At 39.1% G+C, this 59,734-nt stretch overlaps 2 protein-coding genes and 1 long non-coding RNA gene across 6 annotated transcripts; all 3 read left to right on the forward strand.

The window, feature by feature from the left end:
* Positions 1-13,873: 13,873 nt before the first annotated feature.
* LOC115665079 (transcription factor-like protein DPB) lies at positions 13,874-21,476 on the forward strand. 3 transcript variants are annotated; one of them, XM_056316538.1, is made up of 10 exons: positions 13,874-14,259; positions 14,345-14,666; positions 15,236-15,315; positions 15,502-15,545; positions 18,944-19,006; positions 19,103-19,249; positions 19,358-19,426; positions 19,554-19,652; positions 20,385-20,455; positions 20,891-21,476. In XM_056316538.1, exons 2-10 carry the CDS (start codon positions 14,365-14,367, stop codon positions 21,126-21,128), a joined length of 1,113 nt encoding a protein of 370 aa, XP_056172513.1. In that variant the 5' UTR covers positions 13,874-14,259; positions 14,345-14,364; the 3' UTR covers positions 21,129-21,476. The 3 variants fall into 3 exon arrangements, with proteins under 3 accessions (XP_056172513.1, XP_056172514.1, XP_056172512.1); XM_056316539.1 differs by having other exon boundaries at positions 14,357-14,666; positions 19,109-19,249; XM_056316537.1 differs by having other exon boundaries at positions 13,875-14,259; positions 14,357-14,666.
* Positions 21,477-22,694: 1,218 nt separating this feature from the next.
* Positions 22,695-23,453, forward strand: LOC130139474 (uncharacterized). Its single transcript, XR_008817642.1, has 2 exons — positions 22,695-22,820; positions 22,998-23,453. It is a non-coding gene; the product is annotated as an uncharacterized LOC130139474 (long non-coding RNA).
* Positions 23,454-30,551: 7,098 nt separating this feature from the next.
* Positions 30,552-33,407, forward strand: LOC115674204 (uncharacterized). Of its 2 annotated transcripts, XR_008817672.1 has the most exons (5): positions 30,552-30,694; positions 30,847-30,950; positions 31,299-31,361; positions 32,844-33,037; positions 33,121-33,407. XR_008817672.1 is itself a non-coding variant. In XM_056316778.1 (4 exons), exons 1-4 carry the CDS (start codon positions 30,605-30,607, stop codon positions 32,944-32,946), a joined length of 360 nt encoding a protein of 119 aa, XP_056172753.1. In that variant the 5' UTR covers positions 30,552-30,604; the 3' UTR covers positions 32,947-33,407. The 2 variants fall into 2 exon arrangements, 1 of the variants encoding a protein (XP_056172753.1); XM_056316778.1 differs by having other exon boundaries at positions 32,844-33,407.
* The last annotated feature ends 26,327 nt before the right edge of the window (positions 33,408-59,734 follow it).

A 59,734-nucleotide genomic window follows, 5' to 3' on the forward strand; every position in this document is an offset into this window, starting at 1 on the left:
CCTACGTACCTTAGGCTTAACTTTCCTTTCTTGCCAAATTACGAAGTTCCACGCATTGGTGACACATTGAGAAAAACATAATCTCCCACTTGTAATTTCAAAGTCCTTCGTCGTTTGTCTACGTAGCTCTTTTGACGACTCTAAGCAGTCTGAAACCTTTCTCAGATGATCTTAACTGCCTCGATTGACTGTTGAACCAGTTCTGAACCCGTTATACTCCTTTCACCAACCTCATCCCAGCACACCGGAGTTCTGCAGGCTCTACCATACAACGCTTCGAACGGTGCCATTCTGATACTCTTTTGATAACTGTTGTTATATGCAAACTCGACGAGATGTAACCGTTCTTCCCATCCTCCTTTAAATTCCACTACACAAGCTTGCAGCATGTCCTCAAGTGTCTGAATGGTCCTCTCAGACTGACCATCTGTTTGCGGATGATAGGCTGTGCTATATTGCAACTTCATCCCCATAGCTGTCTAAAGACTTTTCCAAAAGGTTGCGGTAAACTTGGGGTCTCGATTCGACGTGATCGTTACTGGCACTCCATGAAGACGGACTATTTATCGCATATATAGCTCAGCGTACCTATCCATTGCAAAATCCTTTCGCACTGCCATAAAATGTGCTGATTTGGTCAACTTGTCGACTATAACCCAAATTGAGTCATTGCCTCTCTGGCTTCTTGGCAAATCCATGATGAAGTCCATCATGATATGCTCACATTTCCACTTGGGAATTTCCAACGGTCACAACAGGTCACCAGGCTTACAATGTTGTGCTTTCACTTGCTGGCATGTTAAACACTTAGCTACATGCTTGGCTACGTCCACTTTCATTCCTTTCCACCAATAGTGCTAATGCAAATTCTAATACATCTTAATGCTACCTGGATGAATGCTATAGTTGCTACAATGTGCTTCCGACAAAATCTCTTCATTGAGTTCCACATCATCAAGTACGCATAATCGTCCACGAAACCTTAACGTTCCATCCTCAGCCACTTGAAAGTCAGGCTTTCTCTTATCTGCATTTCCTTGCAGAATCTTTTAAATGGCAGGGTCCGTAGATTACAATGCCTTAATATTGACTTGAACTTCTGGCTCGATCCTTAAGGTAGCCAACAAACTTGAGAGGTGACCTACCTCAAACTTAAATTCTAAATCTCTTACTCCCTCGAGTAGAGTCCATTCTTTAATCATCATTTGCGCGATGCTTGACTTTCGACTAAGCGCATCCACTACTTTGTTAGCCTTCCCAAGGTGGTACAGAATGTCGTAGTCGTAATCCTTGAGAAGCTCCATCCATTGGCGATGTCTCATGTTCAATTCTTTATGGGAAGACAAATACTTCATACTCTGATGATCCGTGTAAATCTAAAACTTTTTCCCGCACAAATAGAGCCTCCAAATCTTTAGGGCAAAAATGATCACTGCTAGCTCTAAATCGTGAGTCAGGTAGTTTAGCTCATGAGGCCTCAATTGTCGCAATGCGTATGCAACCATTCTTCCATGTTGCATTAAAACGCATCCTAATCCCTTAAGCGACGCATCACTATAAATCTCATACCCTCCAGGATCCGATGGTATCGCCAACACTAGAGCGGTAGTCAGCTTGTGTTTGAGCTCTTGGAAACTCCTCTCGCACTTATCCATCCATTCAAACCTTGTTTCCTTCTTTAAGAGGCAAGTCAAAGGAGCAACTATCGCGGAGAACCTTTCCACGAATCGTCTATAATAGCCTGCTAGGCCTAGGAAACTCCGAATCTCTGTCACTGTCATCAGTCTCGGCCAATTCGTGACTGCCTCAATCTTAGTCGGATCCACTGAGATTCCATCCCCAGAGATTACATGTCCAAGAAACGCTACTCAATTGAGCCAAAACTCGCACTTACTAAACTTGGCATAAAGTGCATGTTCTCTCAAGGTTTGCAAAACCATCCTCAAATGTCGCTCATGCTCTTCAGGGCTCTTCGAGTATACCAAAATGTCGTCGATGAATACAATGACGAATTGGTCCAAAAACTCCTTAAATACCCGATTCATCAAATCCATAAAAGCAGCTGGGGCATTAGTTAGTCCAAACAGCATCACGGTAAACTCATAATGTCCATAACGCGTACGAAATGCCGTTTTCGGTATATTCTCCTTCTTGATCTTTAACTGATGGTATCCCGTCCTCAAGTCTATCTTGGAGAATACCGAAGCCCCTTGTAGTTGATCGAACAAGTCATCAATTCTTGGTAACAGATACTTATTCTTGACGATCACTTGGTTCAACTATCGATAGTCGATGTACAAACGCAACGAACCATCTTTCTTCCTCACAAATAATACTGGTGCTCCCCACAGCGACGCACTCGAACAAATGAATCCCTTATCGAGCAGCTCTTGCATCTGAACTTTCAATTCCTTCAACTCTGACAAGGCCATTCTGCAGGGCACTCTAGAGATTGACTCCGTCCCAGGGGCCAACTCAATCACAAATTCCACTTCTCTTTCAGGTAGTAATCATGGCAATTCCTAAGGAAAGACATCGGGAAAATTACGCACCTCGACTATATCCTCTAGCCTTGGTTCCTCGACCAACGAGTCAACCACATTCGCCAAGTAACCTTAGCATCCTTCGTCTAACAGTTTAGTCACCTCTAGCAACGAAATCCAAGGGATCGAGGCTCCTCCTTGGCTTTCCACAAACTCATATCTAGAATGACCAATCAGATTAAATTGGATCATCCTGCTACTACAAACCATCATGGCTCTTTGCTTCACAAGCAAATCCATCCCGATGATGACATCAAAGTCATACATCGCCAAGACCACCAAATCAATCTTCTCCTCTCTTCCACCAATAACTATTCAAACAGCCTGGACATCCTACTGAAACTAACACTTCATTCTTTATAGGGGTGGTAACACGCAGAATTACTTCTAGCGATTTCGGTTTAATCCCGATTAACTTAACAAACTATTCTGACACAAACGAATGCGAAGCTCCCAGATCAAATAAAGCGTAGGCAGCATGATCACATAAAGAGACCATACCTGTGATCACCCCCGGCCCATCCTCTGCTTCCTTACTTGCCATAGCATACACCTTTCCTTGTGCCTGAGGTCAGTTCAGGTTATTCTGCAGTGCAATTCCAGCTTGCTATTCTACTCGGGTTTGCTGCGGTTGCATTGGCGGTATGGCTGATCGGTTTGGGCAGTTTTTCACTTGATGACCATGTTGGCCACATCTATAGCAAGCTCCAGTCATACTTGGGCAAGGGCCATTCCCATGCCTCCTTCCACAAGATCGGCACGCGGTATTAGAGTAGTATGCCGGCTTCTCAAAGTTCTTTCTAACCGAAAGGCGAAACGCCTATTCCCTTCCATAGGCTTCTTCCCAAAGCGCCGGTTGTCCCTAGCCGGCGCATATCGCAATCCAAATGTGGCAGCCCTCTCAATCATGTCCCTTTCAATCAATTGAGCCTTCTCATAAAGCTCATTATATTCCTTAAAGTTTAGTGGCACCAACTAACTTCTAATTTCCAGTTTCAGACCATCCCGGAATCTCCTTGTCCTCTCCACTGGGTCCTCAACCATTCTTGGTGCGTACTTTGACAACCTTGCAAACACAGCCTCTACTGATCGACTGATGACTGATTTTGGCGAAGTCATAGAAATTCTGCTATTTTCTGTTCCAAGCACATTCTGAAAAGTACTTCCCATTGAAGGCTTCAACAAAGGCACCCTAGTTCGGAACCGTGCCTTCTAGAAAGATCCTTCCTCAGGTAGCCTCCCACCAGTCACTAGCATTACCTTGCAGTTGATACACAGCCAGAACTACCTTATCTTCCTCCGAGCACCTCAGAAGTGCAAAAGCCTTTTCCAACTCCTTTACCCAAAGGGTTGCAGCTTTAGGATCACCCTTTCCGTCTAACTTGGACGGCTTTAGCTTCAGAAACTGGTCCACCAGTAAATGTGTTTGACGTTCCCCATTTCCATTCCCCGGATTGTCATTAGCGGCGACGGCAGCAGCCTCGGCCGCAATAGTAGTAGAAGCAACTCGTTCTTGAGCCTACCGTCCCATCAAATCTCTAATCACTTCAAGGGCCCGCAAGACCCCATCCACTCGAGGGTCCTCTGTAGCTCCTGCTTGCCTACCAGGCTGGCCCCGGGTTCCCCTTTCTCGGTTGCTCATCTTACAGGATTCTCACGAAACCTGTTATATAATTCCATCAAGGAATTACAGACCTAAATTGCTCACTCAAGTCTACAATTCTTAAGCAGCGAACCACAACAAACGGTCACAAAGCAGGTATTACCAGCCTAAAACCAGCAAAGCTCTTGCACTCACCATTCCCAACACAACGTCGGAATTGAGAACAATATCAAGAAACAATTCAACAATCACAAGCAATCAATCACAAGTTAGGCATAATGCGATCTATACTTGCAATCAAATAAGGTCTTCCTAACTCACTATCCCAATACCCATCGCACCTTATCACTTCAGGTCTCGACCAAACTTGGATCGAGCTAACCTTGCTCTGATACCAATTAAACGGGGATGTCACGCCCCAAACCCTACGAGCGCGCTAACATCCCACTAATGATCGTTATGAATGCGACGTCCCAGGACGCATCACTGACCTAATCGAAATTACTAACGATTAAATGCATGCAGAAGCGAACTTACACAACCCAAACAATAGTCATGAGGGGATAGTAAAGGAAACCCATTGATACACAAACAAGCGAAGCCACTTTTATAAACATAAGGCCAACCTTAGGAAGGTTCATACATACAAGCCTTGCTAGAGGCACTTCCTAACAGACTACTCACATACAAAAAGGGATCGGTAGTCAGGTTAGCTTAACTTCTCTATCAAAAAGAGGAATGGTTTAAAACGGATGGGGTATCCAAACTCATCGACCCTACTGATGGTAACTGGGAGGCGGCTCAGGATCGGACTCCATGCCGTCCGAGTCAGACTCTAGATCGGACACTTCCCCATCTAGGGGATCGAGGTCCATGGGATCCTAGACTTTCTCCCCAACACCACCCACAGGAGGTCCGTCAAAACCACGAATAGGACCAAATACCACATCCCTTTCTCGAATAAACCATGCTATAAACCGATGAGCCTTCCACTCGGGTAGACCCTCGTCAACCCAGACAGTGGACTCTTGCTTCTGGTAAGCCATGTCTGGACCAACTGTATACTCCGTAAACTCCGTGTCTATGTCCATAGGCACGCCAAAATGCAAAGAACGACGGGTCATAGTTAGGGGTCTGAAATAGTTAGATAACAACAATGAAATAAAACTCAATAAGCAAGCTCCCTAAGCCTCGCTTAAGATAACACGTACCTCCGGAATGCCCTAACATACAATTCTAACCAACCAAGCATACCACACAACAATCACAGGCAGTCTTACCTTATCTTGGCACACACACATGCCCTGCACTTTATAACCATCATAACATAGCAACGCTCCCTTAAGCGCACACGATACAAATCATGGCATAGCATGCAAAACACAATCCACAATCTAGGCATGCTCAACATCGATCTCAAGCATATAGCATTTCCCAATGCACATCACACTCGTAGTTATCCAGATTATTAACGACCCCTCGAGCCACAACCAAACCCCCGCTAGTCTTTCGGCATAACCGGGCATCATCCCATTTCGTCGGGCACGGTAACGTCTGGGATCCAACACCCCCCGGCAAGCCGGGTACTAGACGGCATTCCATAAAGGAGCATCGGTCTAGCCTCCACCGCGACACGGCATCCGAACCCCCATTGGGCATCGTCTAGAAACCTCGCCTAGACGGCACTTTCATGACCATGCATATACGTCATTCATTCAATACCAATTCTTATCTTTGCAATTTAGCCAATACTGAGTGTTTATGACGTGTCAATCTCTATGAACTAAGATGTCATGAAACGCATTAAATTTCAAACACGGATAGCATGTCCATTCTACAAATAATCCCATTAGCCAATGACGAGCCGAAATAAATCATCATGCTCTAATTTAGCCACTAATCAAACCATAATCAAATTAGCTACAATTCCACTAAATCAAGCCATCAAACACTCGAGCACAATCGGCCATTAAACAAACCGCAATTAACTACTAATTGACCCACAAATCAGCCACTAATTGCCAATGATCAACCAACAATTTAAGACAAGATCAATCCTGAATCAACCGCTAAACTAATTAAGATCAGCCACTAACTACTCAAACTCAAATCAGCCACTAAACTATCACAAAATCAGCCACTTACAACCCCTAAACAGCCCCTAAACACATCCATTAGTCACCCATTATCCTAATCAAGATTTAGGAAGTCACCTAATCAAGAACCTAAGCAAGAAAGCCAACCAAATCAGCAGCAACAACCACGGCAAAGCAGCAGCAACAGCCATGGTGAGCAGCAGCTGCTTCGACGACCTTGGCGGTGAACGGCGGACAATGGCGGGCAACGGATGAGACGGGGACAGCCCACAGTGAAGGACGGTGATGACTGGTGGTGTGATGGTGAGATGGTGGTGGACAAACAAGAGAGAGGGAGCAAGGTGGTAGCAGGTGAGCAGCTCGGTCGCGACTGGTCACAACAGAAACAGCGCTCCCGACGGCTCATGGCGGTCGGAGATGGCGGACAATGGCTAGTCATCGGTGATGGTCACAAGATGGTGGTGACGGTGAGGTGTGGTGTGGACGACTCGATGAAGAGAATGGAAGGGAAAAAGGAAGAGAAAAGGGTGATGAGTGACCGCGGCTGGTGTGGCCGGTGAACGGCAGTGATGGGCGGCGGCGAACAGCGACTTTTGGTGGTGGTCAACTGTGATGGTGGTGGTGATCACGGTTGGTGGTGCTGCTGGTCAGTGATAGTGGTGGTGACCGAAAACAAGAGGGAGAGTGAGAGAGAGCTAGAGTGATCAAGTGAGAGAGTGATCTTGCTCAAGAATGGAAGAGAGAGAAAGATGTCTACTAACCCCATTCAAAACCCCACTACCAACCCCACTCACAACCAAGGGCCAAGATTTAATCTTGATCAATACTCCAATATCCAATGGTTACCATTCACTCTATCTAGTGGCAATCTAGTAATTAAGCAAAGAGGAGAGGGGCAAAGTTGTCCAATTCGGCCGGCCAAGAGAGGGAGTGACACAATGTCCAATTTGCCCTTCAACGCGACAAAGGAATCCGAAATAACTCAGGGGTAAAAAGGTATTTTCCAACTTCCGGTCTAAATCACGCTTTTCCGAGAATTTCCGGGCGAACCAACAATAGACGAGCTTAACGAGGCGACGTCCAAATGATTACTCTTGATACCTTTGGAAGTTCGATACCCAAGTTCGGATTCTAATTCATGGCTAAAATCGATCAATTGCAACTTTAGTGTGTTTCGAACTAACGGGTGGCTTTTAAGAGTTACGCGTGTTCGACCCGTGGTCGATTTGATATCAAGCCATGTTTAAGTTTACTCAAGCCATGGCGATCTCGGTTGTCATGTAATTGCGAGGGTCAATCACTAATTTCGAAGGACACAATCGTTCGGAATAGGTTTAGGGTGGTTCGCAATCCATATAATGGTTAAGCAGAATCACCCGCGATCCGATTGTATATCATTGGCGAATCATTCCATAACCATCCTTTGATCGGTCTATAATGGCCCAAAATTGTCCTTCGTCAATCCTTATGGTCGACTGGTCAATACACGATCGAGTTTTTAGGTCGAGCGTACTTAAATCCTAGCTAGCCTTTCCCTAACAGTTAGTTCTCTCATGAGTGATCAATTCAGAATGAGATTTAACTAACAGTGCATCGATGAAAAAATCATTTCATATATCCGAAAAGGGTCGAAATTCATAATATCACAAATATCGTCATTGTCAAGAGAAATACCTATTTTTTTCTCAAACTTTTAATCATCTTGATATATTTATTTTTCTTGGCTGCTTTGGGACACCTTTTCGCAATTTGCCATTTCTATCAGTAAATAAAGCATATGTTTCCTTTCTTTTTTTCTCTTTGGAAATTTTGACTTGTGAAGGAACTTTTATCTCTTCTTCTTGGAAGATTATTTAATCTTCTTGAAATACTTCTGCTTTTTTGTAGAGCACTCACAATTATTATGTCCTTTTGGACAATTAATTTTCAACTTAGGTTTCTAGCAAACTTGTAGTGATTGGCTTGAAGATAAGACTTGATGGTTTACTTTTTTTGACACAAATCATCAATAGCTAAATGAATTTCTTGCTAGATTTCTCCAAGCGTAGCATCTAAAGTTCTTATCCTTGTGATCTAAAAATTTCTTTCGACGGTTGTGGCGAGATCTTTTGGAATAGACGTCAGGAAGACCGTCTTTAGGGCCGGATCAGCTTCTATATCATAGAAGAGCTTTATCATTGCTTTGAAGAATCGATCTAGATCTTTTCTTTTATAGGAACAGCATTTCCTATCAAAGAATTCTCCCCGCTGATCATTGAAATCACTAGTAAAGATTTGACGCATCAAACTGAGGGCATAATAGAAGTCTTCAAATGCTAGAAAATGATTTTAGTCAACCAAGGTAAGGCAATTCCACCAACCTTTCAAATTTCCAAGAAACCCTCTAATAAATTCGAATATGGTTAATACCACGAAAAACTCTAAACCGGTATGTTGTGATAAATTTACATTAAACTAATTATTTGACCACGAAAAACCCCAAACTGGTATACTTGTGACAATTTTACCTTTTATTCATTTCCGTTAAATTTTACTATCAAATTTCTAAGTTGGATGACATATGATAATTGACGGGTGTACCAATTTGGGATTTTACCCTCCGTTTGTCATAGGTGTATTATTTTGTGATTTTTCGTGACATTAATCTAATTTAATGGAGGATAAATTTGTCATAAATTTACCAGTTTGAAGTTTTTTGTGATCAAAAAATTAGTTTAGGGTAAATATATTATAAGTGTACCAATTTGGGGTTTTCGTGATATTAACCCATTTGGATATAATACTCCCCCTAAAACTCGCATCTTTCTTTGGAGTGCTTGCCAAAACGCGCTTCCTACATGCGAAAATCTATACAAGAGGAAGATCGTACCTAACCCTAAGTGTACCAGGCTGCGTTTGGTCGTCTGAATTTCTAGTCAGGATAAGATTTGATAAGATAGGATTTGAAATCCAAGGGATTTACTTTATCATATCTACTGTTTGGTAAATCACGGAAATAAAGTCAGATATTTTCACATCTTATCATGTTCATTATTTACTGAGAACGTTATATTAGTGTAAATGAACCCAAGAATTGCATAAACGAAGATTATAAATATCTCTCTCACGATACCTATTTCATTTTTATTTTCTTATTTTTTTTATTATTTTTGCCTTTCTTTTTTAATTATTTTGTTTTTTTATTTCTTTTTACTCTTCCATCATTCTCTAATAAATTTTTATTAAATAGTAAGCTATACTAATATACCTAAAATATATAATAAATATAAATACATTAGTATTAATTTATGGGCCTGTTTGGTTCAACTTTGAAAATGCTACTTGGGGGAATGCAAATACCTTTGGGTGAAAGCCCATTGGGGAAATGTAAATGGTGTTTGGTAAAAATATTTTGTAAAGCTACTTTGATCAAAATATAGTGTTTGGTGAATTTTTTTTGCAAATGGACTTTGAGAATTATCTTATTTATTAAAAAAAAAACTAACCTACCCATCGCCGGAGCATGGTGCCGCGATGGGCTCTGGCCCTGCCGAGATAGATCTGGCGCGCCGTCGCCCGAGGTCGGGCGACCCCGGCGAGCGAGATCTGCGCCGCCGCGGTCGCTCGAGGCCGGGCGACCTCGGCGGGGTCGCACGACCAGCGGCCGTCGCTCGAGGTCACGCGACCCGGGCGGCCGTTTCCTCGAGGTCACGCGACCCGGAGACGGCCGCCCGAGGTCGCGCGACCAAGCGGCGCGACCCAGCGGCGCGGCGCCGGGCGGTCGCGCGACCTCCGGCGGTCGTCGCCTGGGTCGTGCGACCTCGCCGGTCGCCCTCCCTCGCCGAAGAAGATGAACAGTGACGCATGAACAGTAGCATTTGGCAAAGGCTGAAAGCCCAAGGCCGGTCCGTACCAGCTTTGGGCTTTCAACATTTGGAATGCTAGCATTGGCCAAATGCTAGGCCAAATGATGAACCAAACACCCCAGCATTTTGGGAAGGGGCTTTCGAGGCTCAAAGCCCCTTTCCAAAGCTGAACCAAACACCCCTTATTTATGAAATTTATATCACAAGATATAAATAAATTTTGAATATATAAATAAAAAACGAAATTATCGTTATTTTTTGTTATTTTGAATTTTTTATATTAAAATTCAAATATTATTTTAATTTTATTAATTTAACAAGTTTTTTATTCGACAAAATTAACTTTTATATTATGAATATTATAAATCCTATCCACCTTTATCCCACCTCCCCATGGGATAATTTTATCCGGGTTATATCCCTCTTATATCCGACTTTATCCTATCTTGGGCAGATACCAAACACAGGATAGGATAAAATTTATCTTATCCCGAATTTTATCCCAACTATCAAACGTAACAGTTGAGCACCTATTTCTTTTATGTGGATGGACAAAAGCAGTATGGTCTAACCCAAGCATTAACCTAAAAATCAACTCTTTGGGAATTGCCTACGTGGACAAATGGTTAAAGGAGATGCTAAGCTCAAATCGGGACTCGCTCTTGGGAGGATTATTCACCAAATTACTTGGGACGATGTGGAAAGCAAGAAATGCTCGAATCTTCCAAGGCCGAAAACCTGACCCAACGGTGATTGTAGAGACAACCCTTGCCCAGAACAAAAAAATTGTGAGGTGGAGCCTGAGCTTAGGTAAACAGAGCAAGACCATAATTAACTTATCTGAACAATGGAAGCTGTCGGCCAGTAGAACTCTCAATTTCAACGTTGACGGCTCATGGGTTGAAGGAGCGTTGATCGGATCTGTGGTTGGCGTATGTCGCAATTCAACCGGAGCATTGGTCGCGGGCTTCGCCAACTCGGTCTATGCTGGCTCGGCGTTAACCACTAAAACCGTAGCTATCCGTCGTGCACTTCTGTACTTACTAAAGAAGTCAATCCAGCTTTACAGCTAGACTCGGACGTAGAAGTGGAGACAGATAATAGATACATGGCAGAGCTTCTCTCGGGAAAGGAAGAAAGCCCATGGGCCTTGGATCCGATTGTGGAAGATCGTAAGCTGCTCTTGGCTTAATTGAGTTCGCTACAGTTACTCATTGCTCCCGCAAGGCCAACTCACTTGCAAATTGGGTTGCTAAAGCCCTCCGTCGGAAATCTCTTCCTCCTAACTGGATCACTAACCGCTCGAGGCCTTTTTGGAATATCCGTTGTTCAGAAACACCGATGTTTTGTTCCCGTATAACTCGTGAACGAATGAATGGCTTTGTTTTCGATAAAAATAAAAATAAAAAGATCATAGGAGGTAAGGTAGCGAATGATAATCATTCTGTTCCGGAATGAGTTCCTGAAACAGAAATAGATTTTTCTATTTCTGGTTTCAGGATGAGTTTCTGAGAAAAAAAACCCGTTTGATAACGACAAAAAATTTCTATTTCTGGAATAGAAACCCGTTTGATAACAGTACAAAATTTCTATTTCCTAAAACAAAAACCCGTTTGATAAACAACACAAAATTCTATTTCCAGGAACAAAAATCCATTTTTTTAGAAATGGAATAAAAATAATTAGAAAATCCAAAAAATCTCAAAAAAATTCAAAAAATCCATAAAAAATTGAAAAATTCTAGAAAAATTCATCACAATTTCCAAAAAATAAAAAAATTCAGATTTCGGGAAAATAGGAAATTTGTTGAATTTTTTCAAAAAAAAATCAAAAATTTCAAAACTTCATAGAATGGCTTAAAATACCTGTGGCCACCCACTTTTAGTGAAATTTTAATTTTTTTAGGTGCCCAAAAAAAATCAAAAATTTCAAAACTTCACAGAATAGTTTAGAATACATGTGGCCACCCACTTTGAGTGAAATTTAAATTTTTTAAGGTGCCCAAAAAAATTCAAAAACTCAAAAATTTCAAAACTTCACAGAATAGCTTAGAATACCTGTGTCCACCCACTTTGAGTGAAATTTTAATTTTTTGAGTTGAGAAAAAAAGCAAAAAATCAAAATTTTCAAAACTTCACAGAATGACTTAGAATATCTGTGGCCACCTACTTTGAGTGAAATTTAAATTTTTTTAGGTGCCGAAAAAAAAATAAAAACATAAAAAAAATAAAAAATTTTAAAGCTTCACAGAATGACTTAGAATGCCTCTAGCCACCCACTTTAAGTGAAATTTAATTTTTTTAGGTGCCCAAATTGTATTTTTGATTTTTTAATTTTTTTCGGCACCTAAAGAAAATTAAATTTCACTCAAAGTGGATGGCCACATGTATTCTAAGCCATTCTGTGAAGTTTTGAAATTTTTGATTTTTTGCTTTTTTTTCTTTTTTTGTGCACCTAAAAAAATAAAATTTCATTCAAAGTTGGTGGCCACAGGTATTTTAAGCCATTCTGTGAAGTTTTGAAATTTTTGCTTTTTTTGCTTATTTTTATTTTTTTTCAGCACCTAAAAAAAATTAAATTTCGCTCAAAGTGGGTGGCCACAGGTATTCTAAGCAATTTTGTGAAGTTTTGAAATTTTTTATTTTTTTATTTTTTTCGGCATCTAAAAAAATTTAAATTTTGCTCAAAGTGGATGGCCACAGGTATTCTAAGCCATTCTGTGAAATTTTAAAATTTTTGATTTTTTTATTTTTTTTTTTATTTTTTAAGGCACCTAAAAAAATAAAATTTCGCTCAAAGTGGGTGGCCACAGGTATTTTAAGCCATTCTGTGAAGTTTTGAAAATTTTGCTTTTTTGCTTATTTTTATTTTTTTTTGCATCTAAAAAAATTAAATTTCGCTCAAAGTGGGTGGCCACAGGTATTCCAAGCCACTCTGTGAAGTTTTGAAATTTGTTATTTTTTTATTTTTTTCAGCACCTAAAAAAATTTAAATTTCTTTCAAAGTGAATGGCCACAGGTATTTTAAAGCCATTCTGTGAAATTTTGAAATTTTTTATTTTTTGCTTTTTTTAATTTTTTTCGGCACCTAAAAAAAATTAAATTTCGCTCAAATTGGATGGCCACAGGTATTTTAAGACATTCTGTGAAGTTTTTAAATTTTAGATTTTTAGATTATTTTTTATTTTTTTTGGCATCTAAAAAAAATTAAATTTCACTCAAAGTGGGTGGCCATATGTATTCTAAGCCATTTTGTGAAATTTTTTATTTTTTATTTTTTTTATTTTTTTCGGCACCTAAAAAAATTTAAATTTCGCTCAAAGTGGGTAGCCACAAATTCTAAACTATTCTGTGAAGTTTTGAAATTTTTGATTTTTTGTTTTTTTTTCCCACCTCAAAGATCGTGACTTCCAGATGAACATGTGTTTTGAAGAAAGAGTTCTCTCAGAAATAATTCTCATTTTTGGTCTAGAAATAGAAAACCTACTTTTTTTTTTTGCTCTGATTTCTGGTTCAGAATCGGTTCTGAAACAAAAAGTTGTTCCAGAAATAGAAAAATGGAATTGCGTTACCAAACGGGTTTCTGGTCCAAAATTATTTCTGGGAACAGAAAATCAGTTCTTGACAGAACCAGAATGGTTATCATGCGCTACCTAACAAATTTGCCAACAAGGATTATCGTAATCCTAGGTGAGGATTGTTAGAAAATCACGGGTTACAATTTCTCTACCGCAAAGGAGAAAAGCATTCAGAAATTGATAATATATATATATTGAATTGGTTAACGAAAAATAATCAAATCTACCAAAGGCCTGAACTTTTCCCTCTTTTCCATGTGGTTGAACCCTCGTTCATCACCTGACCTATCTTTCCCTCTCTCGTAACTTCCCTCTCTCTCTCTCTCTCTCTTCCTCTTGTCCCCTCCTTCCTCAGATCAAAAACCCACTTCTCCTCCTCAATCGCCCCCATCAAAGCTTCCTTTCACTCAGTGTCAACGCCAAAAAGCTCACAGAAATCAACTCGGTAACAGCGAAGGAAGAGATAAAGGGGAGTGAAAGGGGGGAAGAGGAGACGAGGAGCAAAAGAGAGGAAGAAGAAGACGAGGCACTGGGCAGAACTGGGCTGCTTCTGATGCTTCAATCTTGTTCTCCTTCGAACCCAACTTTTCGTTAGGTCAGTCTTGCATCTTGGTCCCTGAATTGTCCTTAATTTGCTAGTAGAGGCACTGTGTTCTTGGTAGAAAGCTTCAATTTTTTAGGCGGCGTTGCAGAGGCAGTGATGGTGATTGGGAGCGGTAATAACAATCACAATCACCAAGAAGATGTGGAGAGGAACCCTGCGGTGGCAGGGGCGGCGGTGGGGGTGGCGGGGGCTGCAGTGCCCAGAAGCGGCGGAGGGGGCGGCAGCAGGTCGTGGGGCACCACGGCTTCTGGCCAATCGGTGTCGACTAGCGGCAGCATGGGTTCGCCATCGAGCCGCAGCGAGCAGGCCATGGCTACCCCGGCGAGCGAGAGTACTTTTCTTCGCATGAACCACCTTGACATTCACGGCGACGATGCTGGATCTCAGGGAGATGTTGGGTAAGTGGGTGTTCTTTCTTTTGTTTAGCTGAATTGTGTTGTGTTGATGTGATGCTGGAGACAATTGGGGAGGTACTGTTATGTTTGAGAGGTCTTGATGAAATGTGAACCCAGTATCAACTTCTTTGTGGCTGAACTTATGTGAATTTCTGAAAGCTAGATTATATGAAACTTCTGATGCGTGCAATTGCAATGCTGGTTTGGTTTTGTCACTTCGGTGAAGAGCCAGTCACGTGTCAGCTTATAACGTTGGTGAAACGTGCAATCCATACTTCTTTTGGGTCCTTCAAGTTAAGTTGAATAGCTAGATTTAATCTAGTGGTTGGAATTGTTTGAATGTGTCTAAAGGCTAAATGTACCACATGATGTGAACATTTGATAATTAAATCCTACTTTTACTATTGGTGTCATGAAGACGAAGTGGGAAATCCTGTGGCAGTCCGTGAATTCGGGGCATCCGAATATAATAGTAATATCTATACTCAAAGTTTGATCTTTGTTTTGTGCTTGAGGTATTGCTTCATGTTTTAGTTCTTGTGAAGACTCACAAATTGACTGTTTCTGTTTAGTGGCAAGAAGAAGAAGAGAGGTCAAAGGGCAACTGCTGGTGATAAGAGTGGAAGAGGACTTCGCCAGTTTAGCATGAAAGGTGATTACTACACCTTCTGATGATTCCTTTGCTTGTTTCGTTGTTTGTGAGAAACAATGTATACTGTGGCATGAATGGGGAGTAATAACCCTATGACGCTTCTCCTAATTACAGGCCTGTTGCTATTAAGTCACCTATGAATAACTTTCCTCTTATTAATAGACATTCATCGTTTTGGTGTTTTAGTGTGTGAAAAAGTGGAAAGCAAGGGAAGAACTACTTACAATGAGGTCAGGCAATTTAACGTTTTTTTAATTTGCTTTCATTTGTTTGGCTATCTATATATGTATAAGTAAGTGCAGATTTCCATGTGTATGGCTCTTTTTATTAGCTGGAGCCAAATTCATGTTTCAATGGCAACGTTCACAACCAAGCTACTAATCCCATCGCGTTCTCTTCAGCTTTTGTTAGAACGAGGACATTCTCAAAAGAGTATTGAGGATATTTTCTCCCTTTGCTTAATTCTAAAATTGAAATCCAGTTATAATGATTCAATTACTTGTGGATTAGGAGGTGGTACAACATACATTCCATTGTTGCAATAAGTGTCGTGCTGCATTTGAGGCATTTGTATTCATTGCAACTAATATCAGTGATTATCTATGATGATCTGTGTTCTCATTTCTTTTCTCCTTTGCATTATGGAATTTTATGGTCTAAGTTAAGGACCTTGAATATTCATCTATTCAGACGTGGTACTAAACATCTTAGAAGGATCCATGTAGCCAATATCCCCTGTAAAAGGGCTTCTTGTTGATGTTGTTGGAATGCACCTTTTTTGCCTATAGTGGTGGTTTTGGCGTTAGTAGTTGTCATTATCTGAAATATGGGGGATTTTATTATATTTGAAGCAGTTTTTGGTATGATTTTGAGTTGGAGCTGGTAATGGTTACTTAGACCTTCTCCTAGTTTTTTGGTTTAGGCCCTATAATACATTGTTTCTCTCACAAAGTATCATAACCTCCTTTGATATCTTTTCTTTTGCTTCTCTTTCTCTTTGGCTTCATGACTTTCAACTTTTGTAATTTCACTGAAGGTTCATAGTATGAATCTCTTCTTGCCTTTCGTTTTTCCTTGGTTCTCATCTTCCAAAGGAAGGCCAGCGTTATCATTTTCCATTTCTTCTGATGTCATTTCCAATTTTCGTTAACTTTTGACAATAATGATCCAGATGTTTAGCTGTCTCCTGCAGGATAGGTGTCAGTAGAAGCTTTTTTGATTTTTTTGATCCTTTTGGTACATGGTCTCCTTTTCCAATGATCTAAAAGCATAGAGTTCATCATTATGAAAACAATGCCTTATCTCGCTATCTTCACAAGTTGTTCCTTATGTTTCTTTGTAAGCCTTTTTCCCTTTTGTCACTGCTAGAGGAGTTGCCACAGGGCCTCCCTCTTTGCATGACAAACTAGCCATGGCCATTAACAGAATGGCCTTCTCTTCCCCCATTCTTACCCCAGTATCCTAGAAATCATGGGATCAAGCGAATCTTCAACATTTGATGTGAGCTAAAATCTTCAATATACAGGATTTATTTACCGAGAACAATTTTACAATGGAAACAGGCAAAAAGATTTAGCAATTAGGAGCCGCTTGTAGTGGTCTCCTCGAAATCAAAGGTCAACTTATTTTGACTCAACTTCTAAATGATGTTCAACTACCAAATATGATCACGTGTAATTGTATCTTGCTTTGCATGTTAAAGTCAATTTAGAGCAGGTCTTTGCCATGACACTTAATATTGAAAGTTTTATGTTAAATTGTTGGCATGATTATAACTGTCTTAGACCCATTATTTTATTCTTCTGTCACTAGTCACCCTGAGTGGAATATTTTTACTGAAAATGGATTTTTCGCCTTGTGCTTTCTTGATTTTTCTAGTTGGTCCCTCTAGAGTTCGTCCTCTCTTGGTTTCACTTTCCTTTTGATGTTTTTGAACTTTCAGTACTCCTTCCCTTATTGGCCTGGAAAAAGGTGTTCCTTCCATTTCCTTCACTTTCTTCAAGAAGATAGTACGATTTGATCCTCGAAACCTCACTACAACCTCCATAGGATTTTATGTTAAAATAGATCAGCTAGTCAGCACCTTCTTCATGTGTTAGTGTAGCTGTTGCTTACATCTACAGCTTTAAAAGGGGCTGTTTCCCTTCAGCTTACTGTTCGGCAAATATTTGGAAATTGAACCAACCTAAAACTGAAGCACCCGACAGCTGTTTCTTTGGAGGTTGCTTTCACCTTCTTCAGAGTGCTAATGCTTACAAAGATGTCTTGTCAAATACATGTACCATTCACAGCAACTTGCATCACAACAGCTACACACAGCCAAAAAACCACCAAACTGTGGTCTTGTTATCCAATGCAGGGATTTGGTCTTATGTTTTTGTATGCAATCTTTCACTCTATATTTTTTTGTCCTATCTCCTTTAAGTTCATTATTCAATGGATGGCTTCGCTGATCAAGTGATGTGTCAGGACACATGACAAGATGAATAACGTCTTGTCAAAAATGTGTTTGGTGATGTTCTTCTCTCTAGGTTCATCTGTTGTGATAAGTTACTACTGTCCAAAGCTATTGCTTCTTCATTTTGAAGTTCATAAAGAGCAGCTAAGACTTAGTTCTGCAGAAATCATTTTGTTAACTCCCTGCTTTTCTGGCCCTAAAAACATTCTTCATTCAGCTTGCACTTACATTAGTAGTGACAGTTTGGCATTTGACTTCTTTCTGGAGAATTAGCAAGCTCTTTTTTTCCTTTTAAGCTTGGCAGGAACTTCCTGAGTGGCTGAACCACTACTTATGACTACTGAATGGTGAATGTCTCCTCTAAATAATATTTAATCTAGTCCTGACTCTCTATTTAGAAGGAGGAGACGATCTAATTTGTCTCGTACCTGATGATGAAGCAATCCTATCTGTCTGTTAATAACTTCTAGACGATCCTGCTATTCCATAATCATCTAGCAATAGAAGCATAAACTGGTTTTTGGCAAGTTGCAGGGATCGGGTTGAGTCAGCAGAATGATGGTCAACATATACGTTCCTGCTTTATCACAAAATAGGAAAAAGGATGTATCGTGTCTGGTGCTAATACATTTTTCAGTAAAACTTTCAGATATAATGGATGGTAGTTAGCTGTTGCAGATTTAGGGATTTCCTCTCTTCATTCTTGTAGTGGAGACATAATTTTGGTTCTAATTGTAGGGGAAATATCGATACTATTCCTTTTCTTGGGGACTTTCAGTTAAGTATATCTACAATTGGAGACCAAATGCTAAAGAATATAGGTTTCCATCTCTCAATAAAATTACTGGTCAGGAGTCTCTAGTGTTGTTGACGAACGACAAATTAAGTGCAAATCTGATTTCTCTATAATTAAGCCAGATAAAGTCACTTTTTGAGAGTGGATATGCTCTGGAGGACTAATTGCTCTGCATATCTTGTTGGTGCTTATTGTCTGCTAATGCGGAACCTCTCTTTAGTGATCAATCTGTGCTTGTCGTTTCTCACTTGAAAGCATCAATGAATGATCTTATCATGTGCATGGACAAAACCACTTCTTGAATGCAGCTTTTTGGTTTCATGTTTTATGGCCTTCTTCCCTGTGAGATTTCTGAGAGTTTGGAACACTTCCAGGTTGCTGACGAACTTGTTGCTGAGTTTGCTGATCCTGGCAATAGTGCTGCTACCCCTGATCAGGTTTGTGGGTTTTTAAGAAAGATCCTGCAAATGGCTAGGACAATATGACATCTGTCCGATTAAGTTCCTAACTTTGGTGCTTTTTTTTCCTCGCAGCAACAGTACGATGAGAAAAATATAAGACGAAGGGTGTATGATGCCCTGAATGTTCTTATGGCGATGGATATTATATCCAAAGACAAAAAAGAGATACAATGGAAGGGTCTGCCTCGAACTAGCCTAAATGACATTGAGGAACTAAAGGTGTTATACAACTCTGCAAATTTTCTCTGGCAGTGGATTATCTCTGCCCTTTGTTACCCCTAAAATTCTGCCATTGGCTTATCTTGGCCATTTGCTGTCACCATGCAGACAGAGCGTCATGGGTTGAGAAATAGAATTGAAAAGAAAGCAGCCTATTTACAGGAACTGGAGGAACAAGTAAAAGATCTTTCCCCCTCATGTTTTGGTTGGAAATTGGTTTTGCTTCGCTCTATTTTCTGTTTAGTCATCTATACCGATGAGCAGGTTCACTAACATCGTCAACTTTATCTGTTTATACATGAAGTACGTAGGTCTACAGAACTTGATACAGAGAAATGAGCAGCTGTTTAGTACGGGAAATGCTCCAAATGGAGGCATTGCATTACCATTTATTCTGGTTCAGGTGAATGTGCTCATCCCTTGACTCCATTAATTGGCATACATGTGATAGTTGAATACTGAAAGTGTAAATATTCCCCTATGGTGAGATTTCTCAATCTTGTTGGATCCAATGTGATAATATTATCAAAGGTGAAACAAAATAAAGATTCATCATATAAAAAGAAAAAGAAAAAGAAAAAGAAAATTATCTCATCATCTACAAAAAGAGAATAATTGTCTAGAAATTTTAAAATGTGTTTAAGTAGTAACCAAAGTCCAAACAAGATATAGAAACTTCTAATAGGTTAATGAAGTCTTGAAGGATGCATCACGTCCCATCTAGTTATTTTGCAGTTGGAATGCCTGTGAAGGAGATTCAATTTCTTAAAAAGTCTTGGAGTGCTGCACTGCCTTGTCTTATAGTACATTCTCTGGCATGATTAGATTTGTTTGATAGATGGGCTGTGTAAAAGAGAGTTTGTGACCTGTCACTTCATAGCTGATGAATGGAATGGTTTTTTTATGTTATTCAAATCAATTTTAGTCATATTGCTTACCAGAGATAAATTCTAGATGACCTTAATGGATGAATAGGTCAAGTTCAAAGAATGTCACTCTGGGTCTATATGGAATAAGTTTTTTATGCAAGCCCTGTTAGGTGGGAGTTCCTTGATTGCTATGCCTTCTGAACCTCCAGATTTGATTGAGTTGGATGAACTCTAAAGCACCTTTTTTTTTCCCTTGCAAATTGCAGACCCGGCCACATGCAACTGTTGAGGTTGAAATATCAGAAGACATGCAGCTTGTGCATTTTGATTTCAACAGGTACAACCATATGAGCAATTTCTTTGGTTTTTTTGTTTTTTTTTATTGCTCAACCAATTGTTCATACCTGCACTAGCAAGCTGCAACTTGATCTGCATAATCACGTAGCGGAGATTTTGACGATTTTAGTTCATTGTACCGGATAATTTTTTAACTAATTTTCCATGCCTCTCCTGGCTAAAAAAATGTTGTGGGTTGATATGAAATCGTCAGAAAGAAGCATCCCATTTTTCTCTCAATTTACCTTTCCTTCAATCATTTTTATGTTCATAAGTTGGATCTTCGTGAAACGCAATGTGCGCCACTACCCCTGCCCTAGTGGCTAGCTGCCAGTTTTAACTTCAATTTTATCACATAATCTCATTTTCCCTTTCAAAAGATGAGGGATGTTATTGAGTAATACCGAACTGAAATGGTGCATTGACCTTATTGCAGCACTCCTTTTGAGCTCCATGATGACAACTATGTCCTCAAGGCGATGAAATTTTGCGAAAGACCGGGAAACGACGAGATGGTGCCTGTGTTTCCTTCTGATGGAGGTGAAGGCTCCAGCATGTCGGGCATGTACCAACCACAGCCTCCATATCCTCCAATGTCCAGCGCAGTGGGTAGGCCACCTGCCTCTCCTCCTATACCAGGAATATTAAAGGCACGCGTCAAGCACGAGCATTGATCATTGATCATCCAAGCCATGGCAATATTTCTCACAATAGCTGTATAGTCTGTAAAGAAAGTGAGCCTTGAAATTAGTCATGTGGTTGCCATAACCCTCTTTCATTAGGAAATGTCGATTAACATAGAGATGGTAACTCACTCGGTCAGGAGATGGTCGAGAGGTTTTGGACCTCTGGCTCGTGTTTTTGTGCCAATGTCAAATTTTTGGTTCTGCAATTTGTTCATGGTTTCCTCCGCTCGATCTGGGGTTCAGAAGGAATCGTCGTTTTGTTCTGTTTTTCTTGAAAGGTGACTGTATAAGATCATTGATCTCTTATATAATCGCACTACAACATTATTTCCGCAATGTCAAAGTCCATGGATGTACATTTTGGATATTAACATTACAAATGTGTAGCGCAAGGTGTATTATCACACATTACAACTCATGAGTGAGCTCGGACGAAAATGAGACGGAGATTGATAAGCTGGATTGTCGAACCCATTGAACTGTTGATCCATCAATTGTTGTAGAAATATCCATCGAACTGTTGATTGTCAATTCTCATTAGAACGAGAGTATATTCCTGGAAATCCAACAGCATAACTTGGGCAGAAAAAGCAGAAAATCTTTTGAGTGTAGGCGGTGAGAAGTGGACAAAATCCTCAGTAGTGTACAAAACCTGTCGCAGCCACGGGGTCTCACGGTCTGATACATGTGGGCGGTCCGATGTGGCGCGAGTGGAGTGGATGACGACAACAGAGCATCACGTGCTTGGCCCATTGCATCACGTGGTGTGGTCACTACTGGAGTAAGGGCAGGGACAATAATAAAATCCCAGCATTGACAAGGAGTGGACGCTAGAAGGACAGTAGTGGTACTGCACCAGTAGCCATTTCTAGGCAAATTCATGATCGATCTTTTATACGCTGATGAGGGAAAAAGAGAAGAAATGGGTTGCACATAAAGAAGCCTGAAGAAGTAGTGAATGATGGAGATGCCTTCAGAAGTTATTCCAGGGAGGACCACAGGGGATGATGCGAAAGGCTACCCTCTCTCTCTCTCTCTCTCTCTCTCTCTCTCTCTCTCTCTGGTGTGTTTGTTGTGCAGTGTGTCGTTACCATGTGGCCATGAATGAATATGAATTGGGAGCAGATAGTCCAAATGGTGTGAGGGTATATAAGAGCACGTGTGTGTGGGATTTGAGAAGCAACGAGCTACTTCGTTTGGGGGTTGGAGAAGGTATTTGGACTAAGCGTGGTCAAGGTGACTGTCATTCGTCTGCATTTGCACCTGCACCTCAGTCACTCACCCAGTTGCTCGCCAAACACCAGAAAATGCTGATGGTGAGTTCCTGTGCAATGCAATCCGAACTGTATTGGGAACCCAGGTGCAGGTGCAGGTCCAGATGAATGCCACTTTGACTCTCTCTCTCTCTCTCTCTCTCTCTCTCTCTCTCTCTCTCTCTCTCTCTCTGTGGTAACATGGGGATCCTAACCTTCGCTTCTGGCTAATCTCGTGAATGCGCGCGAAGCACCATGTCCATGTACATTGAGTAAGGCTCCACTTACAAAGCTTAAGTAGAAGCAGAGATCCGCACATGACATTTGCTGTTTGTAAACCAAGCCCTTACCCAGTAAATCATATTTAAGGGTTGCTGTGGCTCTCAAGGTATAGCATTTGGTAGCGATCTGATTGATTCCATGTGAGGTAAGTCCTCAAAAGGAGTATCGAAGGTGACTTACACATTCTCTCACTTTAGTTCTTAGAAACTCGTGTATTATCAATCTCTCTCTCGAAGTTCAACCATCACATATGTATATCATTAGGTTCTCTTCTGTATTGTTTTCCCATGGTTCTTGGACTAAACTGTCTGTTTGTTGCTAGCTCCTTTGTCCGCTGAAGGATTCTTAAAGTAGAAAAAGCAAGTGCAATGGTTGAAGAAGAGGTCTTTTCTCCAAGGGGTGAAATGCAAGCAAAAGAGGGAAGAAGCAAGCTATAGCGAGAAGGGAGTTATTCAGCATGCTAGTAGAAATAAAATAACAACTAATCATGTGAAACACAGAATTCGATCATGGTTTGATTATGCTTCACACAAAACTGTCATAAAGTGATGAAGCACTGCAAGAACCATCATAAATCCATGTCTGATTAGCTTTCGACTATTAGGATATACATTTTGATGTCACTTAGGACACGATCAGATGATGTTAGAGAGTTTTTCTTTGTAAAGGATTTCAAATATCCTGAATGGGAAGTCTATGCTTCAGTTTGACTAAGTCCATTTTTTGTGTGATGAGTTAAATTTGAATGACATTATTGGAATTGATTTCTTGGTTCTCCCTTGACAAGTGATATTATCTAGTTTGTCCCCTCTCATTTCTTCAACGTCTTTCTCATAGCTAGATTTGTTCAACTATCAGATAAACCTTGCAAGATACACTCTAAATTGAGGGCGAGTTTTCCTCCATCACTGGAACTCTCTCCATCCGGTCTTTTGATTGGTGGTTACAAATCTGAACACTCTTACGCACAACGCATCCAAACTAATTAGGATCACTTAATGGTATCGCAATAATCATTGGTTTATGAAGTTTTGATGCTAGAGTAAGTACCGTTAGTTTAGGGAAAATTTGAAATAAGGCTTGAAGTTTGGCCCCTTTTTTTTTCACAAGAGAGTCCAGAATAGACATTATCTCAAATAAAGCTCTGAAATAACTTATTTAGTCTCAAATAAGGCATCGAGCACACCGGCCAGCTATATTTTCACCAACCAATGAACAAGCACATCTCGAGTGCATCTTACATGCCATTTCATGAGATGCATGAAAGCTACACATAAGGTGCATTTTCTTGCTGGCTAGTGAGCTTGGCAACTTAATTGAGACTAAGTTGGCAACTTTAAAGTCTTATTTGAAATAAGGTCCACTTTCAACCCTTTTTCGAGACAACGAATACGCTTCATATCCTTATTTTAAATTTTGCAGTTAGATTGTCATATATTTTCTACCCTTGGGCTCAACTTTCCCTCTAATTAATGCAGCACACCGTGTGCTCTACCTATTTGCATAATAAAAGTCATAATATTGTTAGTGTAGCAATCTTCTAATATACCATCAATTACACTCAAATAACCCAAGTTGATAGTAAATATTAAAGTGATGTATTTAATTATGAAATGCTGATTTACTGTTATGCTAGCATAACTCCACTCAATTAATAATAATAATAATAATAATAATAATAATAATAAAGTTAATAGTAGTGAAATGATGTATTTAGATTCGAATCATGAATCAAATTGTGAGCTAATCATAAATTAATTTTAAAGTTTGATGTTATTGAGAATCCCCATTATTTTTAGGGTTAATATTACGAAAAACTTCAAACTGGTACACATGTAACAAATTTACCCAAAACTAATTTTTTTACCACCAAAAATCCCAAACTTACACCTGTAACTTATTTACCCTACGTTAATTTTCGTTAAATTTTACAGTCAAATTGTTGAGTTGGATTAGACGTGGCAATTGACTGGTGTACCAATTTGGGGTTCTGCCTTTCATTTGTCACAGGTGTACTAATTTGTGATTTTTCGTGATATTAATCCAATTTAACAGAGCGTAAATTTGTCACAAGTATACCGTTTTGAGATTTTTTATGATCAAAAAATTAGTTCGAGATAAATTTATCACATGTGTACCAGTTTGGGGGTTTTTCGTGGTCAAAAAATTAGTTTTTGATAAAATTATCATAAATGTATTAGTTTGAGATTTTTCGTGGTATTAACCCTTATTTTTAAGTAATTGACACCGTGAGTCATCCAACCAATCAATTTAACTAGGAAAGAGTAGAATATATCAATACAATATATAAATCCACTACAATCAAACCTACATTCACTTGAATTTTCTAGTATAACAGTTAATCAAATATTTATATTAATATAGTATATTACCACTCGAATAAATAGAAAACATTGAATATATGTAAATTATTTTAGAGAATAAAATTCTAAATTTATTTACTCTTGGGAATAGTCATTTTTTAAAACGGTTGAAATGGTGATTTTTCCTTGTAAATCTACTTAATTAATAAAATTTAAATATTTGACCAACAAAAATTTAAATATCAGCATAGAAGTCTAATTGAGTTAAAATCACATTCACTTTATTGAAAGAGAAAAATGAAATAAACACATAAAAATTAAACTCCCGCCTTTCATTATGTTCACCTCTTCATTCTTGGGTCTCATCTATTATACTTGAAAGTTTTAACGCTTTAATAATGTTGCATTTAACCACGGGGGTTGTCTCAACAGCCACCCTTCCCACATGGGAAAGGGGAGATGGTGAATTCGAATCCCCACCTTCTCAGGGGATTGGAGGTGGGGACGTTTAGTTTCAGGTATGGGTTTCGACTCCCACATTCTGCAAAGAGGCAGAACAAAAGTCTGAGAGTAATTTAAAAGTTAGAGTACGACAAGACTAAAAAAAATACAATGTTACATTTAAATTTGCCTTTAATGGATTGTTCCTCTTACAATTCCACAACAAGTACAAAAACAAAATTGATTTGTCTTTTATTGTCAACTGTTTCCATTTCTCTCTCTCTCTCTATATATATATTCATTCATCTGTTAATGTGAGTCCTCCCTACCCTTTTGAAATATAATAAGTCAGATAAATTAAGCCTTTCTCTGTTTGAAATTCCTCGATTTTGGTAATTCTTTTCTTTGCATCAAACATTTCCGACTTACAAATTTAGCGTTTCACAATATATACTTGTACAACACAATACTATGTACGCTTGATCGTTGTTTTTTTGTATGTTCTCTCATTTCTTTGTTCACAATTTGGGCAAATATAGCAAAGTATGTAGGTCATTCGATCGAAAATTTGGCGGCACAAGCTTTGATGATGGTCATTTCAAAGGCCAAAGTTTCGACATTTGATGGTATCATTTATTCCGTTTTTGTATTTGGAGCTTCAAAAATTTGAATAATCAACTTAATTGTTTCTCATTTCAAACTTATTTCTTCCCTTATCTATAATTATGTTATCTATGTAATTTAGCTTTGGTCACAATATCAACCTTGCCCTAAAGTCAATAAAATTGAGTCCAAATGGTCTCGAAAGCCGAAAACCTTAAGGTTGCGTTTGATTGGACTTTTGACGAAATGCAAATGACTTTAAGTTGTAAGGATTTTTTGAAATGCAATTTGTGTTTGTGATATTATAATTTAAAAGTCCATTGTAAAGCAACTTTGGTTTTAATAGTATTTGGAATAATTATTTTTGCAAAGGACTTTTCTTATTTTTTATTAAAAAAAGAAAAAACAAAACTCAAACCCTTCGCCGTCTTCAGCAAAGGGCGCAAGCCGCTTGCAAGCTAGATCTAGCACTGTCAATTGTCGTCTGAGATTGTACAACCTCAGGCGACCCTGCTTGGGGTCATGCAGCCCTCGTCAAGGGCGCGCAACCCTAGGGACACGAATGACAACATTTCTCTTCCTAGGCCCTATTTCTGATTAAAAATTAAAAAATCTATTTCTCTTTCTCAGATGAGTTTTTGAACAAAAAGTACCGTTTGATAACGACACAAAATTTATGTTCTCGGAATAGAAATTCGTTTGATAACGACACAAAATTTCTATTCCCGCCAACCGGTGAGCGGCGGTGGCGGCGGCGGTGGCGGCGGACGGCCAATGAGCGGCGGTGGTAATAGGTGACGGCGGACGATGGTGGGCGGCAAGGGTGAGCAATAAAAGAGAGTTGTTATTTTTGTTTCTGTTCCAGAAATAGAAAAGTAAAAAATTTTAACTTCTTATTTATGTTCCAAATCTATTTCTAGGCCAAAATTTATCACATAAATAAAAAATGAAATTATTTTATCAAACAGATTTCTATTCCAAACCTATTCCCGGGGACAAAAAAATAGAAAAACATGAAAATAGATTAATTATCATTCACGCCCTAGGCGACTATTGTTGGGGTCTTGCGACCCCAACCTCCCCAAGCCGAGGTCATGTGACTGTCGGTGACCACTGTGACTGTCAACTAGCCACACAACTCTCGACGGAGTTTCAACAGCGATCTACATAGAGAAGACGAATAGTTCTTATGAGGGCAAAATCGAAAAATGAAAAACTTGGTGAGGGTAGTTTTGGAAAAAAAATATTAACCTAGGAATAGACCTTCCGAAAATGCTGAAAACCCAAATCCTGCTTTAGGCTTTTCTGTTTTACCTTGACTCGCATTTGGCCAAAAGGGTCTAAAAAAATTTGCCAAACATTCCATGTTTTCCCCAAGGGACCTTGAAGGCCCAAAGTCCCTTGAAAAAGTGGTTCTCAAAGGAAGCCTAAGCAATTGCAAAAGTTTGTACTGACATCTTTTTCATTGTGTTAACCATATATTATTATAATAGGTACCTACAATACTTTCAGACTCGTTTCATATTTTAGTTTAGTATTCATATTGATTGATATTCAATTATATATACAATATATATATATGTGCATATATTACATTATAATATATACACATTTATACCCATTTGTGTCCATTAAATACATCAATACGTTAAGATTTTTTGCTAGCCGTACTATATCATATCTTCCCTTTTCAATAGTAAATTCTTGGCAAAAGTACACCACAAGTGCCATAACTTGTGTACGGCGATCAATTTGGTGCCATAACTTTTTTTCGGATCACTTTGGTGCCAAGTCGGAGGAAAAGAGATCACTTTAGTGCCAATTTGGCCGGAAATCCGACGTGGCATTTTTTATTAATTTTTGACGCCGACGTGGCTCGCCGGAGGCTGAGTCAGCGTGTACAGTCAGCATTTTTTATTTTAAATAATTTTTTTCAGCGTGTACAGTCAGCATTTTTAATTTTAAATATTTTTTTCCTTTTTTCTTCTTTCCTTTTTTTTTCTTTTCTTTTTTTTCTTTTCTCCCATCGCCGGCCGGTCGCCGGTGGCCGGGCGAAGTCCGGGAAGAGCTGGGCAAGGGCGGCCTTGCCCATGGCCTGCGAGGGGCGGCCGACCTCGCCAGCGACAGGCGAGGCCGCCTCAGTGAGGCCGCCCTCGCCCGACGCCGGCGAGGGCCGCCTCGCCCGACGCCGGCGAGGGCCGCCCACGCCCGACGCCGGCGAGGGCTGCCCACGCCCGACGCCGGCGAGGGCGACCCTCGCCCGCCGGCGAGGGCCGCTCGCCCGACGCCGGCGAGGGTCGCTCGCCCGGGCCGACGAGGGGCGGCCGGGCTCGGGCCGGCGAGGGCCGGCCTCGCTTGTCGCCGGTGAGGGTCGGCCGCCCCTCGCCTGCCATGGGCAAGGCCGCCCTCGCCCAGCCCTTCCCGGGCTTCGCCAGTGGCCGGCCGGCCACCAACAACCGGCGGGCGAGGGGAGAAAAGAAAAAAAAGAAAAGAAAAGAAAAAGGAAAAAAGAAAAAAAATATTTAAAATTTAAAATGCTGACTGTACACGCTAAAAAAATTATTTAAAATTAAAAATGCTGACTGTACACGCTAGCTCAGCCTTTGGCGAGCCACGTCGACGTAAAAAATTAATAAAAAATGCCACGTCGGATTTCCGGCCAAATTGGCACTAAAGTGATCTCTTTTTTTCCGACTTGGCACTAAAGTGATCCGAAAAAATGTTATGGTACCAAAGTGATCGCCGTACACAAGTTATGGCATTTGTGGTGTACTTTTGCCGTAAATTCTTTTTCGCGAAATCATGTACTCACCAGACATCTACATAATGCCATACTGCTTTATTGATACACATGTCTTTAATTCGTTAATGACAAAAAATATTAAATTGCTTCATAGAACGATCTTAGAGAATGCACATGAACTTTATATGTTTCTCAGGGACGAGAATGACAAATTCAATGATGATGGTTGCAAGATGTGAACAATACTGGTGCAAGGAATTTATCAGGAAGACAAAATCCATACCGACTACTTTGTTTCTCCCAGTTCTTCGTTGAAGCTAACTCCAAAGAAAACTTCTTTGTTTCTCCCAATTCAATGATATTTGTTGACTTTTCGCAATGTACTGAATGGATGTTCAATGTCAATTCATTTTGTGTACTTGTAGGTACCATTCAATCTCTAGATTATGATTGTTATTGCTACTCTGCAGTAAAAATTTTAATTAACCAGGGTTTATCGTTTTGATAGAGATTATCCGTTGTACAAGAATTTGTCGAATTATAAGGATTAATACTACAAAAACCTCTAAACTATGCCTGATGTAACACCAATTCTCTAAACTTTTTTTTGGATCACTAAAAACTCTAAACTTGTCCATTGTGACACAAACACCTCGAACTTTATATCAGCGTGACAAGCATGTCATGGATGGAACTGTAATAGAAGGTATATATGTCACACACGTATAAGTTTGAGTTTTTTTGTAGCACATAAAAAAGTTGAGGATATTTGTATCACAGTAGGCAAGTTTAGGGTTTTTGGTGGCACAAAAAAAGTTGGGGGTATTTGTGTCACAGTGCGCATTTATTCGTTAGCTCTGTTCAATTTGGTTAATGGAATATACTGATGTGGTTTTTTTTTTTTGTTACTTTCTCGTAACATGTGGTGCAGATGTCATGCCCATCTAGCACCACATCAGGAGCCATAATGACGGTGATGGCGACACCGTGAAGAAGATCTCGTGCAAGGTGCTGAGGAGCCCCATACTACCGGTGAAGATCCAGCGAGTCGAACTCATCGCAGAGTGACGCTGCTCCTCCATTGCCATCGCAATCGACGGTGGTGGCTCGTTTGGTGGGTTGAGCTACTGCATATTTAGCTTTTCATTATTTTTAATTCTTATCTCTTTTTTTTTCTTTTGCCTCCTTTTCTTTTTTCTTTATAATTTTATCCTTTTTCTTCTTTCGTCTTTCTAAATTTTCAAATTTTTTGGATACGACACTTGGTGGGCGCCATGTGTCCTAAGAAATGAGAAAGTCACATCAAAAATCCGTTAATAAATTGGACGGGATTAACGGAGGGATTTTTTTTTTTTTTGGGGTTTATAACGAAGGGACTTGATTGCACCAGTTTAACAACTTTTAAAATATGATTGCACTTTTTGAAAATTTTAGGACTAAATTGCACTTTCACAATAAGTTTAAGATTTTTGATGCACTTATCCCAAAATTAAAAAAATAAAAATGAGAAGAAAAGGAAAGTCTAACCTGAATCTCAAGGAAGATGGCGTGGGCCCAGTTGAAAAGGGGCCTCCCATTGGCCTATCAGCTTTTTATGGGCCAGAAGGCCCATCGTCTTGATTTTGGGCTTTCTTTTGGGCCATCAAGGCCCATCTCCTTGCTTTCGGCCCACCTATCGTGTCGGCACTTTTCACTTCGACCGTCTTCTCGATCAGGCTGCCCCCAAATCGTTGCGGTGCTCTCTAGGGTTTCGAATCGCCTCAAAACCTCACAACCCGATTCGCAGCCAGCGAGCGAGCGAGCTAGAAATCCGACGCCATGGGAGGTAAGTGCCCGCACAGGAAGGTGAAGAAGAGACGCCTCTCCCACAAAACCGCTCGTCGCACCAAGTTCCTCCTCAAAGATATCCTTTTTCTTCTTCTTCTTCTTCTTCTTCTTCTTCTTCTTGTTCCACCTGGCTCGAGTTTCGCGCCTTTATCTCGTCCATCGCCGCGCGATTTCGCGGTCGTGTGGATGGCTGTAGTTCTTTCCTTGACTCCGGTCGAGTTCCCGCACGCGACGACGCGGTGTATGAGGAGCTGAAGAAGCCGGACGAGCAGCGGCGGCCGTTGCCCGTCGACGAGGATCTCCCCGGGATGGGCCAGTACTATTGCTTCCACTGCGAGTGGGTGCTCGTGTCTGTGTTTTTTTTTTGTTTTTATTTTTGGAGAGAAAAGTTTCATTCTTTGGATTAGTTTCGGATACCATTTGATGCAGCTTGCTAGATTCATGAGAGTAGCTTCTAAGAACCTTTGAACATGTATTAGGCTTCGAGTTTTTGCTGTCAAAAGCGTGAAATAGCTTTAAACTTGTATTAGATTAGCTTACGTCGGTCCACCAACGGTCGAAACCTGTTTTGCGATTTTGCCATAATCTTTGTTGTTAATTATGCGCAGAGTATTGGATCGAGGTTTTTTTACTTGAGAAAATAAATCAAATTGGGGACTTTATCGGTTTCTTTGCTTGATTGCAGCCGATATTTTCCGAATGTCGCCACGAGGGACGAGCATTTCAAGACCAAGCGCCACAAGAAACGGTTCGTAGAGCTGATCGCTCGATTTTGCTACCGCTTTTGTAGATATTGTTGCATTTGCTTGTAGAAGATTCCTAATTTGCTCAGATGCCGATTGATTGTGCTAGTGAGACGATTGCTGGGTCAGCCCTATCCTTGCCGCAGTCAACCAGTGGCATACCAAGATAGTTGTTGTGTAGGATCGCCCAGAAAAAAAAAAAGAAAGATTACTATGATACTGCAATCCACCATTTTGCAACTCTCTGCTTCTGTATTTAGGACTTGAGATATGTTGGATCACTGTTTCATTTTCATGCCTGTTGGTTCTAGAATATGTGGAACTTCATCGCTTCTGTCTAAGATTTACGTAGTTCCTTCAGTCTTTTGAGGCTTAAATTTTGGACTTTTCTCTTTGTTATATAAAATTACATACATTTTAACTCCAAAAGAGAGAAATGAAGCTTAGTACATGCATTAAAGAAGGTCACGGTTCAAGTATTAGAACACATAATTTCTAGAATTCATTTACCAGTATTAATGGGTTAGCACATAGACCATAGAACAGGGGGAAAAAAGCAATACGAGTGTGGAAATGAAGAAATAAGAACTTTCATTTACCAAACAGGGATAAAGAAAGACAAAAAGAAAACAAGAGTATTACGAAGGAGGAGGAAAGATAATACAATTAAATATAGATGCCAATACTGCCAACCGTAAGAAGATTGAAGAAAATAAAACATTATGGATGTGTTCATCGTGTGGTTGATTAACAACAGCTCATTCGTGGAGTGAAGAAAGGGGAAATAAAGAAAAAGTAGGAGAAAAATAGAAAGCAGAAGGAGATGGCATTTTGTCATCATGCTGAAGTAGAAGATGGTGTCTTTGGAAAGATGTCAATTGCCATAGCCGAAGATCTTTTCTGCTTCATGCTTCTTCTTCAGAGTTTAGCCTCACCAGTAAGGAATATCTGTCAGTGCCCTGTGTTCTAGTCTTTCAAATGGGTCTTGGGCTGGGAGGAATGTGACCCAGTTTTGTCTTTCTCGTGGCTGAAACATTCCTGAGCAAGTATGGATCTCTAGGATCATTTGTGGGATCATGGATCCCATTAAATCCGACGATCTGCATCGCGGTCGTGATCCTGACAGCGAGCGATTTTTCTCACGTTCATGCATTTTGGTCTTATGATCTGGATTGTGATCCTAACAACCGGGCTATGGACAGTAGATAACTGGTTTAGTGTATTATCCATGCGTTAATGTAGCTTCTCCGGTTGAGATTCTTTTTGGTTATTCTTTGTCTCGTATCATCTGGATGGTGTAACCTTCATTTGTTTCTAATTTTATCTACAGCTTTTACTTTTAATACGCTGGATAAAATGCACAATCCTTTCCACTCCTCTCATGTAATTAAATTAGTGGATGCATAGTTCTGTTTCTTTGTTGTCTTATTTGTAGCTTGAAGTCTGGTGTATTATTGAATGCTTTTGACAACTATTGTGACACGCAGTGTGAAGCAAATGATGGGTCCTGCGCCACATACTCAGCTTGATGCTGACTTAGCTGCAGGGATGGGCATGCCTGATAATGGTCCAAAGCTTATGTCAATGTGAGCTATCTGTTTTTGCGCCCATATGGATTGGACCAGCCTTTTTGGTGCAGCAAGGATTATCTTCTTAAATTCTCTTGTTAGTTGGCTGATGAGTGTATATGCAGCTAGTGCTTTGATATGGGAGTCTTTGTAGTTGCATTTGCTTGAGGAATGAGCAATCGAGCATATTTACTAGACCTATATGCAGCTAGTGCTTTGATATGGGAGTCTTTGTAGTTGCATTTGCTTGAGGAACGAGCAATCGAGCATATTTACTAGACCTATCTGACTGGTGGTATCTGATAAAAGGTGATCTCCAGAAGGTTTTGGCTACTATGTATTAAGAAAGGGCAAGTGAGATTTTGTTTTTGAACAGAAAATGTGTGTTTTGTTGTGTTATGTGTCTGAAATTTGAGTGTCTTCTAATTTGAGCCACAAAGCACTGACTGGTGCAAATACAATTGATATTACACTTCTTTTTTTTTAGAATTTGAAGCGGCTTAATCTGCCTTCTCTTCTTCTTCTTCTAATTGCTGCTGTTGGGACTTATCTGTGGATGGACGGAAAGTATAATATTGGAGTTCAGCATAGATTATGTTCATTGTCTTTGAGAAGAGGTTAGGAGTTTGAATAGATGCTAATCTGTTTATTCATCTCTGAGGTAGAATAGTTTTCTCACCATTACCGGTTTCCCCGGCTTCGATATATTTCTCTTTTATGGATTGGATAAGATAAGTCCCTTTTACCTTCTTGGAGTATATGCAAGGTTAGGTTTAAGGTCCCAACTCTTCAAAATGGAACTACTTGGCATCTCTTTAGTTATATACAGTGGACATTTCTTCTTCAAAAAAAGTTGCTGTCTGTCTTTGTAGTACCCCTAGTTTGGTGAATTTATGGGTACCTTAATTCTCGTTAGTAAATGTGTGGCTGGAAACACCTGTCCAGTGTTACCTGACAATGAGTGTGATCTTTGGTTCGGATATCGTCGAGCTCATTTTTCGACATGGTAGGGTTCATAGATCATGTAGGTGCCACCCAACAGATTGGTGTTTAGACTGTTTTTGTGTTGGATCAATCTCGTGGAGCTTTGAAATTTGTGCTACTTACATGGCGGAAGTCTTACATTTAGAACTTGATGCGATTGTGCACATGGGGTGGATCATCGGTTTCTGGTTTTGCATCTCCTGTCCTTGTGCTCAACATCTTGTGTAATAATCATGGTGATTCTGTAAGTGACCAGCTCAAACCCTTAGAAGATATGCTGTAAAAAATTTAGTTTCTCACTTTGGAGTTTGGACATCAATGAGATGTTTGATATGTACATTTGGACATATGTCTGGAGCTCTTATCCTAAGTGTCTTGGAGAAAACAATATATTTGGTTTGGAGAAGTTGGTTTGTGCTTATGGAGCCTTGTACATCATGTGCTAGGTGCTTCTCGAGCACGAGATTCCCATCCACTCTAGTGTCAATTATTGGGTTCAACTATCGTTGCAGATTTTCCTCGAATGATCGCACTTGCTATGTGGTGATTGACTTAGGTGGTGGGCCAGAAAGCTGTGATTTAAAGTATCTAAATATCTTGCCATGTACTGGCTTAATTACAACATTTACTGAAGGTTCAAAGCCATAATTAGCAAATGAGCAACCAGCGCCTTTCGGACGAGGAGGTCCTATTTAAGGGTAACTACGACAATCACTCAGTTTTGTCCATTAATCTACTTCTCAAGTTTCGTGGCAAAGTAGAACTCAGAAAGCCGTGGCATTGGCATTCTCAGGTGAAGTCATCCTAATGTCTTCGATTCAGTCATCCTAATGTGTTTGATTCGGTGTTTGATGGGAGAATAGAATTGTGCATTGCGATTGAAACTATCGGAATGTGTGCCTCGCGGGTAAATATGACCGTTCATTTTTTTGGTGCTCATATGAACCCTACATGATGAAGGATTTTGATCTGGACCAAGTCGATCAAAAAAGCACGAAGTCGCCAGTTCTTTTTGCTGTCAGTGGGTGATTCCACCTTTAAATGGTAGAGTAAGGCCTGTGTGATAGTGATTACATGGACCAATTGTCACGCCGCGTCTTTTCGGGCACGCTAATGAGGTACTTCCATTTGTCACGAATGGGGAAGCTGTCCCCAAACGGGCTACTAAGATCCGATACGGATATTTCGCCCAGACGTCCCACAGACGTCCCATCACTAGACAAATGGGGAGTCTCTCCCCGACCATACCTTACATGACAACGAATTGTGATTTTTTTTATCATTCTATTCAATTTAGGTTTTTTATTTGGAGTCACCACTACTCATTATTGGTAGGTTAACTAGAAACCTAATCAGGGTACAGGAATACCACGATTCTACAAACTAGAGATTCTAAATACGGGGACTTGGTTACGCTAATGATCTCGAATCGTGATCTCTAACATCCTTTCGGTACCTAAAACGATATGATATGTCTAACATGTCACACGAGTTTTCAAGGTCTATCCACTAATTATAACCATTCTAAACATGAGAACTCAATCAATTAATATAAGCAACACAATCAATTGCAATCAAACAAAAAAAAATCCTAATTTGGGTCTCTAAAATGAAAATCAATTCAAAACATCCAAACCCTAGTAAAGCCTTAAAGGCTTATTCATTCAACGATGTGTGCTGTTTTTAGGATTTAGGTTTTTTTTAGGGGTAAAAACCCCTAAACTAAGGATTTTCTAAAAATGCCATTTAGGAATCTCTAAAAAATCTAATTTCACTTGCAAAGGTTGGCCACAATGTTTTTGGGTTTTTTGTGAATTTTTGAAATTTTTTGGTTTTTGATTTTTGATTTTTTTTTGAAAAATAATTTTCTGAGAATTATCTTTTCCAAGAGTTGATTTTTATTATATATTTTTAATTTTTTTAAATTTTTTATGGATTTTTGAATTTTCTAATTTTTTGTATTTTTCAAAATTTTTCACATTTTTTATTTGTTTTTCTGGTCCTTTTGAATTTTTATAGAATTTTTTTTTCTGATTTTGATTTTTTTGATTTTTTTAATTTCTAAAAAAATTCCAAATTTTTATATTTTTATATTTTTAGAGTTTTTCTGAATTTCTAAAATTTTCTCATTTTTTTTTAGATTTTTTTAAAATTTTCCGCCGGGGGATTGAACCGGATCGGACTGGTTTGGGCCGGTCTGATTGGATCGAACAGGCCGGCACCGGCGCCGGCCAGCGCCCCGATGAGCACGGCGCCGTTTCTGGCGTTGTTCTCCTCGGCATTTCGCCGAACACTTGGTGGGCATGCTTCTGGGTTTATTATTTTCGAGGCCGCGACTTTGAATCAAGTTCCGGCGACCTTCCGACGACCTTTTAGACTGATTTTTGATTATGTACTGAGCTTATGTTATCCTTTATCGACCTCAATTCACCGATTTGCCGCTCGACCACCACTGGCCGGCGAAAAATGACCTCAAAGGTCGTAACCTAAAACTGAAACCAGACAAACTTTTCTAGCTTTCAGATCATCACACGGTACGCCCTAGCTGTTTCTAATGATCAAGACAACAATTAGAACAATCAAGGAGTAGGATCAACTAACTTGGAACGGCCATTGGCCATCGAGAAGCATTCCGGCGAAGCTCGAGGTTTCCAGCGAGGATTGTTAATGGTCAGCCAACTCGGTTTAGTGCATTTTCAATCCAAATTTTGCAATCGAACAATGAAAAATATGCTTAGAAGCTCATCATATACATCAACAAGCTCAAATTGCAAGAAAAATCACACAAACAACAACATTAAACCCAAACATGCTTTCTGGAATTTCATTGAAACCGTGATAGGGATCGAAGTTTACCTGCTTTGACGAAGGATCAAACGAAGTTTTCGAGACAAATGGTGGTGGTAGAGCTCTTTTCTGTCACCTGAACTTCAATACGGTAGCTTCTACTTCGCCAGGATAGCTTTGGACATGCCAGCCGAATTGGATTTTGAGGCCACGACGATCAGCGCTGTAACAGGTCCTCCGGTGAGGAAACCCATCGTTGGGAGTGATTTGCCGGCGTTTTTCCAGTCGGAAAAGCGCCGATCACTCGGTCCTGGAGGTCTCCACTCATCCTCAAGGACGATCTGTCTCTTTTTTTGCTCTAATTCTCTCTCTCTCTCTCTCTCTCTCTCTCTCTCTCTCTCTCTCTCTGAAAAATCGTTGAATACCTTCCTTGCGTTTGATAATGTTTTTGCTCCTTTTTGTAACTTGATTTCCCGCTCAATGTTGGTTATCACTGACCTCTGAATCGGTTGTAACGAATCTCCGACGCCAGTTGGAGATTCTCCAGTTGGAATTGGAGTTTAACACGTGCTATATTGATCGGATTAAGTCAATGAAGTGGCGGGACCGGAGTAGATATTTTTCTGGGTTTATCGTGTCTTGGACGAGTCGGGCGAAAAAGGAGACTGACCCGGGTTGGGTCGAGTCGACCCGGGTTGGTCTAAATTATAAATTAAGCTCGATTTTGACCTAATTTTTTTAGATTTAACCCCAAAATTGAATTCTTCATCACATTTTTTACCCAAATATGTGATTTGCCCTAATTTTATCACAATCAAACCCAAAAATTTCAAACTCGGATCATTAGGGTTTTTGTTCAATTCAATATCCATATGACCTGATTGGGCAAAATTGGCGCCAAAATTGGATTACCCATACCTGATTAACCTTATAAATGATTGTCTCAGGGTTCGAAAATTTCTAGTTGGTTATGACCCCCAATTTGGGTTAAAAATCCTTAATTTTCAATCGAATTTTGGGACTTTTCGATTTATTTTATAAATTGTGCAATTGGACTGACCATTATGCAATTTGAGGTCCCAGAATCATTTGTTGTGAAGACACTACAGCTGAAAAATGACTAGAAATGAATTAATTGAGTTTTTTATTCAATTTGGACTTGTTTTTACCCAATTTTGGCAAAAACACATTCCCAATTAAGATTCCATTTGCTATTTTTCTTGATTTTCACCCCTATTTTGATCAAAAGAAATTAAGGAAAAATCAAGAAAATTCTAAAAAATTATTTTTGGTTTAGAAATAGGTTCCTAAGCTTGGCCAAGGTTCCTAATTCTAATTTTGTGATTTTTTTGAGATAATCTAAAAAACGAGCTAAAAATCAAGTGTCAACAGTTGCCCTTCTTTGAGAATGAGCTCGTTAGAGGTTGATCTAAAAAACACGGTGACACCTGAACTTTTAGTTGACTTTATGGACAGAATAAATGGAAATTTCACAACAACTGACTAGAAATCTTGCTTGAAATTCATGGTCCAACCCAACTTTTCCTCTTTTGAATTAATTTGAGAGGTTTCTAATGATTAAGGGCGTAGAGAAACTTACCTGTTTGCAAGTAGTTTCCTTGTTGATTATCTCCAAAGTGTGAATTGATGGTAGTGATGGTGATGATTATGATGAATTGATCTATGATCTCGTGGTTTAAGGATATATCTAAAAACCACGAGTGCCTGAGGCTTCTCACCTGAGGACTTGATGATTTTCCTAGTGGCTCCTTGCTAGTAGGGCTTAAGATTTGCCTAGTGGTTCCTCACCAATAGGGCTTGGATTTGCCTAGTGACTCCTCGTTAGTAGAACTTAAGATTTGCCTAGTGGCTCATCGCTTGTATGACTTAAGATTTGCCTAGTGGCTCATCGCCTGTAAGACTTGATTTGCCTAGTGGCTCCTCGCCTGTAAGACTTGAATTTGCCTAGTGGCTCATCCCTTGTAAGACTTGAATTTGCCTAGTGGCTTCTCACCAATAGGACTTGAAATTGCCTAGTGGCTCCTCGCCTATAGGACTTGGATTTGCCTAGTGACTCATCGTCAGTAGGACTTAAGATTTGCCTAATGGCTCCTCGCCTGTAGGACTTGAATTTGTCTAGTGACTCCTCGTTAGTAGGACTTACGATTTACCTAGTGGCTCCTCGCCTGTAGGACTTGGATTTGCCTAGTGACACTTCGTTAGTAGGACTTAAATTTCCCTAGTGGATCCTCGTTAGTAGAACTTGAAATTGCCTAGTGGCTCCTCGCCAGTAAGACTTGGAATTTGCTTAGTGACTCATCGTCAGTAGAACTTAAGATTTGCCTAGTGGCTCCTCGCCAGCAGAACTTTGTATGGTTTTTAGTTGATCAAAAACTATTTGAAATGTGGTTTAAAGTTTATCACAAACTACTTGATTTAAAGTTGACCAAAAACTATTTGAAATATGTTTTAAAGTTTACCACAAACTACTTGGTTTAAAATTGACCAAAAACTATTTGAAATGTTGTTTAAAGTTTACCACAAACTACTTGAAAACTTGGGTGATTTTGAAATCATGCACTCTTTGTGTTAATGCATTTTGACAATCAAATTTCCTTTTGAAGGAAACATTTGAGCAAATTGCTTGCAATCTTTCAAGAAATGCTTGAAATAATCATTTGGAAGACCTTCATTAGAAAGGATTTATCTCAATCTATGAACATGGTCTTTTCCGCTAATTGAAATGGGAATCATCTTGAGACCCTCAATTCATCTCTCTTAACCGATCCTCAAGTACTCAGAGATGTTCGCAATGTATACAATCGGATTGATTCGATAAGGTCTTTCAAAAGATTGTAATGTAGGCTTGGTCAATGACTATTCAAAGGATAGGCATTTTGAGGTCAAGAAAAAAAAATTCATCATATTTTTTTTTGACTCACTTCGAGTCTACAAGTTAAGAATCTCGAGGACAAACAAGACATTATTGCATATACTCCTTTGAGTGATGACTTCTTATCATAAAATCATGTTTTCACTCTCAACATCCCGATCTGAAGAGTCTTTGGGGAGAGGTTGTAATGTTGGTATCGGGTAGGCTCAAAATGCTCATTTATTTTTGCATTCAGGATTTTTGTGGAATTGGTGATCTTCTTAACATCACTACCCATTTTCCTTTTGTCCGCTAGGGATCTTTTCTTTTTCATGACCACAAGAGTTCTCTAAACACTCATTATGATCTTTTTTCTTTTCTCTTTTTATCATTCTGCTTGTGATCTTGGATCATTTTGAGCTTTCCTTCGAACTCCCTTTTTCTTTTTTTCTTTTTCTTAGGCATTCGGCCTTACTTTTATCGGGCACACTGCTTTTTCATGCCCCTAATTCTTTCGTATTTTCTAAATCTTTTGGCTTCTGACCTTTTTCTAAGGACTCTGTGTCATACCTTTTGTTTCTTATTTATCCAAAGTGGATCATATGCTCATGCTCCAGTATGAAGAGATGATTACCAATTTAGGGTTTTGAAATGAATATCGAGGCTCAATCGGGCTTTGCAAAGGGGTAATGTGTTTAGGGGTAAGAAATGAAATGCCCTTCTTCCTCTTGGGATGTTGCAAGCTTCCATACGACTTTGTTGGAAGTTATCACAGAAAGATTAATGCAAGTATATGCAATAAAATCTTTCTTGATCTTTTTCTCCATAAACGTCAACCACAAACCCCTTAGTTTGCCCCAATTAGAGGTGGTTCTTAATAGGGTTGTTTTGAAAAACTTCTCCACTGTTTAGGTTCAAATTTGGTTTGCAAGGGATAATCATATGCTTGGGATAGTGAAATGATTGCTTTTCATCATTTCAATCCATGTAATCATTGCGAACATTCCCTATTTCCTTAAAATGAGGTTTTTCTCACTTTAAGCACTCATTCTTTTCATTCCACTCGAGTGTATAAGGGACGTGTTTGGATATGGTTTACCTTTCATCATTTGAAGATCTTTCCATTTAGTTTCATCCAAACGTATTGTTTGAAATTTTCCAAAGCTTTTTGTCAAATAATCCTTTTTAGAGAATTCTCATGCACAGTGCATGCTCAAAGAATGCATGTTTCAAAACTTTTTTTTTTGGTTGAAACTCTTTGAAATGATCTTTGAAACAAACTGTTTTGTTTTGCTTAGCTTTCACATCAACCCGTTTGGGGAAGGAAAAGTTCAATCTTTCCAGAAAGACAAACTCTTTAAAACCCAGACTGTTTTGTTTTTTGTTCAAATACTCGATCATTTTGATGAAATTCCTTTTTGACTTGATGAAGGTCTTGCAAAATTAGGAATTAAATGTTAAAATTTATTTGAGCAATTCTTGACAACAATTAGAACGATTACTGCCAATTCTCTTGTGTGTTCCCACTTTGATTCCACTAGAGATTTTCTTTTCATTGCCTCCTATCTTTAAGCTCCCTGGGGATAGCAAAAAAGGAAGAACATATTAAAAGAGGATATCAAGGAAAGTAAATTGGGAACGATACTTTCCTTCATCTTTTATCAACTCCATTGGGGTTTTGGAGATCTTTGATTATCTTAAGCTCCTTTTGCTTTATTCTGCAAAAATAACAAACATGTTTATGAAATGCATGATATGCACATGTTCTAGAGTGACCCAAATCATTTCATTTCATGGAAAGAATATCTTGACAGCATCTGCATTTACATGATGGCCAATTCTGTTTCAACCATATCTATAAGAATTAATACTTCTCCAGGAAGAACTTTCTTGACAACATATGGACCCTCATAATTTGGGGTGAATTTCCCGCGGGGATCTAAATTATTGGGAATGACTTTCTTTATTACAAAATCTTCCACCTTAAAATGCCTTGGCTTTACTTTTCGATTGAAGGATTAGCAACTCTCCTCTGATAGGTCTGTCCATGACATATAGCCTTCAACCTTTTTTCATCGATCATGTTGAGTTGTTCACATCTCTGTTGAATCCATTCCGCCTCTGCAAGCTTCAATTGAGATAAAATCCTTAATGAAGGAATTTCCACTTTAATAGGTAATACTGCTTCCATCTCATAAACCAGGAAAAATGGAGTTGCCCCAGTTGATGTTCGAATTGAAGTTCGGTATGCCATTAAAGCATATGGCAGCCTTTCATGCCAGTCATGATAATTCTCGGCTGTTTTATATAATATCTTCTTAATGTTCTTGTTTGCTGCTTCTACTGCTCTGTTCATTTATGGGCGATATGGGGATGAGTTCAGATGTCGAACGCGAAAATGTTCAAGCAAATTATCCACAATCTTGTTATTTAGATTTGAGTCGTTGTTAGTAATGATTGTTTCTGAAACTCCATATCTGGCAATGATGTCTCGCCTAATGAACTTTGCGACATTCTTGGCGGTAATATTTATGTATGAATTGGCTTCAATCCACTTTGTGATATAATCAATTGCAACCAAAATGAAGCGATGCCCATTTGAGGCCTTAAGGTTGATTGGGCCAATCACATCAATGCCCCATATCGAAAATGGCCATGGCTCTGACATTTGGTGCTGCTCATTTGGCGGTGCATTGATTCTATCTCTATAGATTTGACATTGATGACAACATCTCACATGTTGGATGCAATCTGTTTCCATTGTCATCCAATAGTATCCCATCTTCATGATCTTTCGGGCTAGAAGATGGCCATTTATGTATGGTCCATATTCGCCTTCATGAATTTCTTTCATTACCTGTTCAGCTTCTTTAGCATCAACATATCTTAATAGGACCGAATCAAATGATTTCTTGTAAAGAGTTTGACCGCTAAGAAAGAATTTAGTGGCTATCTTCTTTATAAACTTTCTATCTCCTGGTTGGCTTCCTTCGGGAAATTCTCTAGTTTGGAGATACTTCTTGATGTCGTGGAACCATGGTTCATTATCAAATTCAGCTTGGACCACCATGCAATGAGTTGGTTGTTCAAGGATATTGATTCTCAAAGGCTTTACATCCACACCATCTTTCACTTGCAGTAATGATGATAACGTTGCAAGAGCATTTGCAAAGTGATTCTAAGCTCTTGGAAGATAATCAAATGTTACTTCTTCAAATTCCTCCACCATCCTTTCTAAGTATTTGTGATAAGGTATCAACTTGGTATCTCGAGTTTGCCACTCACAAGTTATTTGCAATATGATGAGCATAGAATCTCCATATACTTGCAATCTCCTCACCTTCATTGAGAGGGCTAATTGTAAGCCAAGAATACATGCTTCATACTCAGCAATGTTATTAGTGCATGGAAATGTCAATTTTGCAGATACTGGATAATGTTGGCCTTATGGGGAAATTAGTACTGCCCCAGTTCCTGATCCAGATAAATTGGTTGCACCGTCAAAGTACATGGTCCATTTATCATCAACCAATGCTAATATACGATCATCAAATCGTTCATCCTTAGGATTAGTTGTACTCTAGGAATTCTCTGCCAGCATGTTCGTTATTGCTCGTCCCTTGACTGATTTTTGTGGTGAACTTCTGATATCAAATTCTGATAACAAGACTTGTCATTTTGCTAACTTTCCAACCAAAGGGATTTCTCAAGTAAATACTTGATTGGGTCGTTTTCAGTTACCAGCAAGATTTGGTGATGAAGAGTGTATTGCCTTAATCTGTGCAACACCCACATTAATGCAACACATGTCTTTTCAACTGCTGGGTAATTCATCTATGATATTGTAAACTTTTTGTTTAGGTACTAAATGGCTTGCTCCTTACCAATGTTCGGTCTTCTTTGGACAAGCACTGCTCCTAACGACTCGTGATGAATCGTCAGGTATAAGATCAACGAAATCCCAGGGATTAGTGGTACAAGGACTGGCGGACATACCAGATATTCTTTGATCTTATCAAAGGCTTGTTGACATTCTTCATCCCATTTCACTTTAGCATTTTTCTTCAGTAATTTGAAGAATGGCTTTGTAGTTTCAGAAAATTGATGAATAAATCGGGCAATGTAATTTAATCGCCCCAATAAACTTCTCACCTCTTTTACCGTGGAAGGAATCTTGAGATCATATATTGTCTTGATTTTTTAGGGATTTATTTCGATGCCCCTATTGCTGACCACAAATCCTAGCAATTTGCCTGATTTTGCCCCAATTACACATTTATTGGGATTTAACCTCAACTTGTATTTTCTGAGTTTTTAGAACAATTTCCGAAGCACTTCAACATAATCTTCTCCTTGTCTGGATTTTGCAATCATGTCATCCACATATACTTCAATTTCTTTATACATCATATCATGGAACAAAGTTACCATTGCCCTCTGATACGTGGCACTAGCATTTTTCAAACCGAAAGACATCACTTTGTAACAGAATGTGCCCTATAGCGTAATGAAGGATGTTTTCGCCTTATCCTCTTTCTTCATGAGGATTTGATTATATCCAAAAAAAACCATCCATGAATGAAAACGTTTTAAATCCAGCAGTACTATCCACTAGTACATCAATGTGTGGAAATGGAAAATCATCCTTAGGGCTTAGTTTATTTAGGTCACAATGATCGACGTAGACCCGTACCCGCCCATCTTTCTTTAATACGGTAACTATGTTGGCAACCCATTCTGGATATTGTACTACTTCAATGAATCCAACCTTAAGCAATTTCATCACTTCCTCTTCTATTTTCTTTGCCAATTCCGGCTTAGTTCGTCGAAGTTTCTGTTTCTTCAGAGGGATACTTGGATCGATTAGTAAAGCATATTCAACTATGTTCGAATCGAGGCCTAGCATATCGGCGTAGGACCATGCGAATATATCTTGATATTTTCTAAGTAAATCAATAATGCTCTTTGCTTTCGCAGAAGAAAGACTTTCTCCTATCTTAACTTCTTTGAGATTCTCTTTATCACCAAGATTGATGGTAACTGTTTTTTTTAATGTAAGTGGCTTTGATTCTTCATGATGAATCCATTCCTTCTTGACCCATTCTTCATCCTCATTATCCTCTTCGATATCGCAAGTAATTTCTTGCGAAGGATTTGGGCTACATAAGAACCTATTATGAGTATGCGAATGCTCATGCTTGATATGCAACAAACATGGTTAGTAATTGCATATGAGGTATAACAATGCATGAGCTTTTCATGAAAAGCTTCTCTTTTTCTTTCTTTTTTTTTTTTAAAAAAATTCATTTTGAAATCCATTTTGAAAGAACGGAATGATAGAGCTAATCCTCATATCCTTGGACTCTCTTGCTCTTAAAATCACTTTCAAAATCAGGACCAATATAAAAACCCAAACCCTCAAGCCTCACAAGTGAGGGCTATTTTTATCATAGGTTTGGTCTTATTCCCATATGTCCTTAATAAACTATTGAACACTTTTATTGAATTGAAAATTGTGATTACAGCTACAGCATCAGGAATCGAAATTGCAACTAAATTTGGAATTACCAACGGAACTGTTATGAAACTAGAAACTATAAAAGCAACAATGCAATAGAAACGATATCAAGCAAGTAACAGCTCAAGAGAACCTTCCTACTCCAGTGCGTAGGTACTTTCTGCTTCGGTTATGATGACGTTGATAACATTCTTCTCAAATAAGCCCAATAAAAGAGGTTCTTCTTCTATGCTTAAATCCTCTTCCTAAAGTAGCTTGGAGGGTCCAGAAAAAGTTTCCTTGATAAGGATCTAGTAATAAGAAAGCTTTTTAGCTTTACTTTTCCATATTGACGGGTTGATAACGTGATCACCTCAACTTCCATAACTTCTATGGTTCTTCTGATCTCGGCTTTGAATTCCCTGATGATTATTAGAGCTCTTTGTGACATAACCTATTCCATGTCTCCTTTTTGTAGTAAGTGGGATAATAGATTTCTTGATCCCTTGAGCTTTTGACTCAAGTCCGTCACCAGGAGTGAATCTACATTGGCATAATACCTTCCCCGACATAATAGATGAAGTTGAGAGTTCTGGAGACTTTATGATACTTCCGGCGAGAATTTGCATCATCGAAATCATTTCAAAGGATTGATAGCTCGGTTCCTCCTTTACCTCAGGCTCGATATATGGTATCGCACTTTCTTTGTAAGTGATGAAATCTGTCTCTCCATGTACGGTAATCATTTTCCCTTTAATAACAAATCTAACCTTTTGATGGAGACCGGAAGAGATAGAACCGACCATATGAATCCAAGGCCTTCCCAGCAGTAGATTGAAAGTTCTAGGAATGTCCACCACTTGAAAATCAATTAAAAAGGGCATAGGGCCTATGTTTACCTCCAGCTCGATATCGCCATTGACATCTTTATTCATTCTGTCGAACGAACGAACAGTTACCTTAGAAGGTTTAATGAATTCTTCATTGATCCCCAAGTGATGCAGCGTGTTTAGAGGACACAAATTAAGTGCAGAGCCATTATCAATCAATACATATGATATTTCTTTGCCCTGACATCTGACGGCAATGTATTGGGCCTTATTGTGTGAACGTCCATCCATCGGGAAATCTTCATCAGAGAAAGCGATTTGATCTTTCAAAAGAATAGTGCCAACGAAATCCTCCAATTGCACTTCGTTGATTGTTTCCGGTACATGTACTTCATTAAAAAGTTTCATAAGCACCATTTTATGACTCTCCGAGGTTTTGAAGAGATCCAACAAGGAAATCTGTGCTGGCATCTTCCTTAGCTGCTCTATTACTTCATACTCGCTTGTTTTCATGACTGATAGCGACTACTTCACATCTTCCTCGGTTACACCATTTTTCTCATGTTCACCCTCCTTTGGGACGTAGCACCTTCCCGATCGAGTTATGGCATCAACTTCTTTAGGTGTGTAATCCCAGGGCACGCACTTAGTGTCAAACTTTTCTTTTGGAGGAAAAGTAATGATCACAGGCTGTGTCTCTTTTTCTTCGATCATTAGTTGATCAATTGGAAGTTGAATGGTAATTGGTTCAACATGACCTTCTACTTCCTCGTACTTATCCACTTCATCAAGTTTGATTAGAAATGATGTGATCATGGATACTATACTTCTGTTGGCTTCATCTACATCCATTTCACCCAACCATCAGGTGTGATTATTTCGTCCTTAAAAGCCCAGGAAGGGGGTGTGTATTTGACACGGTAATTGTACCGGCCACTATCTTGACGTAAGAAGTCCACAACTTTGCCTTGTTTATATGCTTTGCGCACGAACTGCCTATCACCTCGACGGGTCTCTTTCTTCTTTTTCTCTTCTCGATCTTCTTTTTCCTCGAGACTTAATTTGTCAATTGAAACCCTGTCCATACCGCCCCATCCGTCAGGCACGATAACCTCGTTTTTAAATGTCCATGGAGGTGGGGTGTATTTGACGCGGTAGTTATATTTGCCACTGTCTTGACAAAGTAGGTCCGCAGTTTCACCATGCTTGAGTGATTCTTAGGTAAAATGTTTCTCTCCCTGACGGATCCTTTCCTTATCTTTTTTATAATGATCCATTTTGTCTTCAAATGGAATTTCATTCTCATGATTCAGCTCATCATTCATACCACCCCAACCATCGGGCATAATTACTTCATCCTTAAATGCCCATGGTGGTGGAGTATATTTTACTTGGAAGTTATACTTACCAAAGTCCTCTCTCAAGTTGTCTACAATTTCACCTTTTAAAAGTGCTTCATGACAAAAACGAGCATCCCCTAATCGAGAAGTTTTCAGCTTAGCTTCATATTTATCTTCATCATCAGACCTAATTATTTCTTCTTCATCCTGAACCATGTTTACTGTATTATGCTTAGGAAGAGGATTCTGATGTACGTTTGGTTCGGGCTCTTCAAAATTAAGTATCTTCTTGTCGATGAGCTGCTGAACTTTGTATTTTAGAGTGGGACAATTATCTAAGTCATGCCCCCTTTCTCCCATGTGGTACGCACAGATTTTTGATTCATCATACCAAGTAAACCTTGCAGGATTGTCTCTTGGTACCTCTTTTGCCACCAAATTCTTTTCTAGAAGCATTGGTAATAGCTTTGACAGGGGACGCGGCAAAGGTGTGAATTGCCTTACAAGCCTTTTATTTGGCTCAAACTTGCCTTGGGTTCTTCCAGGTGGTGTTGGATTGTTTCAGAAATGGCATCTGATGAATGTTTGGGCTAGACACCATAGCTACCTCACGAATAGGCTCTTTGTCTTTCCTCCCAGGATAAGGCCTCCGTGTTGTCGTTTATTGAGCTTTCTTCTCTTTCAATCCCTACTCAATCCTTTCACCCATTTTTACTAGCATGGTGAATGTTTGACAGCCTGACACATGTAGCTTGTCGTAATATTCAATCGGCAATGATTTCAAGAAGAGTTCAATAAGTTCATCCTCGCTTATGGTAGGTTTTACTTGTGACGCGACAGCTTTCCATCTCTGGGCATAAGCTCGAAACCCTTCATTCTTTCTTTTCTCCGTTCTGATGAGATTCTCTCTAGTTGGGAGTACTTCAACATTAAATTTGTATTGGCGGAGGAATTCTCCTGCTAAATGATCTCATTCCGTGAAATCTTCTATGTCAAGTGCGGTGTACTATGCTAGGGTCGCTCTTCTCAAGCTGTCTTGAAATGTGCTAATGAGAAGTGGCGTGTTGTCTGAGTACCTCGCCATCTTGCGGAGATAGTATTTCAAATGACTTTTGGACTGCCAGTTCCATCATACTTACTCACGAACTCTGGTTCCTTATAATTTTCCAGAACAACCACTTTCGCATACGGTGAAAATTTATCGAACCTTTATAGTTCATATCCCTAGCTTGCCAAATATTCTTCAATTTTGGCCAATCTTTTGGACTCTTCCTCATCCTTCACTTTAGATGTCCTCTTAGCCAGATCTTCTTCTTCCAAATTTACTACTTTAGGGGTAACTTTTAGAGGATTTTCTTGGACTGTTCCTTTACTTCTAACTGGTTCTTCAATAGGAGTTTCCGTAGCAGTAGAAGTTCCAGCATTAGGAATAGTAGGATAAGATCCTCGTGAAGCAATGATGAAAGCTTTCATTTCCGCCATCATAGTGGTCATTTGAGTCACTTGGTTCTCAACTTCAGCTAATCGGGTACGAGTTTCTTCATTCGCTATTTTAGTCTGCGAACGAGTTCGGATTCGGGTTCTTCTTTCTTCCGTTGCTATATTACCTACTTTATAAAAAGACAAGGTATTAGCATGATGAAACAAACATGAAATCCTATATCCTTTAAATTGTATGGTTTTTCTTGTGACTAACAAGGATAAGAATTTTCATACAAGCCTTAGCCTTATATAAAACTTTTACCAATGTTTTTCTCAAGCAATCATACAATTCAAAGAATTGTAATCCATGGTGACTTTCTTTTTCGAAATGTGTTTAAAATTTCATCAAACTCTTATTCACCAAGCAATTGCTTCAATTTTTGAAAGTTTGTATTACAACGCTTCAAATCAAAATGGGGGAACTAGCTTAAACAAGTCTAGGCTTCTTTTTAGCTAAGGTAGCTTCAGCCTCTTCATATTCATTCCATTCTTTAACCCGTGCTTCCCATTCTTCTACATCGATCACAAATTCTTCAAGAATATATGGCTCCACATCAGGTGTATTCGGCACAATGTACTCTGGGACATATGGCTCATCGAGGTTCATGGTAACGCTCAATGGCACATACGGCTCAACGTCAATTGGGCGTTTAGCCTTTAACCACTTTATGTATTCATTGAATGCCAAGTAGAACTTCATTTCTCCTTTCAAACTTTCAGGCCATTCCACAATTTGCTCAGTTGATCTCTTCAAAGAATCGACAATTTTGTCAGCTCTTTTTTGCAACTTTCTACTTTCTTCTTCTGGTAGGGATCCTTGTGATGTCGTGAATGTGAACTCTTTGGGATGCCAACTAGGTGGTATGTGTTGGATCATTCCGAATTGTCGCACAACTCTTAATGGGCAATAGGCGGTTCCATCATTCAAACCAAATAATGGCACCAAATTGCCTTCTTGACAAGTAATCCGAGCTTTGTCTATCCTTGGCCACTTGATTGTCCATTGGAATTGATCGGGAGTCAAGGCCCTGATGAAATTAGCCCATTCATGGAAGGAGTATTTTGGTAGTTTCTCCTGGATTTTAAGGTACCTCTCTATAGGATTGGCGGCTGAACAAATTTCTTGAATGTGAATGTGTCGTTCCCAAGATCGAATATGTGAAATGAATCATATAGAAAGTAATCCGGCTGAAACTTGAAGTACACCTTTATCTTGGCTTTGGTACTTATTCAGAGAGATGATAGTTTCCGCTAAAAGTATATTGGAGAAGTCCCACCTTAAGCAGGCTTGCCTAGCAATCACTGCAACTAGAGGATTCAACCCGGATCTTGATGTAGGGAATAAGACAAACCTAAAGAAAGCTAGAATGAAGACTTTCGCAGAAATATTCCCGATTTCCTTTGGCAATTTGGAGTACTTTGCCATTAGAAAGGATAAGGGAAATCTCCCAGTATTTGACTTAATCAGCTTTTCCACTTGAGAAGTCTTCAAGTTGAGAAATTCAGCTATTACACTTGCAGGCTTTAATCCAATCGAAGGTTCCATGATTCTTGGTTTGAAATCAATCCCAATGGTAGCTTTATACTCTTCTAACGTTGGTACCATTTCATGTTCTCCAAGTTGAAATATCGTAGTGGTAATTTCCCAAAAATGGGCTAACGCCTGAATTAAGCTCACTTGAGGTGTAAGGTTGATAAGCTCAAATAGGTATCCAAGTCTCTTTCTGACATAAACCTGGTTGTCTTTGATTATATTTCCCCACCATGTCAAAAGTTCCTTTCGGGGGACTGGAATGACTTGTATATCTAATTTTCTCATGTTTGATCTAAAGCATTCAAAAGAAAGTTTTTATCAGTCACCATGGATTATCAATTAATTTTAGTACCTCCATTTCAATCATATGTCCTTTTAGGGTAAAATGGAGGTAAAGTACATTTGCATACTTAGAAAGTGATACAAATGTCACCTTTAATCCATTTAAGCCTTAAAAGAGCATATACTTGAAAATGGGGATGAAATCAATGTTTGATGCAAATGCCCTTTTATCATGCTCCATTTAGACCATAAAGGCCTAGCCTACGGTTTACAATTTCGAATATGTCAAGATGAACATTCGGCTCATTAAATTGTACATGTCACATTTTGAATACATCGACATTCAAATTACATTGAAAATTCACCATGGACCTATACATTCCATCTAAAAAAAATGGTCAAATGGAGCATGTTTCCATAATCATTCATTTTAGTATAAAAAGGGCATTTAGATCAACCATTGATTATCATTTAGGCATTTTATTCAAATTGTGTTAACTAACTTGCATAATTGAAAGAGAAAGGAATGTAACGATACTTACTCATAGGGACATTTTTGTATGGTTTTAGGTATACCAACCACAAAGACATGCATATGCAATAAGTGAGGTTTTGACATCTAAAAGGGTAGGATACTAAAGGCTCGAGGTCACCACCTTAATGGATAAGGGATTCCATTCCAATAGGCAATTAACCTAAAGTAATAGACTATTATTCCATCTCGGTGATCGGTATTGCATTTAAACGATCCCATGAGCAATCGGCTCATAGTTTCGGCTAAACACATACTTCATAAGGGTAATCCTAAATGTAGCCGGGGTAGGGCCACGAGTGGTGTGTGCGAATGGTGTAGTGCTAAAGCAATTTAAAGGCATGCATAGCAATTTAATAACCAAACAGCACTTCAAAAATTCAATCAAATCACATTCAATCCCAACACTATCCTACAAAACAAAGGTCAACAAAGACTACACCCCTTATACCTCCCACCTACAAAACCATTTAACACGATCATTAGTGAGACATACCTGGGATCCTTGCGTGAGTACAAAACACATGCATATCGTTCTATCTAGGCCTAAGTCCACTTAGAATTCTCAAGTCCCCAGCGGAGTCGCCAAGTCTGTCGCGCCGCGCCTTTTCGGGCACGCTAAGGAGTTACTTCCATTTGTCATGAATGGGGAAACTATCCCCGAACGGGCTACTAAGGTTCGTTACGGATATTTCGCCCAGACGTCCCACAGACATCCCATCATTAGACAAACGGGAGGTCTCTCCCAGACCATACTTCACGTGATAGCGGGTTGTGATTTTCTTATCATTCTATTCAATCTAGGTTTTTGATTTGGAGTTGCCACTAGTCATTATTGGTAGGTTGACTAGAAACCTAATCGGGGTATGGGAGAAATATCACGATTCTGCGAATCAGAGATTCTGAATATGGGGGCTTGGTTACCCTAATGATCCTGAATCGAGATCTCTAACGCCATTTCGGTACCTAAAATGATATGATGTGTCTAACATGTCACACGAGTTTCCGAGGTCTATTCACTAATTCGAACCATTCTAAACGTGAGAACTCAATCAATCAATATAAGCAATACTATCAATTGCAATCAAACAAAAAAAAATCCTAATTTGGGTCTCTAAAATGAAAATCAATTCAAAACATCCAAACCCTGGTAAAGCCCTAAAGGCTTATTCATTCAACAATGTATGCTATTTTTAGGATTTAGGTTTTTTTTAGGGGTAAAAACCCCTAAACTAAGGATTTTCTAAAAATGCCGTTTAGGCATCTCTAAAAAATCTGATTTCACTTGCAAATGTTGACCACAATGTTTTTGAGTTATTTTGTGAATTTTTTAAATTTTTTGGCTTTTGATTTTTTTTTGGAAAATAATTTTCCGAGAATTATCTTTTCCGAGAGTTGATTTTTATTATATAAATATTTTTAATATTTTTAATTTTTATGGATTTTTGAATTTTCTATATTTTTTGTATTTTTCTGAATTTTTCACATTTTTTATTTGTTTTTCAGGTCTTTTTGAATTTGTATAGAATTTTTTTTCTGATTTTAATTTTTTAATTTTTTTAAATTTCTAAAAAAATTCTGAATTTTTATATTTTTAGAGTTTTTCTGAATTTCTCAAATTTTCTGTTTTTTTTAGATTTTTTTTTAAAATTTTCCCGTTGAGGGATTAAGTCAGACTAGACCGGTTTGGGCCGGTCTGATCGGATCAAACCGGCCGACACCGGCGCTGGCCAGCGCCCCGGCGAGCACAGCGCTGAAACAACGCCGTTTCTAGTGTTTTTCTCTTCGGCATTTCGCTGAACATTTGGTGGGCATGCTTCTCAGTTTATCATTTTCGAGGCCTCGACTTTGAATCAAGCTCCGGCGACCTTTTAAACTGATTTTTTATTATGTGCTAAGCTTATGTTATCCTCTATCGACCTCAATTCACCGATTTGCCGCTCGACCACCACTAGCCGGCGAAAAATGACCTCAAAGGTCCTAACCTAAAACTAAAACCAGACAAACTTTTCTAGCTTTCAGATCATCACACAGTACGCCCTTACCGTTTCTAACAATCAAGACAACAATCAGAACAATCAAGGAGTAGGATCAACTAACTTGGAACGGCCATTGGCCATCGAGAAGCATTTCGGCGAAGCTTGAGGTTTCCGGCGAGGATTGTTAATGGTCAGCCGACTTGGTTTAGTGCATTTTCAATCCAAATTTTGCAATCGAACAATGAAAAATATGCTTAGAAGCTCATCATATACATCAACAAGCTCAAAATTGCAAGAAAAATCACACGAACAACAAGATTAAACCCAAACATGCTTTCTGGAATTTCATTGAAACCGTGACAGGGATCGAAGTTTACCTGTTTCGGTGAAGGATCAAACGAAGTTTTCAAGACAAATGGTGGTAGTAGAGCTCTTCTCTGTCACCCGAACGTCAATAAGGTAGCTTTTGCTTCGCCAAGATAGCTGTGGACATGCCGGCCGAATTGGATTTTCAGACCACGACGATTAGCACTGTAACAGGTCCTCCAGTGAGGAAACCTATCGCCGGGACCGATTTGCCAGCGTTTTTCCAATCGGAAAAGCGCCGATCACTCGGTCCTAGAGGTCTCAACTCATCCTCAAGCACGATTTGTCTCTTTTTTTGCTCTGGTTCTCTCTCTCTCTCTCTGAAAAATCGTCGAATACCTTCCTTGCTTTTGATAATGTTTTTGCTCCTTTTTGTAACTTGATTTCCCGCCTAAAGTTGGTTATCACCGACCTCCGAATCGATTGTAACGAATCTCCGACTCCAGCTGGAATCAGAGTTTAACACGAGCTATATTGATCGAATTAAGTCAGTGAAGTGGCAGAGCTGGAGTAGATATTTTTCTAGGTTTATCGTGTCTTAGATGAGTTGGGCGAAGAAGGAGACCGACCCGGGTAGGGTCAGGTCGACCTGGCAGACTCAAGTTGGTCTAAATTCACAAAGTAAGCTCGATTTTGACCTAATTTTTCAGATTTAACCCCAAAATTGAATTCTTCATCACATTTCTTACCCAAATATGTGATTTGCCCTAATTTTTATCACAATTAAACCCAAAATTCTCAGATTTCAAACTCGGATCATTAGGGTTTTTGTTCAATTCAATATCCATATGACCTGATTGGGAAAATTTGGCACCAAAATTGGATTACCCATACTTGATTAACCTTAGAAATGATGGTCTCAGGGTTCGAAAATATCTAATTGGTTATGATCCCCAATTTAGGCTAAAAATCCTTAATTTTCAATTGGATTTTGGGGCTTTTCAATTTCTTTTATAAATTGTGCAATTGGACTGACCATTATGCAATTCAAGGTCCCATAATCATTTGTTGTGAAGACACTATGACTGAAAAATGACTAGAAATGAATTAATTGAATTTTTTATTCAATTTGGACTTATTTTTACCCAATTTTGGGAAAAACAAATTCCCAATTGAAATTTTATAAAATTGACACTGTATTAATGAAATTGGTTTTAAAATAAGACTAATGAATATTTTTTATGGAATTTGTGGATTCCATTTGGTATTTTTCTTGATTTTCACCCCTATTTTGATCAAAAGAAATTAAGGAAAAATCAAGAAAATTCTAAAAAATTATTTTTGGTTTAGAAATAGGTTCCTAAGCTTGGCCAAGGTTTCTAATTCTAATTTTGTGATTTTTTTTAGAAAATCTGAAAAACGAGCTAAAAATCAGGTGTCAACACCACTGCTAGAGACTTCTAAATGAACCGTTCTTATAAAATCAAGAGTAATGATCTCTACTATGTTTTTGTCCTTGCCATTCCAAACATTCGAACATGCGGTTACGAATGTATCTTTTCCGAAAACTTGCACGCATAGACAAAACTTTCTTATTGTTTCCAACAAGCGAATTTTTGACTAACGAGGTATACCTCAACGTATTCATATTGCATACTTAAGAGGCGGTACACCTTTATAAGAGCAAGCAATAATCGTATGGAAAATTTCCACCGAGCGAAGGCATGTGTTGTATTTACATGCACGCACTTGTAGGAGAAGCTGTCGTTAAAAAGTGATGAAATTTAATCATTGAAAAGATTGTGAAACTCGATGGTTTGACTCATTCATCCCTAGTGCGATAGCAGAAAAGTAGGGAGGGAAAATCACACTTCATTTCGGCAAGTGCCGATGCCTTTTTGATCTCCCGGTACTTATCTAATCTGGGTGAGAAGATTCGCGATAGCTTTAAAGGGAGAGAACAGCAAAACCCATGATTGAGCAATTATTATCGCTGTTGTCTCCTGGTCTCCACTGATAAAGTTGATAATGTTGTAATAAAGTGCTGTTATGGTGTCTCTTGTCCCATCCATTTTGGACCTTCGCATTGCGAAGAATCTACTTGCTTTTCAGGAGAACAGTGTGTTGTGTGGTATTGCCCTACAGATCTACTTACATCTTTCAAACCCTAAATGAATTTTTAAAAATAGTCAGTTTCTTGTGAATCGAGGTGACAGCAACCCCCGACACGTTTGAAGCAAGGGGAAATCGAGTAGCTGTCGTTGGATGTCAGCCGAGCTATAATCCTGATAACAACTAAAATTTCATGCTTTTATGATCATCAATTTAGAGAGAGATTGGAGCATCTTGGCTTCAATAGTTAGCAATAATTGGATGGTGGATATTGTTTGTCAAGCATTTTTGTCAATCCGAATCAAGTAGTGTCATGCATGAACCGCAAATTCAATTGGGCGTGTATATATGCACAATCAAGACACTGAAGGTGCATGATAGGGGTTGATGCACGCAAGGCAAACAAGATCGAACCTCCATGAAAGATGCAAGATGGACATTTTAGCATAAGGTCAGAAATAAAGGAAATTGCCTTCTCCTAATCCACTCTCTAAATCTTACCGTTGTTGTACTTAATGTTTGATCTAGATTGTTGCATCTAGACGACATACACATCTAGATAAACCCTTTTGTCTAGAACTAAGCGTTTGGTTATAGTGTCATAGATTGATTTAACCCCCCAAGATTGGCATACTTTTGTTTGGGGTCAAGGGAATTTCTAGTTCGGGAAGTGGAGTGTCCCTTGTTCAAATCCTACTAATTCCATGCAAATGGAGCCACTTACACGGATCAATGACCTAGACATAATCGGTTCATGGGACACGTAGGGTGTTTTACGGCCTAGTACATAAGCGGGCTTCTACAATTGTATCCCTTGATTATCCAAAAACACAAATGATGGTCGAGGTCAACAACACATTTTGGCCAGTTATTTAGATTTAGTATGTCCACCTCAATGTTATTGTAGCGCTTAGAAATCTCACAAGCCGGGTGGTTGCTACGTCTAGTATCGATTGCTGGCAAAGTTGGGGGGAAAGTTACCAAAAAGTGCTAAACATATTGCAATTGTGTTATTTCGTTCTAAACCTTTTTTTATCAATTGAGTCCTAAATTTTTTGCATTTATGTTAATTTAGTCAATCTAGCCAATTCTGGTTAGAAATCACTAACATAGATGCCGGCCATCCTACGTGGCATAAACGGGGCTGAAGTGGACAATTTTTTTTATATTTTTTGAATTTTTTATTAATTTTTTTTATCTTCTTTTCTTTTCTTTTTCTATTTCGTTTTTCCCCTAAAATTAGGGCCAGGATACCTACGTCGGCCAAGGTGACGGCGCACAGCCCCTCACCTTGATTTGGCAAGGTCCGCGACGCCCTCACCAGATTTGGCTAGGCGAGGGCACCTCGGCCCTCCCCGACCCAGAGCGTGGGTGTAGTGGCCCTCGCTTGGTCTAGGAGAGGGCCGTGACGGCGTTGCCCGATCTAGACAAGCGAGGGTGTCCCAGCCCTCGCCTGTGGCCCGCAGCCCTCACCAACTTTAAGTGCAGCGAAAAATCTAAATGTTATTAAAAAAAAGTCCACGTCAGCGCCAGTAGTGCCACGTAAGACGGCCGGCGTCCACATTAACAATTCCAGCTAAAATTGGCTGGATAGACTGAATTTGTACAAATGCAAAAGTTTCATGACTCAATTGAAAAAAAAAAGGTTTAGGATTGAATTGACACAATTGCAATAGGTTTATGACTTTTTTCTCCAAAGTCGGCTTTGTTACTGTTCAATCTAACTTAATTGAAGTTTAATATAGGTATAAGAAAAAAACTTAAGATTTCGAGGAAAGTCATTTCGTTTTGCGTTTTGGTGCACCTTTAGTTAAGGTTCACAACCACATAGGAGAATATAAATTATAAAAAATATCAAGTTATCCTTTTCTGTTAGCCAAATTAGACACAATTAATAGATGAACTTAACTGTATCAATTTGACAATCGAGACTTGATTTGGTCTGGATCTAAAGTTTGGCTGTTTTCTTAGACAAAGAAAAGTTCTGGGCAGATTTGGACTGAACCTAAAGTTTTGGATTATTTTCTAGATTAAAAAAAGTTTGGGATAGAATTTGTACTAGACTTAAAGTTAGAGATTTTTTTCTTTTTTTGGAATTAGGCCCACATTCTTGAATTCCAGATCCATGAAAATGTGTATGAGAGAGAGATTGCTAGTTAACTACGGTTCATATATATAAAAAAAAACCTAGAAATTTGAACATAAAGTAGAAAACTACGAATAATTAAGCACATAATAGTATTTGAATAACATTAAACAGGGTACCCAATACCTTCTAACGAGAAACTCTAAACGGGACACGTGGTAAAATTTAGGTTCGGCAGCTCACCTAGAACTTCTATATCCTGTGCTCATCAATTTCGAAGTTTGGAAACCCAGAACTTAATGTACGGTCTCTAATTTCCACCTTGAAACATAACTTGAAACCCACCTTACTCTGTTGGTTTTAGAGGGTTTGAATGTTGTCCTACACACCTCTCCCGCATATATCGTATTATAAGCTTGCGATTAATAATTAGGATTAATATCACGAAAAATTCAAATTAGTACATCTGTGACAATTTTACCTCGAACTAATTTTTTGACCATAAAAAACTTTAAAACTGATGCACCTGTGACAAATTTTCCCCGAACTATATTTTTTACCGCAAAAAATCCCAAACTAGTACACTTGTGATAATTTTACCCTGAACTAATTTTTTTATCACCAAAAACTCCAAACTGGTACACCTGTGATAATTTTACCATGAATTAATTTTTTAACCACTAAAAACCCCAAATTGGTACATTTGTGACAAATTTATCCTTCGTTAGTGTCCGTTAAATTGAATTAATATCACGAAAAATCACAAATTGATAAACTTGTGACAAACAGAAGGGTAAAACCCAAGACAGGTACACCGTCAATTACCACATGTCATTAAACTTAGCAATTTGATAGTAAAACTAACGGAGAATAAATTTGTCACCGGTATACCAGTTTGGGGTTTTTTGTGGTAAAAAAAGTAGTTCGAGGCTAAAATTGTCACAGATGTATCAGTGTGGGGTTTTTGGTGATCAAAAAAATAGTTCGGGATAAAATTATCACAGGTGTACTAGTTTGAGGTTTTTTATGGTTAAAAAAATAGTTTTGGGTAAATTTGTCACAAGTGTACCAGTTTGGGATTTTACGTGATATTAACTCTAATAATTATGTAATGTTACGTATAACGACACTTTCCTATGCTATGATCAATAGTTTCTAATTCTTCTTTGATAATTTATATAAAAATGTACAAATGAACTGCTTAATATGTATGGGGAAAATTATAAAAAAAGTCATAAACCTATTACGCTTTTGTCAATTCAGTTCTAAACTTTTTAATTATGCCAATTGAGTTCTAAAATTTTTCATGTTTTCCCAATTGAGTCCATTCAGCTAATTTTGGCCAGAAATTATGTAACGGCCGGCACTGACGTCAACATTTTTAATAATATTTTATTTTATTATGATTTTTTCCTTTTCCTTACTTTTTTCTAGTTTTTGGAGCCGATCCTTACCTGGGGCCAACGAGGGTTGCCAAGCCCTCGCTTGGCCCAGATCTAGCGAGGGTGTTACGGCCCTTGCCAAATCTAGGTGAGGGCTCGTGCACCCTTGCTTTGGCTGATGAGGGCGTCACGGCCCTCGCCTAGGCCCTCAACGGCCATAGCGAGGGCCATGAAGCCCTCACCCAGTGTCGGCAAGGCTCGCCAGGCCTTGATTGTGGACAACGAGGGTTGGCGGACAAGGTCGCAGACCCCTCACTGCAAAAACCAGAAAAAAGTAAAGAAAAGGAAAAAAATCAAGAAAAATTAAAATATTATTAAAAAATATCAACGTTAGTGCCGATCATCCTACATGGCACTACCGGTGTCCACGTCAGCAATTTCTAACTAAAATTGGCCAAATAGACTCAATTGACAAAACGTAAAAATATTTATGACTCAATTGGCATAATTAAAAAGTTTAGGACTGAATTGACAAAAGTGCAATATGTTTATGGCTTTTTTGGTAATTTTCCCAATATGTATGAGTTGGATTAAAAGCAAGTGCACTTTAGATCATTTATTTACCATTTTAAAATAGCTTATTCATATAAATCTATTGCAATTCTAAAAGCGAAATGTTTATATCTATTAGTGAACAACATATAAAAAAGATGGATGGCCGAATTTAGTCGATACTTATCATCAAAATATTACTAAAGAAAAACGCAATTTATTCTGTGCCGTTTATTTACAGGATTTATTCCGA

Source organism: Syzygium oleosum, unplaced genomic scaffold (genome assembly GCF_021117445.2).
Source record: "Syzygium oleosum isolate NSW1041296 unplaced genomic scaffold, Sole_v2.1 Sole_v2.12, whole genome shotgun sequence".
Classification (NCBI taxonomy): domain Eukaryota; kingdom Viridiplantae; phylum Streptophyta; class Magnoliopsida; order Myrtales; family Myrtaceae; genus Syzygium; species Syzygium oleosum.

Bases quoted from the DNA above. Each gene is read 5' to 3' on its own strand.
- LOC115665079 (XM_056316538.1), top strand. From the start codon at position 14,365: ATGGTGATTGGGAGCGGTAATAACAATCACAATCACCAAGAAGATGTG. The intron at 15,546-18,943 runs GTCAGGCAATTT...GAACACTTCCAG, and splicing joins GAAGAACTACTTACAATGAG to GTTGCTGACGAACTTGTTGC. The intron at 20,456-20,890 runs GTACAACCATAT...ACCTTATTGCAG, and splicing joins GTGCATTTTGATTTCAACAG to CACTCCTTTTGAGCTCCATG.
- LOC115674204 (XM_056316778.1), top strand. From the start codon at position 30,605: ATGGGAGGTAAGTGCCCGCACAGGAAGGTGAAGAAGAGACGCCTCTCC. The intron at 30,695-30,846 runs CTTTTTCTTCTT...CCCGCACGCGAC, and splicing joins AGTTCCTCCTCAAAGATATC to GACGCGGTGTATGAGGAGCT. The intron at 31,362-32,843 runs GTTCGTAGAGCT...TGTGACACGCAG, and splicing joins ACCAAGCGCCACAAGAAACG to TGTGAAGCAAATGATGGGTC.